At 44.6% G+C, this 72,089-nt stretch overlaps 1 protein-coding gene across 1 annotated transcript; it reads left to right on the top strand.

Moving 5' to 3' along the window:
* The first annotated feature begins 13,883 nt into the window (after positions 1-13,883).
* On the top strand, positions 13,884-41,088 carry LOC144727798 (Iroquois homeobox protein 5a-like). Its single transcript, XM_078606910.1, has 7 exons — positions 13,884-13,910; positions 14,018-14,152; positions 36,679-36,897; positions 37,496-37,590; positions 38,945-39,104; positions 39,594-39,714; positions 40,317-41,088. Exons 1-7 carry the CDS (start codon positions 13,884-13,886, stop codon positions 41,012-41,014), a joined length of 1,455 nt encoding a protein of 484 aa, XP_078463036.1. The 3' UTR covers positions 41,015-41,088.
* The last annotated feature ends 31,001 nt before the right edge of the window (positions 41,089-72,089 follow it).

The raw sequence follows: 72,089 nt of genomic DNA, 5'->3' as shown, positions 1-72,089 counted from the left end.
AGCCAGTAGTGGAAATTCCACATTTCTCAACCAGGGACCCATCTCTCCTTTGACAACCACTCTTGACATCCCAAACGTGATCGTTGATTTATTAACCCCAGATGGATGATGGGCTTAGTTAACTCACCCGAGGAAACCCACACATATGATGGATTAAAACTCAAGAATCTATTACAGATTAGGTGGCCAGGTTGCACTGAGGGATGATACTATATGAGATCATTGAGCCGGCGCTGCTGAGATTCCGAGTTAGTATCTGGGCGGCCAGATGCAATTAAACTGGGTTCTCAAGTAGACTGAGTTGGTGGTCTGAGCCCATTCACCGATGGCTTTATGTACACTTTGGGTTTTCAATTCATTCGGTTTTCTCCAACTGAGAATTCCCACACTTCATAATAAATGATACGTACCAAACACTGCTTGCCGGACACGCGAAAGCCCCTGAATGTAGCTCAGGAGGCCTCCTGATGTGAGCAATATCTGTGCCATCGTCTTCCAGAGCTGCATATTGGTCAGACATCTGTTCAGCCATCTCCTGCCTGTGTCATACCACTGCAGGTTACGAGCTTGATACATTGGGCACAGATTCAACACATTGCCCCGAAACAGGAAACACACCAAATAGGCAACGTTGTTGTGCAATGGCCCTCCTTCAGGGCTATCCAGGGCTATTTTCCAAAACACCGTCTATTTCATATCTTCATAGATTTTTGTTGTCGCCTCTCTCTAGGACAGTGTTGTTGACGACTGTGTTGGGTTTTGTTATATGTGTGTGTGCACCACTGCCAATGGAGTATGTTGTGTTACACATTGGACAATCTGTACGAGATCCACCAAGCCCCCGTGGGCCATCACACTCGGGTTAAATACGATTGCAAGGCCGCTGTATACGTTAGAGTGCGTGATTTGTAAGGTTAAACTATTGGACAAGCTATACACACACACAGATACACTTAAATAAGTATAACACATGTTCAACAGATAGGACCGCGTGTGCCAGAAAATGATGTACAATAATATTTCTTAGTCGATAAGACGAACACACAATAATGTGTACTGAGCACATGGCTCAATAGCTCTGTTTGTATGATGTCTTCAGTCTGTGTGCTGGGTGTTTATTCAATAATAGCCATTCATAACGGCTAACGAATTACCTATTGATTTCATGGGCAAGATGGAAAAGCTAGACAGTCACGTTTTTATTTAAAATAACAATAAGCACATATACATATATTAAACTCAGTTACAATAAAACATGGTGGAGTGGTGGCATAGTGGTTTTGCACACAGCGCAATGATGCCGAACAACTAAGTTTAATTCCTGGCCAAGGCTCACATCAGTGGCAGCGACATCTGAACAATCTATGGGCAGCCCCTACACAGAGTGGTGGGAATGGTCAAACAATCCCAATAACTGAAAGCCATAGGGAGGTTTCCATCCAGCAGCGTACTGATCAAGGACCGTGCATCCAAGCATCAAAACGTACAAAACGACATTTACGAAATCTGTAAATGACGTGAAAACCCCATCATAGCAGGCATATAGTGCGGCCCGGAAAATCACGAGTTTTAAAACAACACACCGACGCTTGTAAACAGCACTCGGCGTTTGGGCATTAGGCACAGAACTATCAGCAGTTCCTGAAGAAGTGTACTGTGGTCCTCTGGGCACGTGTCTCGAAGCCCGGGAGTTGGTTGCGCGATTCTTTGCCCGCGAAATGGTGCTGAAATAATTGAAGCCAGAGGCTGACGGGGCCCAGTCTGCCCAGGACCGGTATTTAATCTTGCACCCTCGCGACTGATAGTGAAGCGCTCAACCCGCAGCGCCACTTGACCGGACACGCATTTTAAAGGTTCAGAATGATGAGCGATGCATGAGTGCAGGCAATTTTCCGCATTAGCTGGCAGTGATTTAGAGCTGGATGCTCAAAAGGTTCCCTATTTACAACATTTCACAGCGGCTCTCATCCCCCCCCCCCCCACCAGCCCCGACAACGGCAAGCAAACAAAAAAAATCCTTCCATTTGAATAAAAGCATTTGGTACACACCCGAAAAAAATAAAAACCGGTGGCTTGTGGGAAACTTGAAAAAAAACGCCGCCGCTACGTCCTTCAGTTGTGTTTAATTTGGAGAGATGGCAGCAGATGGGGAGTTGTTTAAAATTGTTTGTACAGAACAGTGGGGGTGAGGGGGGGTGTCCTTCATGGAGTATTTGTAATTTAAAGTAACAAGCAGGGGAAAAAACTGGAAATCAGAGGACAGCCATGGGCAGAGAAACCTGGGCCGGGTGGTCCTGCACAGCTTAAAATGTGGCAGGAATCCGGCAGCATTGATGGCTGGGGAATTGAGAGTAGGACGCAATTAAATACACAGTGCAAGATTAGAAGTGATCTCAATCGAAAATTTCGCTAATGGGAAACAGGGTGGAGCGGTGGCACAGCGGTTAGCGCACTGCACTATGAACCAGGCGACCTGCGTTTGATCCCAAGCCAAGGCTAACGCCAGCGGTGAGTGGAATCTCCCCTAGGTCGATTCAGCATTACATGGGATTGCCATTTTGGTTGAGTGCTGTTTGATGAGCGGTCTATGCAGGGCTTGTGAGAAGGTTCGCGACCTGGTGAGGGTAAGAGACAAATGAAGGGGGCTTCAGAAGTTGTTCTGTGACGTAAACTTTCAGGAACTATTATCTGTCACAACGTGTCCTGCCCGCCGTTAGTTCTGATTGGACATGTTCCTCTCTGATGACGTGATGCCAATAGCAAGATTGGGATATACAGCACCGATTAAGAGAAGCAAATGCCTGTGAACAAAACTAAGCGCGCTTGGGGACTGCAAGTCACCGGAAGTTATAATGGGCGATGTTCAAGAATAGCTGGAGTGGCAGCCAAGGAACTAGAGAATGGTCACAACGGAGATGGAGCAAGGAAATCGGCTTTGTGTGCAGGTGTTGGGCGTGTTATCGCAACTGCTGGGATCATATGGAAATGGCTTTGGGAGGCCTTCCTTGAGCAGTGGATCGGTATAGCTGAAGACGACGATGATGATGATGATGCGTATCTCTTACAGTAATTGGGAGAGAAAAAATGTAAGCAAAACCTTTGGCTAAGGGCCAGTTACGATGTCACTTGCAACGGATGTTAGCCATGGTCGGAAATCAAACTTAGGTTACTGGGTTCGCTGCACCGTGCACTGGCCACTGCGTCACTGCTCCAACCACTGCAGCAAAACTTCAATATCTGACTGCATATCAGCTTCTGGAGCAGTGCTCTTCACTAATTTTCAGAGGGGGGACACTATCGCCGATAAGACATCATCGGTGTGTGGGTCGCCACACATTTGAAACCATTGGCGGTTTGACAGCAGCACGCTGATGATGGGGGTGTTGTCACGTGCAGTGTATTGTCGGGGACCGCACGTCAGGGGGCCGCACTCAAGGCCACCAGGGGCCGCACCAGGGGCCTGCGGGCCATGCAATGAAGAACGCCGCTCTCGATTATTTATGTCGTGTCTGATTGTCGGCCGCGGCTAACAGCAGTGGCGAGCGATATCGGAACCGGTCCGGAATTGGCCTCCCCCCACTACTTCACCAGCTCGCACTCAACAGCGTGGGGAAGTATGGTGAAACGGCCATCATTGCAACAGTGGGGAGAGGCCTTCATCCAGCAGTGTATTGGCTCAAGGGCTGCCCGTTATTACTCTGGCAGAAACCTAAGTGAGCTCAGCTAAGCGCTTTTTAGTTCACCAGGTAAGGCCCTCTGAGCTATTTAGCTCTTTTTTAGAAGTGACTTGGCCACAAATGATAGCCCAACGAAGTGGCTTATCACGTGGAAATGCATAGCAGCCGAATACTCTCAACGCACGTTCCTCAATGTGGAGGGAAAAACACCGGAGGACCCGGAGAAAAAATCCATGCGACCACGGGAAGAGAGAGAGAGAGAGTGACACTCAAACTTCAAATATACAGCAGCAGGCGTCAGGGTCGGGATCGAACCCACGACCTCCTGCACACCAGGCGATGTCGTGAACATTTCCTCGCCACCGCGGCGCCCAAAGCTTTGGGCACCGCGCCGTTATCCGCCAGGCGTGTCCCCCTCCGTGCGTGCCGCGCGGTGCGTTGCCGCATTATGTATGGAGGCTGCCGGTCTGCGGGTCGTACATCACTCGGCGTTTCCCGTGACTTCGGCCGTGGAGAAGGCGAGAATCTCGCCGGGCGCTCTCGCTGAGGGGCCCCTTTGAATTGGTCACCCAAGGCGCTCGCTATCGAGCAGGGTCGATAACTTCATTAGACGCCGCCCGCCTATAGCTTTCACAGCCCGTTAGCCTTGAGGCCACTGAGCATTATAGCGCGCACACACACACAAGATAAAGATCCCCGTATAGCCTTTACATTGTTTGGGGCAAGTGCTGTAAGCGAGCACCTATGAAGGCCGGCACAGTACACGAGGGGGTGAGTGGCCAGCACCACAATCGACCGCCTTTTTCTCCCCAGTGCCTGATGTTTACACACCGCGCCAGGTACTCATTTGAGGCTGAGTCGACCTAGGGGAGACCCTGGACCGGTTCACTGGTGTTGGCCGTGGGCGTAGTGCAGTGTGCGGGCCAAAAACATACCTGCTAAACCAAGGTGCAACTCGTGCGCACACTCATACACGATGTGTTGTGGTTGCGCGCTTGCTGATGGAACACGTTTTGCTTTCTTGCATGCGGAAGGTCGGTGCTGAGATTGAGAGCACTTGAGAAGCCTTCTGTAGGTAAGGCAAGTTCAAATCCCGGTCGAGGGTTGACTTAGCACACCATCCACCCCACCAAACCACCCCACGGCCGAATACAATGAGCGGGAGGTCAGCGGCGGTTGTCCTGCGGTGAAAATGTTCGCGACCGTATTCGTGTGGCGTTCGCAGCGGGGACTCGATTCCCCTAAGAGATACGAATGACGCCCAATCTGACTTGGGCACGGAGGATGCGTTTACATTAGTTTGTCTTCCTGTGCACGCCGTCTTCAGTGGGAAGTTAAAAGTCGAAGCGATCCCTCGCTCAAATGACCACTGAGTCGGAGTGCCCATCTCCAGTTTACAGCCCTGAGCCAGTGATGGAAATTCGACATCGTCACTGTGGTAGACTATTTTATCGGCCCCGGACGACTGATGGGGGCTGAGTCACCCCTCAACCAGCATTTGAACTCGAGGTCCTTCCGATCGCGAGCCTCTCGCTCAGTGGTAAGGAAGAGGGTTAAACGCACACTGGGCTAAGATGTGTGGGCCTTAACTGAGTTTCGCTATATATATACGACTCTGTAATATACTGTCTCTCTGTAATACAGCGGTTTGAGCCAGGAAGCTCTACGGAATTGCAGCTGAAGTTGTTGTTAGCTTACGAGCAGCGCGGGCTGTTTATCACTGTGTCCGCAGAGCTGCTATCGATTTTGCGAAATAAATAAGGTCTGCTGGGGGAGACTCCGGGCTGCCCGGTGATGGGTGATGGTCGGGGTTGGTTTGAAGTGTGTTGGGGGGGGTGGAGGGGGGCATGGGGGTGGGGGTGGGGGTCATATTAACGACGATACAAAATAGAAAAAGACAATGCCACGTCATCCATCATTGGGAAAGAGCCCCGGCACACTTAAACGGGGCTGTCTCTTTCTGCTAACTCCGCTTTAGCTCGATGCGGATGTATGAGCGTGTGTTCGCACAAAGGCATGATTAGCCAACTGCTCATGCCCGCTGTATACAAGCTGCAATCGGATCGCTATTGTCCTGTTTGTTTGTTTGTGTGAGCGCGCGCGCGCCCGCACACTCAGGGCACGCGTCTTTGTCTTCGCGTTGAAGGTGGAAGGGGTTCGAGCGCTGCGCTAAGAAAACCCCGCGCGCCGAGTTCGATTCACGCTCGCGGCCAACATTAGGGTCTGGGCGTCCCCTAGGTGGACTCAGCCTCAGTAGTAAACATCGCCATTGGGGCGTGGTGCGGGCCACCCATCCCCTAGTGTGCCGTGTCGTCCTTCAGAGGTGCTCGTTTAGAGCGCTTGCCCGAATAGTCTGCTCAGGCTATACGGGGAAATCACTCACTACTGATGCTAGCCGTGGCCGGGAACGAAACTCAGTTTGCAGGATTCGTGGTGCGGTGCTTGAACCACGGCACAAACCGCTTTCCTATCCCATAGATCAACTCAGCGTGAAAATTAGGACCTTATCAACATCGGTAATTGGGAGATAAGAACGACTGTGCGTGTGTACGTGCCGTGCTGGCCTTAAGCGTTCACTTCGAGCAATAGTCGCCTCTTTTATGCAAGCTAAACGCAGTACGGGCGCAGACGTATTGCTGCCAACAGTGGTCTTCCTATGGAGAGAATGACTGTCACAAGATAAATGTGGAATTGACATCACGGGCTACATGCCGTAAAGAGGAAATGACCACCGCCACATTCTGAAAATGACGTCGCTTAAATGAAGGCAATTACGAAGAAAGAAACAGAGAGAAGGATGTGACCATCTCAGATCGGCAGGTGACGCAGTTATTGCAATAGCCAGTGTACATTCATTTCGAGAAATGGTCGAAGAGCTTCGTGAAGGACGATGTAAAGTTGGGCTCAAGGTAAATATACCAGCAAAGGAAACGTCACGTGGAAAAAGTTCGCCGAACAGAAGAACATAATTGTCGAAAGAAAATTATTGTTGCAGGCAGATTGGGAAGAGGTGCCAACTGCCTCGTCTGCTATACAGGAAGTTGTGAGTTCGATCCCGACCATGAGCCCTGTATATTTGGAGTTTGCGTGTCTGTCTCTCTCCCGTGGTCACGTGATTTTGTTTTCTCTCCGGGTCCTCCGGTTTTTCCCTCCACGTTTAGAAACATGCATTGAGATTATTTAGATGATTTTGCTGCTATGAATGTCCAAATGATGAGACGCATTGTTGAGCTATCATTTGTGGGCAGGTCGATTATGAAAAATAAGTGAATACCTCAGTGGGCTTTGCATGGTAGAATGGGGATGTCTACATCATGGGACCTATTTTGCCAGTCGAACACCGTTTGAGACGAGGCCCAAAAGAAAGCTGTCTCTGGTGTGGACCAACCAGTTTAAAAGACAATGCATATATTATCAGAGTATGTTTTTGTTTGCATTCTGACTACAAGTATTGTGGTTAATGCAGACATGATTCCTAGTAAATTATGTGTTTTTTGTTGCCAGAAAAAAGGGGGAAAAAAGATTCTCAGAATGGGGATGGTTTAGTTTCATTCCCGTTTGTTTGGGTGATGTGTTTACCTTTCTTGTTCTTTGCACGACTATCGTGTTTTTTTTTGTACTGTTTGTTGTTGTAACGCTCTTACCCGCCCCTACTGGACATGTGGGAATTATAGAGCTCATCGGATTCCTCCGGTATGAATACATTGATTCTCATTCTGAACAGCGGCGGCGTTGCGGAATGTGTGGCGGGATGTGTGGCGTTCACTCGGACGGCATAAGGCCCGCGACCGATGGCACAATTACGTGGGGAGCACTCTTGCCGTCTTACACGCGTTAAACGTTTTACGTTGTTTACGTTTCTTTTATCCACCCTCCTCCTCCTCTCCCTCCACCTCTCCCTCCTCCTCCTCCTCCTCTCGGTCATGTTTACATCCAATGTAAAAGTGAAATGCAAAGCCGGAAGGCCGCTCTTATAAACTGGCCTAGCCCGGTGCGTTATGCTTGTCACGTTACTCCAATCGATTATGCAACCCATTTCGTTTGTTTGTTCTGCTTTTGTGCCGACTTGATTTTGTTCCGCTTATATATATTTAAAAAAAATGTTTAGTAAAAAAATAAAAATCGGTTCAAATAGGTGCTTGGGTGACTCCGTGGACTTAGAATTGTCATGTCAGGCTCACTTGGCGAGTACTGCCAAGATCCTGGGTCAGAGGTCGCAACCGGGTACCCGATACCCATACCCTACCCGATACCCTGCTACCCGTACCCGGCCGGGTACGGGTACCCGTTTGCAACCCTGGTGCGGCCGGGTACGAGTAGGCCGTGAGTCACTGGTGAGTAACTGTCACTCATTTCCCAACGTCTTGTCTCTTCTCACAATTCAAGTTCCTAGAATCAACCTACCCGCGCCTGCAACATGGCTTCATCCCAGAGGTCGCAATCAGGTACCCGTACCCTACCCGGCCGGGTACGGGTACCCGTTTGCGACCCTGGTGCGGTCGGGTACGGGTAAGGAATCAAAACCCGTTTGCGACCTCTGCCCTGGGTTTGAGTCTAATCACGTGCCCTCCCCTCCCCCAGACTAAACAGGTTTCTCAAGCGTAGAGAGTTGACCAACTGCGAACTGGACTCACAACTTTCCAATTGTGAGTCGTACGCTCTAACCGCAGTGCCACCCATCCATGTAAGACACGTAGAGGACCCACTTTTTTATTGAATGCTCTGACCCACCGTAATTGAGTCCACATTGTGTTATTTTTTTTGTTTTGAAGGTCTTAAACTTAACAACGGTAGTTTACCACGGCCGACCCAAGTTTCGCGAAAAGTGCAGCCGCCGCTAAGTATCCCTTAACTCGTTAAACACTGTTATACAATTACACTTCCTTCGCTGGCAGTTAAAGGGCAGTTTACGACCTATTTAAGCGCTTTGCGACAAACGAGTTTTCCTTGTATTGACACGCAACAGTTATCGAGGCTGGGCCCTCTCTATGGATCGACGCGGCTGGCGCAGCGTTAATTAACAGTGTATTAACGCTGAGATATACGGCCGCGACTCTTGCGTTTAAATGTACCTACATCGGTCCCAAGCAGAAGGGTGACCACATTGACCAGCAACTCTCGTTTTTAATGAGAGCGCCGCGGATTGGTCGATGACATCGGGGAAATCAATGCACTCCCTTTTTTTCCCTTTTTGTGTGTGCGCGTGCGTGCACCCGCGTGCGCGTCGTTTGTTTACTCTCTTTCTCCTGCAATGCCATGAGTGTGAACTTACCGGGCGGCAATTGCTACTCTCAGAGTCTGTTGTGACCTGAGCTAATCTTGATGACATCGGAACACTCGGAGGCAAGCGCTCTGTGGCCCTTTTTTGTTTGTGTACGGAGCGTGTTTCCCCAAAAATCGGAGGTTAATTGCTTCCAAGGGTGATGGTGCCTTTCGCGACCCAAATGTGTCATTTTCTACGGGATTACAAAGTCTATTGAATGAATGAGAATAAGCGAATTCGCAGTGGTCACGTGGCTCAGAGGTAAGATCATTTTAATGACCTGGGTTAAATATCCAGATTTTAACCGGCAGTGATTAAAACGTGTTCTCGTCGGTCAAAAGTCTAATTTTACACCAGTTTTAGTAAAGGCAGTTGGGTGAAAAACTGTTTTTACGGAATGTAATTTAGCAACGTTTTTCACCAAATACCAGTGCAAACTGAGTTTCCATCAACAGATAAATTCGGCTTAGCGAGGATATTTAAAGCAAGTTGTTTGTCACGATAATTCCATAATCAACGTCTTCCAGTGGAAAACATCTTTTCTCGCCGATTGTTGGCAGAACATGGCCAAATTTGCGGGAAACAGCAGAACAAAACTCAAGCAATTATCAATTTAGCTGCAGGGGGTTACTGACCAATCATCTCTGTGGAGTTTGAGGAAAAGTATCTTAAAGTAGAACACAGTGATACAAATGTAAATAGAACTTCCGTTTTGTTATCCAGAAGGCGATACCCACGTTCCTCCAAATACAGTAATATTCACTCAACATAATGGTGAATAATATGAATAGCAAAACCATTATAAAAAATATGCTCCCTTCACATATTTGTCTCTCCGTATAAATTATTTGTTTATACATCCCATCAGCTACGTGGCCTTCTGGGAGTGCACGATTTCAGACGCACTTTTTTATTCTAGATCTGAAGTTTTCGTGACTGCAAGGATTCATACTCTTTGTTTTTTTCGGTAAAGTCACTTAGGTAAAACATTAAATAAATGAAAACAACTAAATTAAATCACGACGTTTCGGACGCTTGTTTTGCGCCCGAAACGTCGTGACTTAATTTAGTTGTTTTCATTTATTTTATTTTTTAACTACGTGACTTTACCGAAAAAAACAAAGAGTAAGCACTGTTTAATACGAACAAACTGCACCTCTTTTGATATTCTGCCTTATCAGCAATACAGCGCAGCTCACGATGGTGAACTGCCGAATGTTTACGGGCAAAGGCCCTCTCTGTTGAATATGGGTCCTAGGTCGATGCAAATCTATACCGTACGTAACACGCAATAGTCATTAAGCGTCATTGCCCAGATGATAAGTAACAACATAAATAAGCAGACAATACGCCTCCCTCGCATATTTCCTAATATCGCTTTTAAGTAAAGTATAATTTGCATTACAGCATAGATATCTGGGATGTCCTATTGGTGATTAAACTAGTGTAGGCGTTGCGAGGTTTCACATCAATAGCCCGTATCGCATTTCAACTTCCAGTGGGATATTTTAGTTACAATGCACTGTCAGAGCCAATACGCTCACAATTACACCGGCTCATCTCATCTCGTGCCTCATTTATTCGCACGGCTTTATTTATATATTATTTTCTCACCAATTATATCCCAATTGTGCTGTCGGCGTCAGGGGCATAGAGTGAAATATCCATCCATCATGGGAAAGCCCCTATAGACAGCAGAGCGTCTATTGACGTTAAAGGGGAACAGCACTGAGAAGAAGAAACAAATCACGGCAGGGTCTCTCTCATAGTGCCTCTTCAAGGAGGGTTTTCATAACCACGACCGCGCGGTGGCACTACCTATGAGTCATGCGTCCGTCTGCCTCTTTATTTGTTTCACCTCTTCCCCTCTAAATCAAATGTTGTGTTAAACGTGTTCCCTCCGTCCACACAAGCGGTACAATTGGTAAGACGATGGTTAGTCGGTCGGCAGGTTGGGTATGGTGGAGGTACACTGCGGGGAACTCACAACTCTTCCAAACACGTCTGGCGAGCGTGGACGAGTAGGCCAAATACCCTCTAGATGGGGTTCTCTAGAGGTCAATCAAGTGGGGGCCCTTCCACTCGGCAGTGGAGCAATTGCAGGGCTGCACCTTTACCTTTTGTGTGTGTGTGCTATATTGCCAGGAATAGACTTTGTAGGTACCGGGTCAAGCTAGATACAATGTTACCGTCTACCTTCATAATAAGCAATGATGCGGCACTCATCTCTGTATGTGGCCTTGAATCGGTGGTGAGATGTTAACTACCTCGCCTGCTATACGGGAGGTCGTGTGTTCGATCCCGACCATGACGCCTGTATATTTGGAGTTTGCATGTTCTCTCTGTGTTCGCGTGGCTATTTTCCTCCAGGTCCTCCGGTTTCCCCTCCGCATTCAGAAACATGAATTTAGAATATTTGGCTGCTATAAATTTAAACACGATGAGCTATCACTTGTGGCCAGGTCGCTTCTGAAAAAGAGCTGTATAGCTCAGTGGGCCTTATCTGGTTAAAAAAAAATGTTTAGTTCATTGTTTATTTAATCAGTGGTGGAAATTGCATGGGCTCATATCTCCATAACACAGCCTCCTGCTGACTTACCACAAAAAGATACTGATTTTATTGATGCCGGAAAAATGATTGGCTGAGTTGATGTGGCAACCAGAATTTGAGTTGATGTGGCAACCAGAATTTGAACTTGCAACCTTGCAATTTGTGAGTCAAGCGTTCTGACCTCACTGCCATCTGGGTGCATATTGAGGTATGTGTCTAGTGGACATGGGGCAATGTGTATACACTGCTACAACTACTATGCTCAACATCAGTCGTACTTCACTGTGGTAAGAAATCTTTAAAAACAATTGCTCCAGGACTTGGACATGATATCGAATAGCCGCATCAACATTCACTTCATAAAGTTTCCCTCTAAGCGTTCTTTCCTCGCAGGGTTCTTCGCACTTTAAAAAAAAAACTAGTTTGCGGTGTGACGGGCAGAGAGGAAACTCAAAAAAGCCAAAAGGGACGTCAACATTCATCTCAAACTAATGAAAGCGGCGCGTAATTCTAACGTCCATGACCTTAATTCCCTGTAGGAACTTCAGACGGGGCCGTGTGTTCTACCAATGGGAAACGATAGACATCACTACCTATTAATGCCATATGGTGGTAGGAATGTGGGTACTTAACTTTTAACATTTTGCAAATAAACTTGCTTTTTTTCCTACTCCTTGAGCCACTTCGTTGCCTCTCGCTTGTACCTGTAATAGATCCCCTTGGGTCTGTTCTCTGGATCTTTATTGGGAGGACCGCTCCGCATTAGGATGTTTAAGACGCAACTGAGCGGCGCAACTGCTTTTAAAAAAAATAGGGGGCTGCGTCTGCTTTCAAGTTGCCAGAGTGTTTGGGGACAGACGGGCTAAAGCCAAATTGCCGGGGTGTAAGTTTCAATATCATAAACCCTTTGAGATGCAAGGCGAAGGGAGAGTGCGACGGACGGTATGCTAGTTGGACGTTTTTAACGGGCAAAAAGGCTGTACTTGTGTGTAAATAAAATGTTATGCACTGTTCGGTGCGTTAATGCGTGTGCGTGCGTGCACGTGCGTGCGTGCGGGGAGCGGTCGTGTAGCGGCTAACTTGCTGCGCTACGAGTCTGGCGAAACGAGGTCGATTCCCGCTCACGGCCAACACCCAGTGACGATTATCTGAACCGGTCCTCGGCCTCTCCTAGGTCCACTCAGCCTCAAATGAGTACCAAGTGCGGTGCGTAAACTTCGCCACTAGGGAGACAAAGGCGGCCGGGCGTGGTGCTGGCCACACACCACCTCATGTGCTGTACCAGCCTTTACAGCTGTGACTTGCTAACAGCACTTGCCCCCAGTGTTACAATCAATACGGGGGATTTTTGTATTTGTGTTATAGGTGGGGAGTGATGTTGTGGTGGCTAATGTACTTTGCTCTGACCCTAGAGCCCTGAGTTCTCTTCCCACTCTCGGCCAACATCAGTGACAAATATCTGAACCAGTCCTGAGCCTCCCCTAGGTGAACTCAGCTTCAAATGAGTATCTGGTGCAGTGAGTAAATATCAGTAATGGGGAATAAACTTTGCTATGATCCTGGTCAGCACGGTTTCGTTTTATTGAAATAGTAATGGCAAATGGTATCTGAATCTGTCATGGGCATCCTGTAGGTTGACTCAGTCATACAAAAAATATCAGTTGTGGTGGTGGCTTTCCCGTAACCAGTGGTGAAAATTCCACATTCCCATGATGAGAGCAAGTCAATACCAAGAATGACCAGTGCTGACTTGCACAAAAATATTCCCTATTTTATCGCCCCCTGATGGATGATTTTTATCTTCCTCTATAAGACAACGATGGACTTGTTTACCCACAATGAAGATTTTATGTTGCAATCTGTCAAATGTAAGACGAGAGTGGTATTAATGTCAACTTCGTTAAAGACATGTAGATTAAATGAAGGCTTTAAATACGAAACAATCTGAAGCTAAACTCGAAGAAGTATTTACTGACAACCGTCATTTCCCACGACTTTGTTTTTCTCTAATCTTTAGGACAGGCTGCACTCAACAAATATTTGTTGCGACAATATCGACATTCACTGTTGACTTGGAATGTTCCTTTCAAAGATTTCAACACGGTCCGTACCCAACAAGACCGTTCCTTTAGGCACGCAGCTTACTCGCAGTGTCAACCGGGTGATGTGCGCTGTGCAGCCTGCATCTGCCCGTTAAAAATCTCGAGCCACGCCGCATTGATATGAACGGAAGAACGGACGGAACCAAGTGACGCGTAGTGCACTTTAGAGGACGTCCACTGGTGAGAGAGGGAGCAATCAAACATGTCCACCTGAAAGAGCCATTGCATCGCAGCATCGTGAGATGTCACAGAGGCTTTTGCATAGGCCTTCATCCAGCAGTAGACTGACCATGGCCGACGACGACGACGGCGGTGAAGTACGCGAAGTGCCATTGGAGAAAAGAAAAAAAAGGCCGAAGCACTTTTATGCGCGCGCGCGGGCGTGTTTATTGACACATTAACGCGCGCGCGCGCACACACACAGCCAGACACAGCCACAAACAGCCCAACGCTGACGGCGGTGAAGGCACGGAGAGGTGAACCCCCGTCGCCCGCAAGGCAGAGTTTGTGGCAGCGTCTGCGCGTCCCCCCGCCACACACCGCGAGCGTGGCGCCCCAGGTCAGCACACGCGCATGCATTTTTCATGAAGCGCCCCCCCCCCACTGCCCCCCCCCCGCCCCCATAGATGTAAAAGTAGCCCTGGATTAGGGCGATGCACGCACGGCCGTGATTATAACAGTGTCACTGATTTATCTTGGAAAGCGTCACTCGGACTTGAGCTTGTTGCTGTAAAAAGACCTGTGTTGGGATTTGTGGATAACTGTTTTATTTGTAAGGAGTACTCCGGAGTAGATGTTTGCTGTTTTTCATTTGCGATTGTTTTTTTTTTAGTACGTTCCCCAACTGAGACGGCAATTCACATGGAACTAATGTGTACATCTTTATGAAGGAGAAACGCTCGTAAGACATACTCATCTACGCTGGGTTGGTGATGGTGCTTTGTTTGATACATCTGTCAAACCACTGGTTATGCCATATCATTCCATAGTTATGCACGAATACATATATTTGTTTTAATTATTTGTACATTTTTATTTAAAGCTTTCGTGACTGCGGGGATTCATATTCTTGGTTCTTTCGGTAAAGTCACGTAGAAGGGAAATAATAAAATAATAAAAATATGAAACAATAAAAAATTCTCACAATAAAATAATACAAATATATTTCATTATTTCCCTTCTACGTGACTTTACTGAAAGAACCAAGAATAATTGTACATGTTATCATCACACTTGTTTGCCAAGAAAGCCTAAGTATCAAGGTTCTTTTTCAGGAGGGTCCTGCGAAGTTTTCATAGTTGGGGGCGAAGTTTTCATAGTCGGGGACGATGTTTCATGCTACTGCTGCGTGTTCCCAATTGATGAATTTGCAGGCAATTTCTCAGCGTTGGGATGTTTGGCCAATGTCAGATGGATTGTTGTTTCGTGTTTTTTTTGGCTTCGAGAGAAAACACGAGAACCCGGAGAAACCAAATGCAGAACAGGGATAGAACATACACATGTACACAGACACACACAATCGAAACCCATGTCCTTATTTCCGTGTGTCACAAGATACATCACTGGGCAACCGTTTCCCACATTGAATTCTGGATAAGAAATGTAAAAGTAATGCTCGTTTCTGAGGTTGGTCAGGTGTCGCGTGGGCTCAAAAAGGCGACACTGTGCATGCCAGGTGATTGTACTGAGCCAGCTTTACTGAGAACCTGAGTTCAAATCCAGGCTTACAGCCAGCTGGATAGAAACTGGATTCTTAAGGATAGGGAATCGATGGGTTTAGCTTGGTTGCTGACACAGTCACGTGCGTCAAATTGTCCCTCAAACCAGGAGTAGAATGTCACATTTCTATAGAGCGATCCAGTTAAAATACAAGATAGCTATAAAATGAAATTTACCACATCATTATCGGGCATACCCAAGCTGATGTTGTGGATTACTTTCCAACATACCTGCGTGTTGAAGTAGTCATAAATTGCCACATTTGTTCAGGTGATAAATGTATTCATTGGCTGCGATCTGATCTAAAAATATATATTATGAATATAGATCATGAAACCTGGCCCCTGATCCCTGAAAGCTGGCCTCTGGATCCCTGGACTCATGGATTCTTTGACTTCCTCAACCCGTTACCCATGGATCCTTTGACCGCTAGACCCCTTGACTCCTGACCCTGGATGCTGGACCCTGAACCCTTCTACCACCTGACTCAATGACTCCATGACCCCTTAACCCCTGGACCCTTTGCCCTAGACACTGGACCCTCGACCATTGTAACCTGGGTGTAGGATGTTGGACCCTATACCCTGGACCCTTGACTCCTGGACGCCTGAAAATCGTTACTCTGAACCTCTTCACCTTTGGACCCCTGACCCCTGGATCCCTTGACCCTTGGAGCCTGGACTTATGGGCCATTTGAACCCTGGACCCCTTAATCCTGGATTTTTTGACCCATTGGTCCTTTGACCTCTGGACCCTTGACTTTTGGACCCTTTGACTTGTGGATCTTTGACCCTGAACGCTGAACACTGGACCCCATATGCTAATCCATCGACCTTTTGACTATGACCATGGATGTAAGATACTGAACCTTGGACCTCTCTACCCCTTAACCCCTGGATCATATAACCCCTGAACCACTGGACCGATTGACCCTGGAGCCATTGACTCCGTATTTTACACCTGTAGCATTTAACTGCCAGGCCCTTTGACCCTGAACCTTTTAACTCTTGCTGCGGGATGCTGGACCATATACCCTGGGCCCCTGGACTACTTGACCCCTTGACCCCTGGAATCCTTGACCCCTGGACCCCTAAACACTATAACTCCTGGGCCTCTTGACCACTGTACCCGTTGACCCCTTGTCCCATTGACCATTGTACTTCTTGAGCCCTTGAATCCTGAACCCCTGGACCCCTGAATCCCCTGACCTCTGGATCCTTTAACCCCATTTAACCCCTTGGCTCTTTGAACCCTGGACCCTGATTCATCGTGCTTACGAGGTGAGTACGAATAGCAGGCACTATATATTAATTGGACGCCCGCTCTTTTACATCAAGATGAAGCCAAATACTGTTTTTCCACTAGGCAACCGAGCCGTGCCGAGGGCCTTGCCAAGTCAACCCATCACGGCTCAGCAATGCAGAACCCGAGCCGTGCTACTGACGTCGCATGTAATGCCGAGTCACGTGTTTTATGAACATTGTTAACCTCACACCTGGCGCTGCTTGACCCTGAGCCAGATTCAGGCGTCTTGTGAAGGCACAGTATCACGGCTTGGTTTCGGCTCGGCACAGCAAATACGCAGTGGGAAATTACCCCACGCCTCGAAGATCCACGCTGGCACGGGTTGGATGTGCCAGTGTAAATGGGGTAAAAAGACAAGTGTATCCGAAGTCAACAAGTGTGTTGTGGCACTGCATCCCTGCCGCCGCCGCCGCTGCTTGCTGCTTGCAGTTGTTCGCATTTGCTCAAGTTTATTTTGACGGTGATCGAAGACAAGAGGAAGGCAATGCAATTCGTCAGGACATGATGCTCGTTTTATGTTTGTGTTTGCATATGCACAATGGCTCTCCCTTTTTTTTGTCCACGTGTGTTGGCTTCTTCTTTGAAACTCATGTTCAGTGCGAGTTTTTGTAAGGGGGGGGGGGGTTGAGGCCCGGCACGGTTTTAGGTATCACTCTCCACTGACGTCAGTTGTGGCCAGGAATTCAACTTTGGTTGCCGGGTTCATAGGGCAGGGAACAAGCCACCGCACCACCGCTTCACCAGATATCGTGTGGCTAGCATTCCAGCAATAACATCTCTCTTGCTGCGCTGGAATCGTAACACGGTGATCGACAATGTCCAGGCTTTGAACACTTTTGCAAATGTGTAACTGAGACTTGCCGATGTGCCAAAGAGCACAACAGCAGTCTCTTGTGTTTGCGTCATTGACAATGGATGATGGCGACCTTGAATATCTGTCATCCCAAATGTTGATTGTAATTTTTATTTTGGCCAGTATGATTTTCCATTGTATTTGCACTTGTAACTACCCTCTCTAGAAATGCAGGTTATATAATGCCACTGAACATTCTGAGTATGTCCAGGCGGCTGTATCTAATTCCACAAATGTTTGTACAACATTGTTTTTTTTCTGCTGTTGTTGCGCCATGTCATATTAAGCACCGTGGGATCAATGGATCGGCGTTTTAATTTAGTGGCAGCAGAGGAGCGAGACAGACATTATAGCAATAATAATTATTACGGAAATAAAAAGGCATCGATTTCCTTCAAGAACGGCCAGCGCACACTGTTATCAGGAGAGATGAGTAACACGGAAACATGCCTAGCCAACAAAAAAAACTGATAAAAATGGGTTTTCACATTCTGACCGGTTTGAGAGTCATACTTAAACTAGTGTGGAAATCACGCTTACTTAGAAATTGAAAAGTATAGATCTCAGTAAAAAAGAAAATGTTGGAACACGATTATCTCTTGAATATAAGCGCGCAGTGCCACAGAGGCACTATGTTGATGTGTGCTTGCTGTGAATACACACAAATGCAAACCATGTAGCATAGATATAAAATGCACATTTGGAAAAAAACGCACGCGTTCAAATAGTCATTCTTGCCAACCGGACTGATGTAAGTTTTGGCTGCTGATTTTTAAACCTATTCACTGAAAACCAATATTAAAAGCAAATCACACCCCTTAATAACGTAATTTTTTATATAAAAAGATATATATATACAATATTTCCAATAACAATTGGAAGGCAGTATAATGGGAAAAAAAAATTGGCAGTTTCCAGACACATAAATTAATAGGAATGACAAGTATGAACATGTGAAAGCATTGGTATGCTTATATAAATGGTGCTACGAGAGTTACTTTAAGATAATTATAGTAATGATTGCACATGAACAAAAAGAAAATTGTGTAAGCATCGGAGCAAGTGATGTAAGCAAATACCTTCTAAGGTCAATGAGATTATTGCTTGAAATAGTGTGTTTAAACAACGTAATACTTTATTTGGTAAGTTTATTTTAAGCGAGTTGTAGGTTTTGAAAATAACAAAGATAGAGACCCCCCTCATACCCTTTAGCAAACTGTGCTGTTTCGCGAGCACCCATGAAGGCCGGCATAGCACATGAAGGGGTGTGTGACCAGCACCGCGCCCGGCCGCCTTTGTCTCCCCAGTGCTGAAGTTTGCACACTGCACAAGGTATGCATGTAAGGCTGAGTCGACCTAGGGGTGGCCCAGGACTGGTTCAGATAATTGTCACTGGTGTTGGCCGTGAGCGGGAATCGAACTCAGGTCGCCGGGTTCGTAGCGCAGCGTGCTAACCATCGCGGACAAACACACACCTCCTTTGCATCATCATCATCATCATCGGTAAGTAGAGCGTTTATTCAGTATTTGACGTGAGTTATTATTGGTCGTAAACAGGAATCGACCTCGGGTTACTGTGTTAGTCGTGTACTTGTGCGGATCCCTGGGCCGCTAGTCAGACGGGGAAACAGACGAACCGGCTGACTAAGATGGGATAGTTCCATTCGGCTACGGGATATAAATCCCAAACTAACCTAAGCGGAATAGAGCCATGATGCAGTGGCGTCCGCTGAACCACAAACCCGACGGCCTGGATTTGATTCCTGGCCACGGCTAACATCAGCAGTGTATGACATTGCAAATTTTTTTTGTATTTGGCTGCTCTAGATTTCCACGTGATAAGCCACTTCATTGGGCTCTTATTTGTGGCCAGATCGCTTCTGGAAAAAAGACCTCTCAAGCTCAAACTAGATTCGAAGCTTTCGTGACTGCAGGAATTATTCTTTGGTTCTCTCGGTAAAGTCATGTAGAAATAAATAAAATAAAATAATAATATAATACGACGTTTCGATTGCTGCACAAGCAACCATCATCAGGTACAAATGAATGAGAAAACAAACGTAGAAATATAGTGCAATGCAACACAGAGAGTCGGCCAACAAAACAGTCAACACTCCACCTGGTTGATTCCGTTCTTCCAAAGATTGCTAAATTTGAGAGAGAGACAAAACATAGACGCGGAGACACACAGAAAGACACACAAGCAGAGGGAGACTCACACAGAGACAAACAGAGAGAGACACACACAAAGGCACGCAGAAAGACAACGTCTCTGTGTCGATGCCTTAACAAGAGAGAGAGTGGGGGGGGGGGCAGAGGGGCAGTTGTGTGGAATTCCTGCCCATGGGGGACGGAGGAGAGAATGGACTTATGAACAAGCACGGTAGAAAGCAAATTTAGTAAAATTAGGAAGTGTAATGCAATGCAACACGGAGAGTCGGTTAGCTACACATTTAATGCATAGCCTGGTTGATTACGTTCTTTCAAAGATTGCTAAATTAGAAGCTAAGTGCTCTTCTTGCTGTAAGGCACGAGTTGCAGTCACACATTACCGAAGTTATTCATGTTTGATTTATCAATTAGATAGAGTGTGTTTTTATTATTATTATTCATTTGATTACATTATTGTGTTATTGTTCTAACAACGTTACCACAGACAGCAGAACGTACAAATTCCCAAGTCTTAGCCAGAGCCCATAAGCATATGAGAATCATGCGCGTCGGAGTAGATGCATAATGCGCACACAGAGACGTCGATTCACCGTTTCGCCTAAAAATGTCACGAAGGGAAACCGCGTTTAGTGAGCGTCGAAAGCTTTAAGACTGACAAGACACAAGAGGAGGTAGGATACTAATGGACAACTTTTTCTATCATTTCAGTAATGAGCACCGCACTAGGTATTCATTAGGTCCGAGCAAACCTCGGGGCATCCCATAAAACATCCGAGTGCCGCGTTGCGTGGTCAGTAATAGAAAGGCTGCTGTACTTATATACTCATTTTAAAGCTGAGTTGATCTAAGGGAGGTCCAGGACTAGTTCAAATATTCGTCATTGATATTGGCCTTGAGTGAGAATCTAACTCGGATCGCCGTAGACCTCAGTGCGCTAACCGCGTCACTACCGCTCCCCCCCCCCACACACACAGACAAGCAAACAAATGCACTCAACACACACCTGGGTATGGGCACGGATCACAAATCAAGTATGCACTCGCATTCAAAAAAACAATAACAAGCTTTTCGCTGGAAGAGCATAACACCACCGATTCACCCGAAGCCACTTACTTTGGAAGTGGCTTTTAATGGCTTATTTCTTGGAATAGTGTGCCGCTTTGTACATCCCACCGTGTAAGCTTTCTCGATTGGGCTGCGTGTGCATGGCCTTGCTCCCTTCCCTAGCAATGTGAACGTCTACCACTGGGTTTGTTGATGGAGATGGGTAGTGTCCCGTGGTCGTGTGAGCACTGAAGCACTGTTCTGTGCACGTGCTAGGTGATGTGTACTTGTAGCAGCACGCGTTTAATAGCGACACGGATATTTACATGATTTGGTTAGCGCGCGTTGTGCATTAACCGCAGATGACACATTAGTGTGCACTTTATTTAATTACTCTTTCCATGCATATAGGTTTACGCATGCACACACACGCGCACACTGTTACATTAACGAAATAGGACATTGCGTGTGATATTGTTACATCCCAAGTCGAGCATATTTAATGTATAATAATCTACATTAATATGTGATGCAGTCACGTGATTCGTAGTTGTTTTTAATCCTCGTTTAATCCTCACATTAAATATATTTGACTTTTATTTTTTTAAGATCACTCTGCGTGTGGATTGGGTATACTCTCCTGTCCGCGGGGAGTTTGCCCTCGTCTGCTTGGCTCCCACAATCAAAACAATGAAAATACGTCTTTCAAATCAGCTGGGCTAGACATCCCAAGCAGAACTGCAAAAACAAATATTCTCGAAGATTCATGTTTAATTAGATTTCTACACTACAAAAGGCGATCTTAATTAGCATTACTACATAGTCGAGGAATGTGTTGTTAGTGTGCGCCTAATAAGTTAATTTAATGTGGTCATGATCTGGTAGGGTTAGAATCATTATCCCTAAGAAACGATGTAAGTTACCCTTTATTAACAGACGCATGTAAAAACAAATGTACACACACAACCCCCAATCTCCCCCCCCGCAAATGCCATCCATCCATTTCTATCGGATCATAACCATCTCAAGGAACAACAAGAATGTATACATACAAGCAAATACGCATGCACACGTGTGCCAGTCCCTTCCCGTACCGTACACTTTCAAAAGGACGCTCGTAAACACGCGGGCATACGCTTACACGTGCAAAGCGTCGCCTACATTATATAGGCAGCTTTTTGGGATTGGATTGCAACCCCTAAATACTAACCCTCCGCTCCCCGCACAGACCTCCCTCCCCCGCCAACCCAGCGTACCCTATTTCCCAGCAGCAAGCTTAATCAAAATGCACATGCCCTGCAGCGGATGGGGATGTCTGTACTCGCAAGGCTCCGTCTTTTATCATTCGGAAGCGTTTGTTTATTTTGTGTGCGTTGTGTGTGTGTGTGCGTGTCTGTCTACATGGGAGCTTACGTTCTAACCCCCCCCCGCTCCCTCTCCGGCGTTACACAGTAATTAGAATTGTTAATGCGCTGTTGCAATAGCGAAACATGCGGATTGAATATTATTGCGACGCACGGAGTCCTGCGATTTGTCGCGGAGAAGCCAAGGTGGCCTGGTCACGAGGCGTCTTGAACCAAGATGAATTTGTGAGCGATTGGAATGACTATAACGCGAGTTGTTAGGTAGGGTATCGGAATAGAACTGAGAGCGTTGGTGTTCAAGATCTTTACAAGTTATGTTTTTTGTTGTTGGCGTCCTTGTTAACGACACGATTTAAGATGTCGTTTGCGCAATTCGGATATCAATACACACCTGCAACACAGGTAAGACTGAACGGGCGTGTGTCTGTGTGTGTGTGTGTGTCTGTGTGTGTGTGTCTGTGTGTGTGTGTGTCTGTGTGTGTGTCTGTGTGTGTGTGTGTCTGTGTGTGTGTGTGTCTGTGTGTGTCTGTGTGTGTGTGTGTGTCTGTGTGTGTGTGTGTGTCTGTGTGTGTGTGTGTGTCTGTGTGTGTGTGTGTGTCTGTGTGTGTGTGTGTGTCGTACGGTGGAGTAGCGATTAACGCGCTGCGTTACAAACCTGGCGACCCGAGTTCGATTCTCGCTCGCGGCCAACACCACCAGTGACGATTATCGGAACCAGTCCCGGGCCTCCCCTAGGTCGACTCAGCCTCAAATGAGTACCTAGTTCGGTGTGTAGTAAACATCGCTCACTGGGGGGAGACAAAGGCGGCCGGGCGTGGTGCTGGCCGCTCACCCCCCCCCTCGTGTGCCGTTTGCCAGCCTTCAGAGATGCTCGCTTATAGCACTTGTCCCCAACAGTCTGCTACAGGCTATACGGGGGATCTTTGTCTTTGTGTGTGTACGGGGAGCGGTGGCGCAGCGGTGAGCGAGCGCGCGCGCGCAGTGGCGCTCGGAACGCGTGGTCGAGCTCGGCCATAACGGAACGATCTTGTGCGGTGTTAAAAGATCAGCAACGTGGCATGACAAGAACGGCCCGGTGTAGGGGGTGGCAACACCACTTTCCTGGCCGGCTTAAATAGGTGCTCGCTGCGTGGAAGATAGATTAATCGGTGTATGTGTCTGTGTGTGCGCGCTCGCAACGCTCACAACGCGGAGTAACACGCATTGCCCTACTAACCCGGCAAGGCTTATTTTGAATTGCTGACTGTGCACATCAGCGGTGGCACGTGTGTATCTGACTGAACCTGACCTCCTCTAGGTTGACTTGGCGTAAATTTGTAGCGGAGTGTGATTAATAATAATTATCGGCGCTGCGGAGTGAAAATGCGGATGGGAGTGGTTATGGCTACACTTGTACCCTCTCCTGTATAAACGTCCGGAGATCGTTGTTTTTTTGTGTTAAACTATACTGTAACCTATTTTATGCGGATGATAACATGCACTTTTAAAAGCAAACATTGGGTTTGCGCCTTTTAATCCAACGGCTGTGCTTGCGACAAATGTTGTCCAATTTTTACAGACACTGGGGACACATTCGGGGGTGCGTGTTGACTTTCAAGAGTAAAAAAATGCTGAGAATATGGCAACTAAATAACTACTGTCTAATTATTAATATTAACATCGTTATCAATATGTCATTAAACTCAACACGGCCGTTGCATACAAACACGCCAATGCCCGTCGCGTGTTTTGTATGCAGACAAATGGATATGTGGGATCGAATCGGTATATGGGAGCGGTGGCACAGTGGTTAGCACACTGCGCTGTGAACCCGGCACACCGCAGGTTCGAGTACCTTGGTCACGGCTAATATCAGTGGCGAGTTCTACCTGAACCGGTGTTTGTCGCTCACATCGCCAACCTGCACAGCGCAGCGTGGTGAAAGTATGATCGAAAACTACCATGTCCTTAGGTTTTTTCGGTAAAGTCTCGTAGGTAAAAAATTACTTGATACAGCTATCGTGCTGTGACTGTTCCACCTGAAGACGGAAGCTTGTGTTGCCTCCGAAACGTCGTGATTTTTATTTTATTTTTTATTTTACTTTTATTAATTTAAATTTTTTACTTACGTGACTTTACCGAAAAAAACCTAAGAATATGAATACTTGCAGTCACGAAAGCTTCAAATCTAGAACTACCATGTCCGTTGTGGCCTTCTTTTGTGGATTGACAGAGGGCTGTAAAGTAAGTTCTATTATATCTTAAGTATGTCTCCGTCTGCTATAAAGAAGGGACCTTGCTTGGAACGTCAAACTATATATTTGTTCATTGTCTAATGGAAAATGTTCAGTTATTGTACTTACACTGCTTATCTTTCATCCCCTGTATTTATATATTCACAGGCTACACAAATAATGTGTCCACATATGTGTACAATATATTAATTAACAACCATACATTACATTTCGATTTAAAGCTTTCGTGACTGCAGGGATTCGTCTTCTTGGTTCTTTCGGTAAAGTCACGTAGAAGGGAAGTAATACAATAATAAAAATAAAGGTCGTGAGAATTATTTTATTATGTTTTATTTTTATTATTTTATTACTTCCCTGACTTTAGCGAAAGAACCAAGAAGATGAACCATACATTATTGTTCCAAAACTCGAACTCTACGCTGCATGTATAATTTACAATGCAAGTGAGAATCAATGGTTATTCCACTTGTTGGTGTGTCGTTGTTAAAGTTACTTTAAGACAATATCAGCGACCTCGGTTAAATCCCTGGCTGTGGTGTACAACAGGAGTAATTATAATCTGGTCCCCACTAGGTTGACTCAAGCTAAAATGAAAACAGTGGTGTTTACACTTGCACGGTCCGACAAATAACTTTATTGGAGTTTTAAATTGCAAAACAAATGTACACACATATTCTTTGGGTCTTTAGGTAAAGTCACGTAGAGAGAAAATAAATTAAATAATAGAATACGACATTTCGATTGCAACTCAAGCAATCGTCATCAGGTAATAATGAATGAGAAAACAAACATAGTAAACTTGGAAATATAATGCAATACAACACAGATAGTCGGCTAACACAACAGTCAACACCCTGCCTGGTTAATTACGTTCTTCCAAAGATTGTTCAATTTGAGAAAGAGACAAAACACAGACACGGAGACACATAGACAGACACACAAGCAGAGAGAGAGACAACACAGAGACACACCGAGAGAGACACACACACATAGACACACAGAGAAACAACGCCTCTGTGTCGAGGCTTTAAATAGAGAGGGGGGGGCAGAGAGAGGGGGGTAGATAAATTAGCATGTCAATGAGAGAGTTGTGTGGAAATCCACCCCGTAGCGGCCGGGGGAGAGAAAGAGCAAATGGACCTATAGACAAACAAGCCTGGCAAATTTTAGAGAGAGAAATTGGAAGTTTGAAAAAACAAACTTCGTAAAATTTGGAAATATAATGCAATGCAACACTGAGAGTCGGTTAACACACAGTTAACGCATAGCCCGGTTGATTACGTTCTTCCAAAGATTGCTAAATTGGAAGTTCAGTGTGAGTTGTGTAGAAATCCTCCCCGTAGAGGTGGTTCAAACTTAATTTGAAGCTTTCGGGACTGCAGGAATTACTCTTTGGTTCTTTCGGTAAAGCGTATAGAAATAAACTAATTAAAATCATAGAATACGACGTTTCGATTGCAACACGAGCAATCGTCTTCAGGTACGAATGAATGAGAAAACAAACCTAGTGAACTTAGAAATATAATGCAATACAACACAGAGAGTCGGCTAACACAACAGTCAACACCCTACCTGGTTGATTACGTTCAAAACGTTGTATTCTATTATTACATTTATTTTATTTCTACGTTACTTTGCCGAAAGAACCAAAGAGTAATTCCTGCAGTCATGAAAGATTCAAAACAAGTAGATAGGTAAAAAAAAGAATAACCAAAAAACTACGATGTTCGATAGCATCAGATGACGACCGCTTGCGTTGCGATCGAAACGTCGTAGTTTTATGTTATTTTCTTTGAACCTATTTACGTGACTTTGCCGAAAGACCCAAAGAATATGAATTCCTGCAGTCACGAAAGCTTTAAGTCGAAATAAATGATTAATGTTTGAGCAAGGTTGCTAGTGAGGCTTTTGGTCACTTGTGTCAGAGATGCTTTGGATAAGGAACAAAATGATATTAGGATTTAAATGTACACACATTTAATGGACGTTTTTACTTTGCAGAACGGGGCAATTTTCACCATATCTGGGTAGGCCTTAATCCAGCGGTGGATTGGCCAGAGCTGATGATGATGAATGTGGTAACTTGGCAGTCATTACCATCGCATTTAAACCGATAATTAGTACAGTATAAGTACATGTATGTGATATAATGAATGTGTTTCAAACCATTTTCTCTTTCCATGTTATCTGCACATCACCTACACATCAAAACATTTATAACAAGGTAAATATTGCACACAGTTTAGGAATAATTAATTATACTTTATCCCAAGTTGCGTTTGTAAACAAACAATATTGTCTTCTTGAGCTCATTCCGTTGAGTTAGTAAATCAATCGAAGTCTACTTCACGTTGCACGGCATCTATGAACTCTTTTTTAAAACGCTAAATTGTTTATTTTTTAAAAGGTAAGGCCCACTCTACTCTACACAAAGGTGTAGACAATTACACAACATCTATTCCGCTACATCACCGCTTCAACCCTAATTATATGCAAACTATCAACGACTTAATTACTTTAAGGAAGAAGACTGCTGCATTGTTCAGGCATTTCTATAACCAGTTCGTCGAATACATTCGCCATGAAGGAGTGTCATTGCCTGAATCGTCACCGATGATGCATGTGCAGCATTCATTTTGGGACAGTGCTTTGAACGGAGGTGTTGCGTTTTTTGTCACCAAAATGCTGGCAGTGATTTTGCACACCACACCTTTCGAACCAATGTTTAAGTTAACAGTTTTGATTAATCACGGTTTACTGGCCAAAAACGCCCCAAAACGCCAGGTGGCCAACATCAATCGACACGATTAAATTATAATAGATCATGTTTTAACAGGTTATTTTTTTAATTTAATTGAGCAATGCTGTAATAAGAAAAGTATACGATGGGAGGGCATTCCAAAGTGGAGCGGTGCACGGTTGGCCTCGTACGGTGCGAAAGAAGTTCAACATACATACATGCATACACGGGAAGAAGCAGAAATATAAGTGTTATGACCTGGAGTGTTGTGGTGGTTGAGTGAGTGGGTAGGTGGGTGGTTGTGCGTTGTTTTGACCTGTAGTGTGGTGGTTAAACGCAGTGTGGATGAGATGAAACAGTCAATCTGGATGTGATGTGTAGTAAGGTGTATACACACATGTAGGTTCAGTATAAAAACTAAGTTGTTCATGTACAGATAATGTTCATGCATTTGTAAATGCTTTGAATGTTTAAATCTGCAATAATGCATTGATTGCATGTAATATATGATAGTTAGAGTAAATACATTGTACACAGGCAGGCCTCAATGTACCCATAATACATTGTGTCTATGCAGTGTACACACTGGGCTTAAGTAAATACAATACTTTGGCAATCATCATGTAATTTGGTAATTAAAGCCGTCGTATCACCATGCACATTACTGCCAGGTTACGCGATGATATTAGAAAAGTGTTTTGTACGCTTTAACGTCGGATTTCCTTTACAATTCGTACGTCGCATTTAACAGCTCGAAATGAAATTTAAAACAATTCTTGGTTCTTTCGGTAAAGTCACGTAGAAGGGAAATAATAAAATAAGAAAAATATAAAACAATACAAATTCTCACGACGTTTCGACTGCAACACAATCAATCATCATCAGGTGTGACATCCACAGCAAGAACATTTTCTTGCTGTGGATTTCAATAAAATGTTCTTGCTGTGGATTTCAAGAAAATGTTCTTGCTGTGGATTTAACACCTGATGATGATTGCTTGTGTTGCAGTCGAAACGTCGTGAGAATTTTTATTGTTTTATATTTGTATTATTTTATTATTTCCCTTCCACGTGACTTTACCGAAAGAACTAAGAATATGAATCCCTGCAGTCACGAAAGCTTTAAATTGAAATAACCAAGTTCAATAGCGATGGAGCGTTTAGCATTTGGGCATGGGTGGTGGTCAAACAGTCCAAGGAAGGAATTGTATTCTTAAACGGGGGGTCCGCCTCAAAGCTATAAAAGCCCCAGAACTCCTTTAAATGTACTCTGGCTCTGAGTGTATAAGGTATAGAAGGTATTGCATCATTTCAAATGTATGTTTTAAAAAACGTTGCACTTTCGCTGAAGTGTTGTCCTGTCACTACACATACGTACACACGAATTCAACGTATTCATTACGGTCATACGTTTTAGTTTCAATATAGTAGTTGTGAACACCCATGCAATTTTGAGATGCTCAATCAAAATATGAGTTTTTTTTAAACGTCATGATTAAAATGTGCCAATTCTAGAATATTTTATACAGATTTGTTATCCTATCAAGAAGTCGCAAGTTTATTTTAAACATCAACAAGCAGCATATATGTATAGATTTATTATATTTTTGGGGTCCTCAAAATCCAGGGTCTCTGACTTCAGCCCCTCAAGCGGCGGCGTTAATGGGGCCCCATTCTGCATCGCTATGCACGCCAACTATCAAGAAGACTCGTAGAGTCTATGATGCTTATTGTTCTTCGAAGAAGGATAATTTTTAATAAAATGTTAGCTTAACTACACGTGACAGTTTAAGTCAGTGTTCATAACAAAGGTCTAAGGTAGTTTTTATTTTATTTTTTATTTTAATGTGTATTGTTTCACGACTGCTCGCGAAGTTGTTACATTTGTTAAAGTAGAATTTTAAAACAGGGAGCGCATATTTAGTTGTTTGAAGTTCATTCGTGAAAAAACAACGACGCATTTACATGGTGTCACGTCGTTGTGGCAACGTTACATTACTGTTCTTTTCATAATTTAAAGGAAAAAAAGTTCAGGTGCAGCTCTGCAATGGCTTATTTGTGACATTGCTTGGAGAAGGGCCTCCAATAGAGGGAGCTACAGAGAGACTTTGTAGATGGTATTTGGCCTCCGCTTCCATGCCCTGTAACAATGACATGAAGATGGCTGGATTGCACAGTGGCAGCGTTCGACGACTCACGGCTTGCAAGGTTACGAGTTCAAATCCTGGTCAGGCATCGACACAGCCTCTCATTTCACCGGGGTCGGTAAAACGAGAGCCACTTAACAGGACGTCAACGATGATCGTTCCACAGATGAGGCCACCTCTTGTCATAGAAATATGGAATTACCCACCACCGCCGCTGTCTCTGAGTGGCTCTGTCTTGTGCTTAATTTAATTAGGGAGACACACTGGCTTGCTTTAGCAACAGCCTAGTAGCTCAATCAAATATAAACATTTACATATATTTATTTCAGCCTCTTGCATATAAATGATATATTCTGTGAGTGGCCACGGACTTTAGAAAATACATTTTTAGTTTTAAGTCCAAGCATGAAGTAAGCCCTGGCCTAGAATATTTGTAATACTGTACACGAGCCCTTAAAAGACCAATGCACTTATTCCATTATACAATTAGTCCTTAAATACGGGTCTTCAGGCTATGTTTTACTATTACGCTGATGTGATTTTCTTTTCGGTGTATAGTATTCCAGTTACGTTTTTTTGTTGTCGTTAATGCATCGCTCTGTGTGCACGCACTATTGCATATATATTAGACTCGCATCGCACAGTTCATATGTTGTGCTCGGTTCTAAATATCATTCACTTTGAGCCTCCAAGTTCTTGAGAGAACATTTGCTGTCTCAATAAACGTACACGTAAAATAAGAATGCTAATTATAATTATAAAACAAGAGTCTTGATACTGTCACTCAGAGAAAATATCGCATACATCCACTATATAATATATTTTCCTATGCGTTCATCTTTCAATAATTTGTATTTATCTTACAGAGTATTTTATTGTACGATTACGTTGTTAATGTGTCCATGTAGCCCACTGTTTTTTACGCGATGCTTATTTAAAATAAGCTTTAGTTTATACAGCCGCTTGTTCAGTTTTGTGTTGCTTTGTTTATTTACATGCAGTCATGTACATGCATATAAATTATACACAGGCTTTCACGACCAATATTATGATTCGTGATGGGTTTCTTTTGGGTTAGGTCGCGTAAAAAAAATGTGTGTTGTAAACCCCCCGCCACCCGACACAAATGAGCCAAATGTATCACTGCATCAGCAGCACCACCTGTGTTGTTGTTGCAGAGCAATCTGACCACATTTAAATGAGTACCACGTTTCGCTGGAGATTACATCCAGAATCATCAGATTGTTAATTGGCTATGTCAGGTGGCAGGGGGTTTACAACACACATTCTTGTTACACGATCTACAACCAATAGAGACCAATTATAAAACTCGCGTTGTAATTACAGGGCCCTTCATTAATCTACTGCAGGAGGAAGGCCTCTCTACGCCTATTGGTCACGGGAGTCGTCTGACCATGCTTCACCACGCTCATCAGCGTTGTTTGGCGAATGAGGTATTCAGTATCGACTAAGATATCACTCATAACCGATGTTAGCCATGACCCGGAATCAAACTCTGGTCGCCAGTGCAATAGCGCAGTGTGTACCCACCAGGGGCGGTTTCTTCATTAGGGCGATTGGGCGACGCACCACCAATGTCATTCAACCACAGAGTCACGCTAGCCGTCACTGTGCCTCTGGATATAGTCCAATCAGCGTCATGCTACGTCCCGAGTGTTCCCATAGACTTACATTCAAAGATGTTTTTTTTCGAACGGGGGCGCTGCAATGCATTCTCTATGGCTTCCAGGAGGGCTCGCCCTAACGTGCTTACATCATCATACGTGCTTACGTCATCATACGTAAGCACGTTTCATCCAACAATATAATTTGTCGCCACCTAGTGGAATCTTTAATAAAAGAAACTTGAGTGGTTTGTTTTAATAGTGAGTATAGAAACAAACAAGATGTATTGTAAGAGTCACTTTCTTTTTCATTAATATTAAAGAAGTGAAGTTGCCTTTACATGCTTAAGCTGTTAATTTATCCATTGCATGGGTGGACCTTATCCTTATCAATCATTCAGACATTTGCCCCCCCTGAGAGATTTTGCAGGAGCCGCCACTGGTTCCCACCCTCCCACCCCATGTAGTCCATGTACAGCACCATCATTCACGCTACATCGCAATGCTACATCACAGACGCCCGTTGCTGAGGTTAGAACGCTAGCCACACAATGGTGATGTCGTGAGTTTAAATCTCACTCGAGGGTCAACATCATCCCTCTGCGATGGATAACCCCAGAAGTCGTTCCGTGGTGACAAAGCATTACGGGACTGTGCTGGAAATGATGTACAAGCACGCGACAAAATAATCGTAACATTGTAATTAATACCGCTTTGTATGAGCATATTCTATACGGTATTCTCCAGATTATGAGATGCATTCCCCCCCCCCCCCCCCTGAATTTTAAAGAAAAATGTGGGGGTTGCAGTAGGTGTATGTGTCTGTGTACATGATTTTGTCTGGTGTACATTGCTAGATTTGTAGAAATCCATTGTCACTGGGCTCAAGTTTGGGGTGAATTACTTTCCAGAGCATCTTAAAATATGGAGAATATGGTACATCGTTTCTGCTATGAGACGGTGATAATTTAGAATGTGGTATTTTTTCTGTACTTGTTCCACGGAAAGACTGGCCCCTGCCATGAGAGTGTGGTATTTCCACCACAAACTCAGTGCCACCATCGGAGACGATCGTCAACCCAGGGAGACACCGCGACTTTGAGCCGTTATTTAAACCGTGAGAGCCATTGCTTTGTGTCCACGGATTGCTTAGAACAATTAGCATCGAGACGTTATTGAAACTGATGCATGCTTTCACCAGAATCCAACCTCAGTTTTTTTTTCTTCTTTCCAGAGCGGATGCGATGTGCTCATGTTTCTCCACCCTACAGACTAATCAGGCAGCTGAATTATGAAACAGCTGCAGCGTGCGTAGAGTGAGGCTTGGGGTGGTATTGGCAGGTACCACTCAGAGTCCCTGTAGAAGTGACTTTGAAACCACTTTAGCAACGGAAATACACTGGAATTATACACCTATTCTGACATTTTAACACCTCAGAATGTTCTTTGTCACAAAACGTTCCTAAAATACCCCAAATATTGTAGTTTGATTTTTTTTTCATTTTCAAACAAAAAAGGCAAAGTGATTCCCAGCTGTAATGAGCAGGGAGCTCATCGACTGTTTGAAGCCACGAGTCAGTGGTAGAAATTCTAGATTTGAAGCTTTCGTGACTGCAAGGATTCATATTCTTAGGTTTTTTCGGTAAAGTCACGTAGGTAAAAAAATTCAAATTTAAATTAATAAAAGTAAAACAAGTAAACCCGTAAAAACTAAGTTTTTCACTATAAATCCGTTATATGCGTAGCAGCGAACTTAATATAAAGGATTTAAAAAACATATTCGCCTGTGGAGGACGCGGGGATCGATCCCGCAACCTTTGGCATGGGAAGTGAGGGCGCTACCAACTGCGCTACTCCGCCACGGCCTGTGGAGGGGTTACGCTCTGGGCTCTTATACTGTGACGTTCAGCCAAAGCCAAGAATGAGTTCTATTTGAATATATGTAAAATATATTTTTTTTGCCTAAAAAGTGTAAAATTTTGGGAATTTTTTTTCACGAACATTAATTGTCTGTCACAACGAGTCTGTGTGGAAAATGTCAGCTCGATTGGATCACGGGAAGTGGGTTAAAAAGCGACCGAAAGATTTGCACTGTCGTAAGCAAGCACGCAAGCAAGCAAGCACGCAAGCAAGCGAACTTAATATAAAGGATTTAAAAATATATTCGCCTGTGGAGGACGCGGGGATCGATCCCGCGACCTTTGGCACGGGAAGCGAGGGCGCTACCAACTGCGCTACTCCGCCACGGCCTGTGGAGGGGTTACGCTCTGGGCTCTTACACTCTGACGTTCAGCCAAAGCCATGAATGCGTTCTATTTGAATATATGTAAAATAATTTGTTTTTGCCTAAAAAGTGTAAAATTTTTGGATTTTTTTTTCACGAACAATAATTGTCTGGCACAACGAGTCTGTGTGGAAAATGTCATCTCGATTGAATCACGGGAAGTGGGTTAAAAAATGACCGAAATATTTGCACGGTCCTAAGCAAGCAAGCACGCGAACTTAATATAAAGGATTTAAAAAATCACGACATTCCTATTTCTCGGGCGAATCTGTCCATCGGCCAATCGCTATTGATCTCCTCACAAAGTGGTACTCGTTTTATCGACCCCCGCAGGAATGATGGTCAACGCGACCAAGAGTTCAACTCGCGCCCTTCAGATTGTGAGCTGCTCGCTCGATGGCTGAGCTATCCGGCTGGAATGAGACGAAAGTTTCCCTGGCTGTTGGGAGGATGTGTACCCTTCTTTCTTAGTGTTGGTGAGAATAATAATAATAATAAGTCAAATGCCTCCATGACCAAGCAAGCATTAGCAGCCCTAAGCAGAGGTCGCAACCGGGTACCCGATACCCGTACCCTACCCGATACCCGGCTACCCTTACCCGGCCGGGTACGGGTACAGGTACCCGTTTGCGACCCTGGTGCGGCCGGGTACGGTTACGGGTAGGCCGTGAGTCACTGGTGAGTCACCGTTTGTCACTCATTTCCCAACGTCTTGTCTCTTCTCACAATTCAAGTTCCTAGAATCAACCCACCCGCGCCTGCAACATGGCTTCATCCCAGAGGTCGCAATCGGGTAGCCGTGCCCATACCCTACCCAATACCCGGCCGGGTACGGGTAGCCGGGTATCGGGTAGGGTACGGATACCCGATTGCGACCCTGGTGCGGCCGGTTATGGGTACGGGTAAGGAATCAAAACCCGTTTGCGACCTCTGGCCCTAAGTCAGTGGTGGAAATTACACATTGCTATGGAAGGGGCCGTACCCTCTATAAAATAACTATTTTTGATATCTTTCACAGTGGCACTTACTCTTTTATTGACTTGAGTAAGAGTGAGTCGATCTCAAATGCATTTCAACTTGCAACCTCATAAATGCCATTTTGAGCGCTCTGCCAAAGTAAAGAACATGTACAAAATAATGGAATGTTTGAATTAAAAATATATATATATAGAAATTACATACTGAGAATAACAATATTTTCCGACACTGTAAAGCACTCCTAAATATCAAACGTGTGACACATTTATATTTAAAGTATGCAAATTGTAGAGTATGCACAGCAAAAAATGTAACAATACAGTATAACTAAAGTATATTGAAGGATGTGCTATCACTAAGCGTAAATAACTGTGTATATGTGTGTGTGGAGTGAGTGGTAGTGTAGCGGGTAGCGCTCTGCGCTACAAACCCGGCCCCCCGAGTTCGATTCCCACTCAAGGCCAACATGGTGAACCGGTCCTGGGCCTCCTCTAGGTCGACTCGGTCTCAAATTAGTACCTGGTGCGATGTGTGTAAACATCGCCACTGGCCACCCACCCCCTCGTGCGCCGTCTCAGCCTCCATAGGTGCTCGCTAACAGCACTTGCCCCAACAGTCTGCCAAGGCTATACGGGGGATCTTTGTCTTTGTGTGTATGGAGTGAGTGGCATCCTTATAGCCGTTTACTGTGTATATGGTGTTATTTTAGCTGTTGCCAAGTGGCTAATTGCAAGTGTTTTACAGCACAGGAGGCACTTTTACTGCCTCGTCGAACAATTGTAAACACGTTTCTTGAGAACAGCGGTAATGTCACGACTGTAGTGAACGCATGCAACCCCCTGTTGTAGAAGTGTGAGCCAACAACGGTGGACAGAGTTGCTGCTAGGAAGCAATGTCAACTAAAGGCGCACTACCAAATTATTTAAGTAATCGATTATTCTCACGATGACCCCAAACAGTGAGACGGACATCGCAGTTGTCTCCAGCACCGATCTGTTACTGCCACGGCAATAAATATCATATCAGTGGCCACTATTTAACCAGTTAGCGAGGCCCATTGACATGATTACAATTGGGAGATTAATCCGAACAGCTGTTACATGCAGATAGACCGCAAGGCAAGTGGGCCAGAAACACTGTTACAGCAGGTAAAGCTTATCTTGGCCGACCACACTATTAAAACATTTGGGCCATAAAGACAATTCTCTATCCACTTTGCAAGCCTCAACACATCCCATTAAAATGAAAGGTGTGACTGTGGTGTGGCCACGACCCACAACAGTACGATGAACAAGTCTCATCTCTCCACGAGCCGCACACATTCTCCTTTGATCGTTGCCTTTCCCTACCGCGTGAGGCCTAGCAATTGACCGAAGGCAATATGCATCCTTTATTACAGGGATCTAGGCAAGGGTGGGTGGGTTTTGGAGGAGTGATATGTCGCAAATATGTTGGCAAAAACAACGTTTTTTTATCATGCCGAACAACATGCGCTACACTCTGGAAACACACCGGCGATGTTGAAGCAAAGTAGTTTTATGCTTTAGTTTTTTCCAATCGTAAATTATCATACACAGGGTTAGCTTACCGTTGTAAACGTAGTATCGAATATTAGCTAATGACACACTGTGAAAAACTGGTGATGTAAACACATTTAGTTTTGTTACTTCAGTGGGAAGGGTATGTGTACAGCATGGAGTCGTGCTGGTTTATCAAGACGGACATTGAAGTAGCGCTCATAGATTGGCGAGCGAAGAGAAGACTTAAAGACAAATATTGGGATGAGTCTACAGAAATCGATCTTCGAGGTCATACATCAAGCGTATTATTGGTGTAGAATCTGGCAGAAGGAAGAAATGCCGAGGTGTGGTGTGTTTTATGTATGTATGTATGTTGAACTTCTACCCACCATACATAGCCAGCCGTGCTAATCGGAGGTGTGGGAGAAGGACAGTGGTTTCCTAATATCAGAAGGAAGAGCATTCCAGACGTCCGCAGAAGCGCATCTGAAAGCGAGCGATGCAGTCACCGTCTTTGTTCGATGGCTCGCCAGAAGCCGCTGCGAGGATGAACGGAGTTCGCGTGATGGTTCATGCTCCTTGAGATCATCGAGATATTGCGGTTCGTTTGTTGCAAGCTCTTTGTGTGTAATGAGTGTGACCTGTCGTCGTGGTACACACACACACAGTCATGGTACTGGCTGTGATGGCCTTGGTCTCGGTCGTGATCTTGACCACAATAAAAGACAGCCGTGTCTGTTTTTCGTCGTCGTGCAGCGCAGCTTTCCGATGTTTGTCCAGGTTGCGCCGCGTGTCGTTTCTCACCGTGCCCATCGTTTTTCTCCACGTGCTGAGTGCCTCTCCTGGAACTATTCACCCAGTAAACATGAAAATGTATGCTCAATGTTGGGGGCCAACGTCGGTTCAATGGTTCTAACCACGCGCCAACGTTGCACGTTCAACTGGACATGAATTCAGTTTTTCAAGAAGCTTTGAGCGTGTTGAGCGGAACTTCGGACATCGTTGCTGGCAACACGCGGCACAACACGAACACACATCGGAAACATGCGTTCTCTTGCAAGCTGCTAAAGAGATTGACAAACTCTGCCTTTTCTCTCGTAGCTCGTGTTGCACAAGCCCACTGCTGAGTTGTGCGGGTCCCGGCGGGAGGATGGCATCTGCACGGTTGGAGGCAGGGTTGGGATTGGCCAGTGCCCCATGCAGAGCCCCTTTGACCGAGGGCTATGCGTAGGAGGACTGGGCGCGTTTTCCGCAGCCTCCCCAGCCTACGGAGCTTACCTCTCCTACCACGGACAGCCGCAGTCGATCTATACGCCGATGGTACGAAGCACCCTTCAAGCACGGCTATAACAATGTGGGTGAGAGCCTAATGGTGAGATTGAGGGCGCCACGGTGGCCAGATGTTAACTATCTCGCCTGGTATACAGGTCATTGGTTCAATCACGACCCTGATGCCTGTATATTTGGAGTTTGCATGTTCACCCCGTGGTCGCGTGGATTTTTCTCCGGGTCCTCTGGTTTTTCCCTCCACATTTAGAAACATGTGTTGAGAATATTTAACAGCTATGAGGCCTTCCTGTACACATAAATTGTGGAATTCCCTTCCTCAGTCCATGAGGGCATCTTAGTCTGTTCCACTTTTTAAATCGCGTCTAAAAACTAATCGGTATTTACAGGCTTTTCCCGTAACTTAAGCTTACGTGAAATACTTTGAGGCCTTGTGCGAATTGCGATATAGAAAACCGAGTTTATTAATATAGATGGCACAATTAATGATTAATATTATTACTTTAGTTTGGTCGAGTAACATTGTTGTAAGTGCATACACTTGTACAATCGCTTTACGACGGAATTGGCCAGTTGACCAATTCATATTTCAGTCTGCAGTAGACTCGGCCTTTTTGTTGTGGACCTGCAGGCTGGATACGAGCTTGCGGATGGGACCAGGTCGGCTCTGGCCCATGGCTCTTACTGCACCTACGATCCCACACTCTCCCACTACCCCTGCGACAGGTACTAACGGGACGGCCACATTTTCAGCTCAATCGGGTTGGTGGTCTCGACAAGGCCAAGAGCATTGTACGTACAATGTGTTGGGCACATGACTTGTGTGAAAGGCATGATGGGAGTCGTGACTTCCTGTTGTTTGTAAGCATGCTTTTCCATGTTGAACGTAGGTAATAAGCCTACTTACTATTCACCAATCCTTGAAATGGGTGTCCAAAGTTACATTTAGTATAAGCTAATACTGCTACCAGAGACGCAAAAGTCCAACACATTTGTTTAAAGAAACTACCAAGGCTATGTGTATTGGCATGTTTGTGGCATGCACATAAAGCTTTGCTAATGATAAAATACATAATTGAAAATCACAGTCATGTGACTTTCAAGATGCTACTTCAGTGCCCTCTAGTGATACCACTGGAGTATGACTTCTAAAACCTTTGGTGAAAATTCCACATTCCCATGGCAGGGATCAGAAAGTGTAATCGATCATTACTGCTGACTTCTCTGTAAAGGGGATACTAATTTGCGTCATCCAAGATGATGTATTTGGTATAAACTTAGCATCCCTCTTTATGAGATCTTGACCTCCATTTACAGCTTTGGCTGACCATTATCTAAAGTTGCCAAATGTCCAGTGATTTCAGAAATGCTGTCTGAGGGCCTCGCCGTTGAAGCTTTTCTGAATATTGGGACTTTGTCTCTAGTTTAAAATTCTTCTGGTCTCATGCTCAAATCACGTTTCTGGCAAAGGGTCGGGGCTATCTGAGTAGTCTGAGGGGCTAGATGAGCAGTGGGAGGGGATAGCCGAGCAGGAGGAGGAGGGGCTAACTGAGCAGTGGGTGGGGCTAACATTATATAGAACCCCAAGACCCTTGAACTCTGTAGGCAGGGCTAGTAACGGAGCAGGCTTGGCTATGTAAAAATTAACCCGTAAAAACAAAGTTTTTCCCTATAAATCCTTTATATGCGTGGCGGCTAGAGTCCTCTCGTCCTCTGGCTTGAGATGGCTGCCACCTATGGGTCAGATGATTGCCTGCCACCATTAAGCAATTGGTAATTAAATATAAAAAAAAAATCCTAAAAAGTGTAAGTTATGGAAACAAATTTCACGACAATAAATTGTCACGCACAACGAGTCTGTGCAAAATGTCAGCTCGATTGGATCACGGGAAGTGGGTTAAAAAACGACCGAAATATTTGCACGGTCGTAAGCGCGCAAGCAAGCAAGCAAGTGAACTTAATATAAATGATTTAAAAAGTGGGCAGCATTGAGAAGGGGGGAAGGTGGGGCCAGCGGCTCACAGTTGTGTCGTCGGTGAGCCTCTCGGAAAGAAAAAAAGCATTGTCGATCCACCCTTAGGTACGGCGCTGCAGAGGCGAACGCCGCGCGGCGCAAGAACGCCACTCGCGACGCCACGGCCACGCTCAAGGCCTGGCTCCACGAGCACCGCAAGAACCCGTACCCCACCAAGGGGGAGAAGATCATGCTCGCCATCATCACGCGCATGACGCTCACCCAGGTGGGCGGTTTCATTCAAATCTGTGAGTGATGTGATGGCCCATCACAGCAGGAAAATGAATGCAGCTTTGGCAACACATTTATTTAACAGCAAGCAAAGGTGTGTACTGATTTCCAGAAAAGCTCAGCCTTGTTCAGTTCTTTTGAGGTGGTGGCCTGGATAAGGCAGAGAGCATTTGTGCGCGCAATGCACATCTTTGTGTGTTGTTAAATCTAGACGGGTGTGCGCTCTGATCCAGGCCAACTGAGTTTTATTCCAATCTACGGCTAACATGAGTGATGAGTAGGTTCAGAACATGTCTTGGGTCTGCACTAGGTTGGCTTAACCTTTAGTAGTCTGTTGCACTAAGAATCCAGCCACCTGGGTTTAAGTTCCACATTGGCTGCGATGACATTGATCTCGAACCAACACACTGCCATTGCACCTTTATCTCCGTTGCTTGGTTTTGCACGAATCTGTTCAGAGCTTCACGTGAGCCCTTTCATTCAGATCTCCACTTGGTTTGCCAATGCTCGCCGACGTCTTAAGAAGGACAACAAGATGACGTGGACTCCCCTGGGCAGCCACAGCCGGGACGAGAAGGAGGCTGAATGTGACAGCAGCCATGCAGGTTCGTTCACCATGACAACTGTTTACCGGTAGCAGAAATCGATGGTTGCAAAACGTGTGGCTGGTCCAGGCATTGGTTAGAAAATGCAACTCGAAATCAGAAAACTTTTTTTTCAACAGTGAATCACTTCCTCTTGTTGAACATAGTATATGAAATATCGTAATATCGAGTAAACATACATATACCACCATTGCACTGATGTATCGTAGTGACTTTCCCACTCCTTTTTTGGCCGATTTGATCTTAGTTCACATTTTAGAAAGAAACGGTTAATAAATGGACTACGTGAAGGTTGCCTTTTCTCACTATTGTGAACATCGTAAATTCAGCAGAGGCCTTGAAGACATCCATTCAACTTCCCCAGAGGCAGTGCTTTGGGTATACGACCTGTATGAGTTGCTATGTAAAGCCGTGCCAACCCATTACGAACAAAGAATTGTATCGGCTGCAGAAGGATGGAAGGCTGAGTTGAGCCCCAATCTTCAGTTTAGCTCACAGCCTTCCGATCGCGAGCCAAGCATTCCAACCACATTGTGACTTGATCAGATTGTTATATGGATTGCTCATACACACACACACAATCTTCACTTCTCTATCTGCAGATCAACATGAGGACAATGGTGACGACTCTCGACTGATGGACAAGGGGGACGAGGGCAGAGGAGATGACCACCGAAGAATTTGCAGCCCAGCCACAATGAGCAAGCGCTCGTTGTCCCCTACAGGGATGCACAGCAGCAGCAACAGCAGCAGCAGCAGCGACAACAGTGAGAGCAATCTTGCCCTGACTGTCCAACAGCATGCACCGCCAATCCCCAACAGCGACACTGACGACGATACGCAGCACCTCGCCGGCCACTCGAGCGGTGGACATCGCGGCGTGATCCGAGACAGCGGTCTTATCGCCGGCGCCACCTGGGAAGGACGAGCCGAGCAGAAGCCTCCGGCTGCAGACAAACCCAAGATCTGGTCCCTAGCTCACACGGCGACTGCTCAGATGGGTGAGCAGAGCCGCTGGTCCCCGAGGCCTGGCTCGGTGAGTGCCCTGCCTTACTTCGTCCCACCGCCACCGCCGCAACTTGCCGTTGACTCCGGGGACAATCCCTCCACGGGCGTGTCCCCCATGGAGGGATTGCGATGCTGGGCGAGCGAGGCCTACCAGGGAGGCTTTTTGGCGGCGGGAGACCTACTGTGGGGAGGCGATGGCGGCGAGAGGGGATCGTCGTTCTGGACCGATGGCGGTGGCCTGAGGTTCAAATTGGCCGCAGAGAGGGGGACGGATGGCGCTGGGCGGTCATGAAGTGCCCAGCCTGGCTTGATGCAGTAGTGACTCGGAGCCCTCTACAATGGTGCGAAAGGGGGGCTTCAAGTGTAAAGAAGATGCCTTGAGGCTTAGAATTTTAAGAATAGAGCTTCCTCATATGAACATAAGACAGATCTGAAACATAGTAGGATGCAATACCTTGGCTGTGGCTGATCATTGTTTTAATGCGGTGGGCTCACACGAAATAGATTTCTGTAAGACGAAGGTACTTTGCAAACCCACTGGCTATCAACAAAGATTCGTTTATGAAGCCATCCATATATACAGACGTAGACACAATTTCAACCGAGAAGATGGGTACAAAATCATTGGAAGGACGTTATCAACCCGTTTAAGTCATAACTGGCTGTGATGTTCCCATCCTACCACCTTCCGAAGTTAGTTGTTATTTTCGGCTCTCTAATTTTACATTAACAGGTTAAAATTTCTCACACCAACACAACCACCTTCGGGCACCGACCTCGAGGTGGCAGCGGCTCTGTAATCCTACATTGACATGCTAATCTCTCACATTAACATAGCCACCTCAGCGCACTCGCCGTGGAGGCCGCTCATCGATCTTACATTTGCATGCAATTTTTTTATCTGGCAGCACCTTAATTTGTGGAAACCCACCACGAGCGCCGCCGTGTACCATCACTTACATTAACATTTGCTGCCCCGCCTATGCCGCTGACACAACAATTTGCCTTTAGAGGTTAACCCCCTTTTCCTGATGACGCTTGTGTTGCGATCAAAACGTCGTAGTTTTGTTATTTGAACCTATCTACGTGACTTCACCGAAAGACGAAAAAAATAAGAATAGAATAGTTGCTGATTTATCCAGCATCGCCACAGTAGGGCCAAAAACTTTTGAGGAGGGTCCTTCTATCATCACCAATGACATTGTTTCTAACTATGGGAAGAAATGGGAGAAACCTGAGGAAGAACATACAAAGCTGCACAGAGAAAGGCGCCGGAGTCAGAAATCGAACCCAGGGAGCTTTTTGCCGCGAGTCACGAGTGTTACCACTGCACCAGCATGCAGCCCCATTGGACCGACGGGTGGACACATGTGAAGTGGCACGGCGAATGCTTGCCGTCTTGAAGTTGTTGGTCGGACCCATACCTCCATAATGGAATGGTACACTCCGCAAGCAGTTCTTTTTCTGAACACTGTTGTATTGGATGCGGTGCTTTTCAATCACCTTTTTACCCTTTAAATGGCCATATTATCAGGATTATCAGATACACTTTCTCCCCCTATATTTTACAGCAAAGGTTGGGGTGCGTCTTATAATCCAGAGAATATATGCCCTTTTCAGAAGACATGTTTTAACCTAGTTGTTCAGAATCATCGTCCAGAAGACATCTCTCTCCATATTAAAGCAACAGGTTTTATAATAATCTAAGAAGACTTTCCACAGTACCATATTATCCTCATTATGAAACACACTTTTATTAAAAATTACCCTAAAGTTTTGGGTCCATCTTATTTCCTGGAGGGTCTTGTAATCTGGAGAATACGATATTTAGGCTGGGGAGCAATATGGTTAGAGCACTCAACTCACAATGGCAAGGTTGTGAGTTAATATGCAATTGGTAGTTCACTCAGCTCATCATCTTTATTGGGATGATAACATTGGTGCCACTTTGTAGAAGTCAACTGTGGCTGTTTTATGGAAAGACTCATCCCTGCCATGGGAATGTATAATTTCCACCACTAGTTCAGACTATCATGGGGATGAGTTTACTTGCCTCGACCCCTTAGTTAAGAGTGGAACAATCTTAATTATATTTCCTTTGCATCCTTTGTATGGTTGGTATGAAAACCTTGGAATATTCCACTACTTGCAAGGGGGGTAAGGTGATGTATCTCCAAACCCGTTCCATGAATTAACATTTCTGAGTGCATTGATATTTTTAACAGCTTTCCAGTTATTGACAATAAAACCAAATAAAAACACAACCCTTTTGAATTTTCTTAAAGAGTATCTGTGATTTATTTAATGAGTATATTGGTACAGACGATCACACACAGACGTTGTGCAGTCTAGACTTTTCTTCACCTGGGTTCTTTTTTATGTACGTATTTAATCAATTGCTTTTTGTTTAGTTGAAACAAAACACAGCGCCAACGTGGTATAAAGCCAGCCAAAAGTAAATAAAACACTTTAAATAAACTACTCGTCTCAGCAACTGCTGCAAGTACCCCATTGTCTCTTTTGTATTGATACTGTTTTGCTCATGGAAGGAACAAGACCACGAATAATTGGCACAACACCGACTTTCTGTGCTACCTCTTAGAGGTTGGTAAACGCAGGCAGGTGTCTCGTATACGCTCCCCAACCCAGAGCGTTCACGAGGGTCCATAACGCTCCTGCCACATCAGTGGGCCAGTAGTGGTGAGTGCGGTTGTCACCTGTCCCGGTTTTCCCAGGATCATCCTCTTACAAAGGCAGTTGCTGTCCTGAGAAATATGTCAGTTGTACCGGGACATTCAAGGTCCTTTTTGATTGGGTGAATACTAATACAAAATATAACTATTCACACTCAACGCATTTACATGATGAGCTATGAAGCTCTGTTTTGCTGATGTTTAGTCAGGGCGGATCAGCAAATTACATCAGCAAACAATAATACAATACAATAAACGATTTGAGTGCAAACGAGAGAAAATATAAGCCACTTAAATAAAAAAAAATATATCAGTACAAATTGCATAAGTAAATTCATTTCTGATGGGTTTTTTTCTTCAAAACTAAATGCAAGCTTGGGGCAAGGCAGCATAACAACAACAAACCCAGTCACAGACCACACCAAGACAACAACACACAGTCTCTCAATAACATTGCACATTAAAATTGAACTATATATATGGGTAAGAAACTTCTGGAATTGTTAGAAATGCTTCTTCCTATGATTCGTCCTGGATTTGTTTGTGTTGCTCAGAGGTGGCAACCCCACTGTTGAGACCTTGGACCGAATACAGGGAGCTGACTGGACAAGCCCTGAGGTTTATATGATGATGCCAAGTAGAATTCCATCGCGGGATGAGCCACTTTGTTGAACTATCATTTGTGGTCGCTTCTGAAAAGGAGCTAGATAGTTCAGTGGGCCTTATCTGATAACATTAAAATTGTTTTAGGTTGTGCACAGTACTTGTGCTGCACTTACGCATAGTACGGATTTTATAAGTGGCCACATACACAAGATTTGTGGCAGCTTTGTCTGGAAAATCTGTTTTCATGAGCTGGGTGAATGATAAAAAAAAACACAAAGGGAGAACAATGCAGAGGCAGGAAGCAGAAGGTGGGAAAAGAACACGTTCATCTTGGAACATCTAGAGTGTGGAGACACCACACTGAGGGTGGCTAGGGCTCTATCCACTGCTGGAGACCTGGAGTTGCATGCTGGCGAGTTACGCTGTTGATCCAGTCCTGGCTCGGCGATGCTATCTGGAGGTCCCCACACCCAGTGAGTTCTGGTCAGGGGCGGCCATAGGATCTAGAAGCTGCCTGCACAACCCAAGAGTTGCCCATCAGAGAGAGAGAGAGAGTGTCAAGATGAACAATGCGGTTACCTCTCCTGACGGGCCCAGGGCAGCATGGAGGTGAATTGATTGCTGTGTGGCTTACAAGTCAGGGTTGTGGCGAGAAACCAGCGTTAGGAATTTGGATGCTGACCCAAGGACGCAACCCACACTACGCCATCATCATGATCCATGGGCAGATAGCCCGTAGGCAACCATTGCACATTGTTTCCACTCTCCTCCGTCTTGTGCCAATATGTGGCCGTCCATAAATGACAACACGCACCTAGGCAGGGGGGGTGGGTCAGACATCTGTGACGATGTGTGACGAGGGAGTAGGGGATTGAGAAATGTGACGTCACATCAAAATGCGCAACTTTAAATAAATATAGAATTGTTATAACAACACTAATTGTTATAACAACACTCCTACACCATCAGAGTGCAGCGCCACATTAAATACGCACTACAATAACAATAGTTTAAAGCGATTTGAAGCATGTTTTATTTTCAAAATGGAAATATGTTTTTTTTTTGGGGGGGGGGGGGGCAGAGCTTTTTGACGTCATATTTGAGGGGGGGTCTGCCTTTTTGTGACGCCGTGTGACGAGGTGGGGGGGGGGGGGGAAATCGTCCAAAATCGCGTGACGTCATTTATGGACGGCCCCTGTGCTCAAGTAGTACGCCACATCTCTCTGGCACCAATCTCTCATGTCGCCGTCAAACCATTCTCTGCGAGGTCTTCCTCTTTTTCTGGTTCATTACATTTTTTCCGAACAGCAAACTTAAAATGTTCCGTTGTTGCCCATGCTACATATGTCTCCGTATATTGGAAGTTTCCTTTGCATCACCAACTGCATCGGATATTTTTCCATGTGCAACCATTGTCTTACTTCTACGTTAGTCACTCGTTGGGTCCAACTTGTATGCAGTGACCTTCTGTAGCAATACATTTGGAGTGCCACTACAGGAGGCATTCAAATTAATTAAAAATAAAAATAGGAAACTTACAAGTTAAAATCCAAGTCGGAGGTCAACTTAGCCAGGTAAAAAAACAAAAAACTACGTGCCATTTTGTGGAAAGTCAACAGTGGTGACCGATGGAAAAATAAATGCCTGCCATGGGAATGGAGAATTTACACCGCAGGTTCATAGCTGCCAGTGCAAAATAAGGGCATCACACTATTCCTGTTTGAAAGTAAATGAGTTGACCTTTGACTCCCTTGACAGACAAGTTATCCCTATTGGCATTACACCAGTTGTAATTATTATATATATGCGCATATAGTGACAACAACAAAAACCCCCACAAATATTGTAAAAGTTGTAAATTCATGTAAGCCAACATCATCAACCAAAGTGCTGTTACCGAATCATACACACCAAACTGATTACTATGATTTTTTTTCATTAAAGTAACATCTTTTAATGTGGGGACTGTAGTGCAGATTTTAAGCTGAGCTTTACCATAGCTCAGTTTTTTGGGTCGATGTTCTCTTCCGTCGTTCGCGACACACCGTCTGCACCACTCGGCGATGCGTGCGACGGTACGCCGTGTGTGTGAAGCTGGCCGGCATGGATAAACATTATTTCCTGTTGTATTTTGTCAGATTAGCGCGTGTAAGTCCTTAAGAGGATCGGAAATGGCTTATATGGTTGTGGGACTTAACTGCGGTAAATACCGCACGTAATTTGTAAATGCCCCGCTCTGAAAATTGCACTGAGCATTTGGTCCTGCTTTGGCCACGGCTGAATTCAGGGAAAGAGCACCGCAGACGCGCTGACAATGGGAAGAGGCTTTTCAATGGTGAATAACAGCTCCGTTGTGAAATCGTAGCCGCTAGCTTTAATATTGTATGCCACCGTTGTTGTGATTTTCTACGCACTCAATAACGCTGTGTACGATAATAGTAATCCAGTGGTCAACTGGCAGTCGGCGGTGTTGGTCACCTCTATTGGTGAGTTTGAGCCAGTGGGTGAAAATTCCACATTCATATGGCAGGCACCTGTTTTATTAGACCAGCTGCTGATGCATACATGTAAAAGACTGAATTATGTTCGAGCCAGAGTGCACAAAGTATGTGGTAGTGTATACTTACGTTGGTGACACCAAGCCCGTGGTGAAAATTCCATATTTCTACGGAAGATTCCATTATAGTCCAAGGATGATCACTCTTGACTTCCCTCTGAGGTATAGAACTCATTGCCATGCTGCATTTGGAGATGTTTTCTGCAAGAAATGATACACTGTGAGAACTGCAAGCGTAGCAGACGACGGCCAAGTGGAATTGAGCCAGCTATTAAAATCCAATAAGAAAAAAATGCAATAATCAGTTTGAATACCTGATCGTGTGAGTCGATCGTGAGACTGCCTTTTGGCGCCTACATGCCCAGAGCACGTTGCGTAATGTCTCACTGTCCCAGTGAGCAGTGGGGTGGCGTTCTTCTCGCTCGGGAGCCCCACGCGAGTAGTTAAATGCCACATTCACGTTCAGATGGCTTCACTCTTTACTTCACGCAAATGGTAAAAATTGTGTGGAATAGCATCAAATTGGGCAATTGGAGTTTGGATGAAACTTTTGAAAGAAAAAAAAAACTAAGGCTCAAAACACGTGCAATACGGTGGTGATAAAAGTAGCGTTTTAGTTTAATTCGCATGGACATTCACTCCGTTTAACCGAGGTCAGCAAGGCACTTAGATGCAGCTTCTTTGCATTCATGCATTCTATCCCGAAGAAGGGCTCCAATATGACAGATGTTGAATACGAAAAAAAAATGTCTTCACTTGCCTGCCATTATGACGCCATCTAATAACGCACCTTGCTTATGTTTGATGGATTTTTCAAATATACTGAATATTGAGTAGTCTTCCCATGAATGGGCGAATCTTCACTATTCGAACATTGGATTTTGCCGCCACTAACTCAGGGTTTCTAATGAAAATGAGCAACATTTATACATTGATTGAGCCAAGAGGTAATTTGTCGGAGGACTTTTATAGCAAAGCAATTGAGATCCTGAGATCAACTGTCGCCAGTCACAAAGCATTGAACTGGTTTCTTCAGCTTAGTCAGTTGATTGCAACAGTCTGGCCATCATCGACAGCCAAAAACGCCAGCATATATATATACACGTTACATAATTGAGCTTGCTTGAGCTTTGAGGCTTGAGAATTTTGGATAGTTCGACATGTGGCAACCAATCTCTGTGGAGCGTTATAGGATGCACCCCTTGTGTGAATTGAAGACCTTTGCCATCCGTCGAGTTTCGAAGTATACTTTCTTCATCTTGTGTCATTCTGCCAAAAGCTAAATTAATTGATATAATTGAGGACCCCACCCACCCCCACCTCCCAATTAAACGGTGGCCGCATGCATTTCTCACATTTGTCTCGCATTTGGATACCCTTGAGTTCACATGTTGACTGGGCTCGACTTGTCCCATAATCTCTTTGTGGCAAGTCAACAGTGGCTGTGCTATAAACAACTGAATTAAATTCAAGTCAACGTGTGAAGTGTATCGCTGCTCAAATGAGGTTTGGGAGGTGCTTATTTCCATTGGCTGCACTAATCCTTTTGTGGAAAATCCACATTCCCAAGTACGAAAACAATTTACTAAGCGGACATATACTGATTTAAAGCTTTCGTGACTGCAGCGATTCAACTTCTTGGTTCTTTCGGTAAAGTCACCTAGAAGGGAAATAATAAAATAATAAAAATAAAACATAATAAAATACAATTCTCACGACGTTTCGGCCACAACGCAAGCAGCCGTCCTCAGGTGAAGAACAGGTCTGTCGGAAAGACAGTGTCGGAAAGACGCTGGCCGAAACGTCGTGAGAATTGTATTTTAAAGTTTTATTTTTATTATTTTATTATTTCCCTTCTACGTGACTTTACCGAAAGAACCAAGAACAGGACAAATACTACTGACTTCCCACAAATGTTCCGACGATACGACTGAAATTTGAGGCCATAACCTTTCAATTGTGAGTTGAACACCTGCACCCATGGTGCCACCAAGACAGATTATTTACATTGTTTTACAACAATAGCGTTTACATCATTTACATGACAGTTTAAAGGACACAACTAAAGGTCCCCCCTCTGACAGCTGCAAAATATTTGACGGTCAAATACCTCACCAACTTAAGTGCCGGCAGCCAGTGCAGTATTTGTGCATGATGTCACGATCTTTTTTTAAATAAGTTCCCATATTCAAGCTTTTCACATATCCGTATGTATCTCAGTCGCGCATGGAGTCGGATTTGTCGATTTGGTATTGCGCTGGAATGAGCGTGGACAATTCTCATTGCTGAAATAGATAAAGGTGCTACACTGCGCGATTATTCTCAAACATCTGTCCATTCAGAACAATTGGAGTGACCGATTCAGGCACGGCCAGGAAATCCTTGAATTTAAGCGTATTAATTTATCTGCAATCATATTTTCTCGAGAGTCCTCTGTATTTGCTGCCTTACCCTCCAAGCAGGGCAAATCCTCCCCCACCCCACCACCCGATACATAAAATGAAAAATGAAAATGTTCCTCCATCTGTGACGCTTCACCCCCCCCCCGCGCCCCGGCCCGGTTGCAAGCAAAGCCTTCGCTGAACGATTAGAGCCAACAAAAAACAAACAAACGAGATGCGGAATTAATACGGTCGCTCACGCGAGATCTGTTCTATATGCAATGCAGAGTGTTAGTGCGCGGACTACATATGGGTTCGCCTTCAAGAGAGAAAATGAGATTCATGTCCGTTTCAGCTTTATTTTCCCGTGCTGTTTAGATTTATTTTGTTCCCACTCTTTAAATCCTCGCGGAGCATTGTCAATCTCGATAGAAATGTAACCTGGACGATGATAATAATAGTATGCAATGACTTCCTGCTTACGCGAATATGAGAATTAGTGCTCCGCTTCACTAGTAGCCCTGCTGGAAATTCCACATTCCTATGACGGAGGCCAGTCTCCCCATTGCCCATTGTACATTGTTTAACGTGACTTCTCTTTATGCATATAACTATAATACAATTTGATAGCTCTTAGTAAACTTACATAAAATTGTATGTATTTAAAAAAAATCGCTTACATATTTTAATTGTGGCTTTGCAATGTTTAGAACTAGTAACTCTCGGTTATTAATTGGTTGTCCGCTGATGTTGTACATTTCTTACTAGAGCAATACTAAATTATCCAGGGCCTCCTTTGGAAGCAGAGGCATGAATTCCAAGGGTTCGTGATAGTTACATACGGTCGGGAAAACAAAAACGGAAACATGCACAAGGAGGCACGGAGAGATGCATGCTTGGGGATACATTTTTGAGACAGGAAGGAGATGGACTTGGTTTAGAGAACATCCGCAGGTTAATGAGATCATTCAGACTTAAACAGACGGAGTGGGCTTGGGCAGGATGGGTCGCTCGCAAGGTTGCCAAGAATAATGAGGAAGTGGCAGCCAAGACACTGAGCAGAGCGGGACCACGTCCACTGAGCAGATGGAGCGATGAAATGAGTTAGTGTGGAAGGTGCCAGGTGGATCTTTACATGGCAGATTCGTGAAGGATGGTGGTGGCTTGCGGAGGCCTTCATCCAGCGGTGGATTGACCGTGGCCGATGATGATGATGATGAAATAAAGTTCATAGTTATTTATGTACAATCTACCAACCGTGCAGACAAATGTCTGGATGATAGTAATGGGTCGCTGAGTTCAGCTTCAGCGTTGTTATTCCTGTGCTGTCCATTCTGGTTTATAATGGCTTGTAGGGAACAATTACAAGTTTGTTTTCGTAAATGAACAAAAACAATGATCTTGTTGCTGTTGTTTCATTCACACTGTTGGGGTTCTTGGCTGAACCTTCTGAAATTAAAATGTAACAAAGGCTATGTTATTACCCGACTTTAAGCAGTGTGTGCTATCTGTTAAGCAGTTGCTAAGAGTTCATTGTGTTTAATTACATTCATACAAACCGAATTCCCAGGAATATTGTTGACGTTATTTTATAATTTTCATTACACTGGCCAGAAAAAGATGGGTGAACATTGGGGCAAAATCCACAATGGTCATATGTTTTGTAAAGAATTGTAGACAATTAGTCATTGTAATAAATGTGGCACATTATATTGTGGTTGGCACGGTGGTGCCATGGTTAAGAAGAACCTGGCATCCTGGATTCGATCCGTGGCCACGGCGGGCATCCGTGGCGAGTGATATTCAAACCGATACCCGAGGGATCTCCCCTTCATCAAAACCAGCACTGAACAGCGCGGTGAAGTATTACTAAACAACCGAGAGGCATGGGGAGACCATCATTAAGCAGTGGCTTAACCAAGGGCTGTACTAAATTTCGATTTAAAGCTTTCGTGACTGCAGACAAGGGCTGTACGTTTAATTTATCTGTTAATTTACTTACGGTTATATACGTTAGAGTAAACATGTATAAAATAAGCATTTACTCATCCATACGAGCTCACATTCAGTTCAAGTCCCGTTTAGCATTGACTTGGTCCGTCTTAACTCTAGTCAAAAACATGTGTACCACATTGTGGAAAGTATTACAATTCTGAAAACTATAATTAAAAACATGTCATGATATGACGCACTCTACATTTTCACGATTTTGATGATTATTACGATATAATTTTCCGTAATTGCATTCAGCATTTTGTTGTAACTTTCTTTTCTACTTTGCTGTACTTCAAGTTCGATTAAGGATTCGTTCTTCAAAAAAAAAGTTATTTGGCAGCATTAGGCTCAGCATAAGCCTGCCATAAATCTTCTGAGCACTGCACACATCTTGAGCATGTTGGCAATTTGACTCGACGATGGATTTGATGGTGGAGCAATCGGTACCAGTGTGCGTTCTGTCTTTCCCGGTGTCTTTTGTTGCCATTACCTTGCGTGTGAATACAGTTTTTTTATAACGAGAATATTACATCGCCCTGTGCCGTGCAACTGATAGCGCGAGCAGTTTTCCATTGTTTTGGTGCAAAATAAAAATAAAAAATAAAAATGTTTAATAAGCAATTACTCGCTCACGTCACTGTTCGTGGCAGTGTCTCCACTACAGGAAGCTCTCGTGAACCTCGTTGGAGGGTCTTTGGCCGACTCTACCCCACCGCGCACGGTCTGCCGATCGACTAAATGTGGTGAACCCATTTGTCCTGCCGGGATGACAGGGGTGGACAGATTTATATATTTTTTAAAAACTGGCCCCAATTTTTTGCGACTGGCACGCTGGGATATCGCAACGGCGACGATCTGGATTGCAAGTCCAGTGTGATGCCCATTGCCTTACGGCAGCAATCCGTCAATAGCTGTACACGTACGACTGTAGAAGTACCGGACCGTAATTTGCAATCAGAAGTGGAGGTGCTCATCTTGAACCAGTGGTAGAAATTTTGCATTGCTCTGGTAGGGGGGGGGGGGCATGAACATTGATACCAGGACGAAAAGGGTCTCGCACGTGCAAGCTTTCGCTGACGCTCTACAACATGCGTCTGTACTCGGTGTGTTTACGTCGCGAAAGTGACGGTGGCGCAGGAAGCGCTCGAGACGTCGTCCCGCCAGGAGACAACAGGCCTCCCATAGCGGCTTTGCCCGGGAGGGAGCAGGCCCCGAAAGACAGGGGGTGGGTGGGGGGGGTCCCCGGTTCTACCTAAAATAAATACATGAATGGCAACAATTTCAATTGCGCCGTAACGTGGCGAGGCGATTCGAGGGCGCCGTCGCATGGCGGTGTCCACCGCACACGGAGTAGGAGCGGCAGTGAACCGTGACACTGACGGACTTGCTGTACTGCCACACCCTGCTGGGCCTGCCTGCCTGCCTGGGAATTTGACAGCGCCCGATGATGCGCTCCGGCTTCGGGGACGCGCGATCTCCACCGCCACGCTGACGACGTGTCATCGCAAAGTGGCTCCTTCGTGCACCTTGCAGGCATGAGTAACGGACTTTGATTTGATTTGTGTTGATTTGCACTGCCCAAAAACCCTATTGTTGGGGCCTGAATGGCGACTGTCAAAAAGCATTATGATCCGATGGGATCCCAGGACCAAGGTCACTTGGCCACGGGCAGGCTGTTTAATGCATGCAGGGTCACGCGGTGATGCTGGTCTGTCCCCCTGACCTCTGTTTGACCCAAGCATCTGCTCGTATCCGTGTATCCATCGTGATGTGGCCATAACACTCTTGCCACGCAGAGTGGAATCGCTGCCCAGTGCTAAGCCCACCACTACAAAGTGTATCTTAATCGATGACCTTTGTGCAGTATTCTGGGATTATGAAACAAGGTGGTGGGGGTGGGGGGGCTGTTATTGTAAGAGGAGGTAGGGGTATGGAGCACACAAGGGGCCAGCACTTAGTTTTGGAGGCTTGCCGTCCATTTAGGGGTTCCCACTTGAAAGTGGGGTGAGAGGAAATAGAGAGAGATTAAGGATTCCAGGACTAGAGAGATGTTATTTTTTGCCATGTTGATTTGTATAAGTAGGTGCCAATCCAAATTTGTGTGTGGATGTTTGGTGGACATGTGTCTGCGCGTGCATATATGGGGAGTGGTAGTGTAGTGGTTAGCACGCTGCGCTATAAATCTAGCGACCAGAGTTTGATTCCCACTCACGGCCAATACCAGCGACAATTATCTCAACTGGTCCTGGACCTCCCCTAGGGTGACTCAGCAGTGTGTGAAGTTCGTCTTCAAGGTGCTTGCTAACAGCACTTGCCCCAAGAGTCTGTTTATGCTATATGGGGGTCTTTGTCATTGCCATATGAAGAGTGGTGGCGTATGTTTAAGCACACTGTGCTACGAAACCAGAAACTTGAGTTTAATTCCTGGCTATGGCTAGCATCAGCGGTTAGTGAACTCGTCAACCTGAAATGAATACCTCGTGTGGTGTGTATAAATCAGCACTGGGAAGACAAACGTGGCTGAGCATGGTGCTGGCCACACCACCCCCTGGAGTGCCATTCTGGCCTCATTAGGCTGTAGCAGCGAGCTTTGTCTCTGCATCTATTGGGGGGGGGGGGTTGCAGAGTGATGGTGAAGTGGTTGGCAAACTGCACTGCAATCCGAGTAAAATAGGTTTAATTTCCCACCATGAACAACATCAGTGGCAAGTGGTTATCTGATCCTATCCTGGACCTCCCCTAAGCTGTTTCAGCCTTATGACAGTATGTGGTGCAGAGGTGTTGTGTGTGTAGAGGAGTAACATGTTAGGGATCAAATAGGGAGTCTGGGGAGAAGCCGGTGGTAGCCGTAGAGGTGCTTCTCTCTCCGGTCGGTGGAGTCGGCAGAGTCCACGATCCGACACGAGAGAGAGAGACCGGAGCTAGCCGGCAGGGACCCGGACTCAGAGTAGGACCCCTAGCCTCTGGGAGTTGTGTACCCTGCTGTGTAATATTGCAACAGCATTAATAAACCCTGGCGAAAGCCCATAACTTACCTCCGAGTGCGTCCGTCGGGAGCTTCTCTACATGTGTATCAGCAATGATCATTCTGGTGATGTGGTCTCTACTGCAAATGTATGTGCACATTTATGACATCATCATACCTAAGAAAACTTAATTCTGGATTCCTGTGTAACAAAAAAAAAGCCTCCGCTTAAATGGACATGGAACGGTTCCCATTTTTGTTTGTGAGCTAATGGTGCAGACCTGCAATTGCTCGCCCACGCCACTGCTGGCGGAAGGGCCTCCACTCAAGGAGATGAGCTCTGTGGAACTCCCTCTAGTTCAGTGGAGGCGAAGAGTCTACAACTCTAGGGCGGAGACCGGTGTATGTATGTTTAAGGCCACCACTGCTGCCAGCTGTGGAAATATAAAACCCGAGGCTCAGCTTAAAAAAATACGATCCTTTTATCCAAGAATTCCAGAAGACAATGCTTTTGATGATGACGACGACGACGATGATGATGATTAATGTAGTTACGCAAATGTATTTGTGTTGTTTCAGTGCCTGGACCTTTTTTGGGGGGGGAGGGGTTATCCTCTCCGGCTAAATCCATTCTGATAAACTTTGAACCTATGGCGACATTTATCACCTCCGACACTTGAACTATGTCAAAGTGGCTATCGTGCTTCCGAAAACATTCCGCTTCCAGAGACCCCGTGATTGATGCGCTCTCGGCTAAAACGCTTCTCCTCCTACTGGCACGAGCACGCAACATCGCTGACCCCTGATTGACCTGTCTGCTCTGACACCTCCTTCCCGGTTAGAGTTTGTCTCCGATAGCAAGAGGTGGCATGTGGCCTGCTCCAGACCTGGAAGTTTGTTCAACTGCTAATCTTCTTGCTGACAGAGCTGGGATCAATGGGAATCTCTCTTTTATTTAATTCATTTTGTTTTCAGTCAGGCGCACCATCATTGCACACTTTAGTATTCGCACATGTGCGTGCCTTTCCCGGCCTGTGCTTAACATCACGCATGGTGTTTGCGACTGATTTAAGTAACACGGATCACTTGCCAGATTTAACCCTGCCCAGCGGTTGATACTTTCTGATAAAAAAAAATCTGTGAAATCCCTCTTTCTTTTTTTGCTTCAATATTTTTTTCGTCTTCAAACATAAATCAAAGGGTCTTCTCGATTAAAGGAATATGTGCGTGCTGCTCAATACCATTGGCGGTCATGAGCCAGTCATGCAAATTCCTTGGTGCGAGAGTCAGTCTCTCAATCGGAAAATCACTTTTGATTTCCTACAAAGTCGTTGAGTTCTCGTTTTTGTTGACCCTGCATGAATTAACGCGTGACTGATTTTTTGTTGTTGTTGAAATAACATCAAAGTAAAGAGTTACTGACGCTGAAGGCGAAACCCAGAGGTTGCCCGTTCATTATCCCGTCAGGGCAGTTGAAACGATGGTGGCCGTTTCTTAAATTCCACCCCCCCCCCCTCAACTGCCTTTGCCCACTCAGCACTGTAGCTGAAGATGGGCACATCACAGTTAGTCGGGTCGGCAATGCCACAGGCGCTGTGATAAGGTGTAGATATTTCGATTTAAAGCTTTCGTGACTGCAGGGATTCATCTTATTTTTTTTTACGATCGGAGGAAACAACAAGAAGATGTCTTCTTGGTTCTTTTGGTAAAGTCACGTAGAATGGAAATAATAAAATAAATATAATAAAACATAATAAAATAATTCTCACGACGTTTCGGCCACAACGCAAGCAGCCGTCCTCAGGTGAAGAACAGGTCTGTCGAGAAGACAGAATCTTAATAGAGCCACATGACTCTGTCTTCTCGACAGACCTGTTCTTCACCTGAGGACGGCTGCTTGCATTGTGGCCGAAACGTCGTGAGAATAATTTTATTATGTTTTTTTTATTTCCATTCTACGTGACTTTACCGAAAGAACCAAGAATAAGGTGTGGGTACTCCCATTTCTTCAAATAAATCTGTCCAGCATGGGAGAGTGGTCCAACAGACCGTCTAGCGGAGCTCTCCAGAGCTCCCTCGAGTGGAGGCCTCGCTGCAGGAAGTCACATGAGCGAGCCTATTGCAGAGCTGCATAAATAGAGCGCCGTAGAGCTACATTATCCATAATTATTACAAAATAAGTACCAGATTGCGGTAAGGAAACGTGTGCTGTTAATGGACAAGACTGGTCCCCATCGTAGCAATGTGGAATTGCCATCACTGTTGTATGGGTGAAAATAAAGATGATCACCACCCAATATTTGCTGTAGAAGAGAGACACTTGATGTTTTGACATTCAGTCTAGAATGCAACACGACTAGAGTGTTTATATATATTTCTCACTGTGGGCATACATATCTAGAGCTCATATTCAACAGTGCAGTAGCATTTATTCTCCTGTGCAACTATTCGGGATGTTGTTAATGCGTTTAACATTTTACATGAAGTAATTTAATTCCTCACTACGTGATTATGAAGCTGTAATTGCATACTCATTTGTGAGTGTGTAGGGGATAGAGGGACAGAGCCTTGGATGTGCATGTTGCATGTCTAAGGGTTCACTTAAAAGGGTGGAGTGGTGGTGCAGTGGTTACCGCTCTACGCTACGATCAACGACTAACATCAGTGGTGAATAATATCTAAACCGGCCCTGTTTGTCATTAATCTGCACTGACGAGTGTGGTGAAGTATGGTCAAACATCACACATATTTGAAATGGGGGAGGGCCTTTGTCCTGCAGTGGATTTACAAAGGGATGTGAATTTATTATAATTATTATAAAGCGATTACTAAGATGGCTTTGGAAAACATTTGGTGTGCAAATGTGCCAGTCTGCCGTCACAAAGCCACATCAGTGATGCGCTAGCTGCAAAGCAGCAACAGCAGGGATGAGTTGAATGCATGTGATGTGGTTAGAGGGAGAAGCCAATTGGAAACAACTTTGAAAAGCGTACGAATGACTTAACACAGATTTCTTGTGCTCGCAATACTCGTGCTGCCAGAATATAATAGAGCCACATGCCCTAGTAGTGCCATATATGTGTTAGCATGTATGTGTGTACGTGTGTGTACGTAGGGGGGAGCGGTAGTGTAGCGGTTAGCGCGCTGCGCTACGAACCCGGGTTCGATTCCCGCTCACGGCCAACACCAGTTATTATTATCTGTGCGGTCCTGGGCTTCCCCTAGGTCGACTCAGCTGTAAATGAGTACAGTACCTAGTGCTGTGAGTAAGCATCGCCACTGCGGAGACAAAGGCGGCCCTTGCGTGGTGCTGGCCACCCACCCCCTCGTGTGCCGTGCCGGCCTTCATAGGTGATCGCTAACATCACTTGCCCCTACAGTCTGTTCAGGCTATTAGGGGGATCTTTGTGTACGTGTGTGGGGAGCGGTAGTGTAGTGGTTAGCGCGCTGCACTACGAACTTGGCGACCCGAGTTAGATTCCCCGTCACGGCCAACACCAGTGACGATTATCTGTGCCGGTCCTGGGCTTCCCATAGGTCGACTCAGCCGTAAATGAGTTCAGTACCTGGTGCTGTGAGTAAGTATCGCCACTAGGGATACAAAGGCGGCTGGGCTTGATGGTGGCCACCCATCCCCTTGTGTGCCCTGCCGGCCTTCATAGGTGCTCGCTAACAGCACTTGCCCCTACAGTCTGTTGAGGCTATGCGAGGCACCTTTGTTTTTGTGCACAAGATGTTGTTCCAAAAAATTAAATACTGTACGGACATCAGAATCTGAATATTTAATTATACTGGAGGAATCCGATGAGCTAAAATATTTTTTTCACACATGTCCAGCAGACGTCCGTGACATGTTCCAATTAGATATTTTTAGACTTATTAGAACCAGAATAACGATCTGAAGATTCTCAGAAAAAAAACATGCTGTCCTCTAAAGAAAAGTTTAAATGTTTTGGCTATAAGGTATTAGTACAGAATGTAAATATGTGTGGCGCACAAGCACGTACATGAATGTTAGAAGTGTTGACATTTCAAGCTATATTTGGCAAACATTTACGCACTTTATGACAGTGATGTCTGAGAAAATATCACTCCTTGTCCGACAAAGCCATGAACCTGACATTACCTTGACAGATGACTTTCTGTATGTGGGTGGGCCATTATTTGTCGCTGTCCATAAATTATTATAAATCAAAGGTCTCCATTATCTATTAAGTGTGCTGTGTACATCTTGTGATGCAAAGGGACCGCTGCCACTGGGGGTGCCTTTGGCTAGACTGCCGTGGGAGATTTGGAAAGATCGAGATGAGATGTGATGCAAGGTTATCTAGCACCACTTCACAATGAGCCACCAGTGTTTGCCCTGTTGGGTAAGTGGTCCTCGCCACTGGAATGTGGAATTTACACTGCTGCTGCCACTTGGCTGTAAGTCGAGATGGGTGCAACCACCCTCGTTGCACATTCAAGGTTGGAGACGCTTTGACGTCTTGTGTATGACCGCGAGGGCCAGACTTGGGAAGACGAGACCATACTTTAATCGGGCCGAGCTCTGGCATTAATGGTAGTTGCAGAGTCACTGAAGCATAAAGCTAAGTGCTGGGCGTAATATTGTTCTTTTAAGGGGTTTTGGAATAAATGTCAATAAGGATAGGGATGGCAGAGTGTCTGAGTCATTCGCGAACGGAGTAATGGATTCCGAATTCCCTCTCCCAAATCCATTGTCAGCCCCCTAGTGTGTGTTTTTCAGGAACCTTGTGAAAATGTTTTCTTGAGATCTGAGCTCCTGTTAACAATCGCCAGAGAAACGTGGAACCCGTCTAAACGTTGCAAGATCGCTCTCCGACATTAAGAACGGTGGTTGGCGCTGCTGACGAAGTGATACATTTGGCTCGTTTGATTCACGTGTTACTTTTATTCATTGGCTGTATCGGGTAGAGGAGGCTTGATGACACACGTTTTATAGGCATGACCTCACCGATAGTAAACCAATTATGAATTCTCATCTTGGTTGGGAAACTCTACGTATAGAATAATAAATAAACTCATAATTTGCTGTTATTGCCTATAGTCATTTGACCATGGTAGCTACCGTGGTGCAATCACATTTCAGATTCACATTATGTTAATGTTGGTTACGTAATATTTGAAATGTGTAATGCATTCAATTGTGGACGTTCATGAATGAACATTTTTTTTTATGAATCTTAGAGAACAATGCTTTCAAATTTTCCATATTTCACCATGGCAATATTGCAATCGTTTTGGTTTCATTGAGTCCCTTCGGAAAAGTGTTGCCTCTTTATAGACATTAACACTGGTGGCCCTGATGTTCGTAAAGATTATAGATGTAAATTAACATTTGCTCTCGGAGGTAGCTGAGCCAGCACCACTGAGTACCTGGGATCATATCCAGGCAGGCGCTCATATTTGAACCAGCTTCTCAAGTCTAGTGGTTCGGTGGTCTCAGCCCAGTTACCAACAACTGTACACAAAAAAACACGTGATGACATTTTTGGGTGTCACTTAAATTGACTAAATGATGCTTTTTGAGCATAAAAAATATATTGGTTTGAATGTTATGCAACAAACATTTCTCTGCAGCAGGGTGTGTGGAAATGTTTGCTATATATATATGCTTGGATCTTTCGATGAAGTCACGTAGATAGAAAACAAAACGAAATAAAAAATAAAAAATATGAACAAAATAAACAAATATAATAGTAAATAAAAATCATGAATTGAAAATAATAAAAGCAAAAAACACAATTAAAAATATTTTAATGTATTTAATTACTTTAATGAATTTTTTTGTTTAATTTAACTATTTTTATTTTTTCGTGGTTTTTTACTTTTATTATTTTCAAAAAATTTTATTATTTGAATTTTTCATTTTAATTTTATTATTGATTTTTTTTATTTTAGTCTTCTACCTATGTGACTTTACCGAAAGAACCAAGAATATTAATTCTTGCAGTCACGAAAGTTTTAAGTCAGAAATGTTTGCTCTCGCGTGTGCCGATAAAATAGTTCGCTTGAAGGAATGTTGGACATAGTTCTATGATACCTGCTTCTGCAGGCTACCCTCGAACACGTGGTCATGCACTCTTCTGCGAGACTTCCCAGTGGCCACTCCTTCTCGTGAAACGATGCCGACCTTCGGATCGAACTCGCGATCTTCGTAAGTGAAGCGTGGAACCAACAGGGCCACATTTATTCTCGTCAGAAAAAAAAAACGACTTACTGTAATGCATAGTACAGGAAACGTCTCTTTACCGCAAATCGACTCCACGTATCCGATGGACAAAACTAATCACGGATAAGTGCAGACAATAGGATGAATTTACCGATGAACTCTTATCCGTGACAAATTTTTGCAAGCCATTCCCTAGAGAAGCATGGGGAAACTGCAAATAAAATAATCGCGGATAACAGGAACAATAGGCCCGCGGATTATTGGAGTTGTCACGGACCCTGCGGCTTTTTGCGGATAATAGGAATCACGGGCAATAGGGTGGTGGATAAGGAGAATTCTCCGGTTCTGTTTTAGCTGCCTGCGGGCCAGTTGCGAGCACCGTGTACACATCAAGTTGTTGCGATTACACTGTGAGAACAGCGGACAAAGGGTGTGGTTCAACGCTTAGTTTGGCAGTAGCCTGTCATGTGTTCTCTGCTGAATTATCGAAATGCGTTGACAAAAAAATACCTTGTCAGACAACTTTTGCAGAGATACTTTTGATGACTTAGGAACCCATATGACATTAGCTTGGGGCATTAGATGTCCTTGATAGTTGTGAGCCAACATATGTTCTGTCGAAATAAATAATATATATGTAAATGCTGTAACCGTAGGGTGAAATCGCATTTCTAATATAGGTGTTAAACAATTTTTTTTATTATTTACGTTTTCTTAAAAGTAATCTTACATACTGTATTACTGTTGTTACATTTCACGAAAGCAATCTAGATCGAGGTTCTTTTTTCTACATCTTGTCTTATGGCTGATGTTGATGTAGAGCAACGAATATCACGTGACATTGAGGTGGTTGATAAGCCAGTCGATTGTTTCAGGAGTAGTGGAGGCCATACGTCGTGGCGTCCACATCCCTGTGATGATGCTTCCTTCGCATTCGTGAATCTGGCATTTTGTAATCGTGTGGCAAGTGCGTTGAATGTTACGTTTGAAACATCGCGATGATAATTAGTGAATGTTACGTTTGAAACATCGCGATGATAATTAGTGAATGTTACGTTTGAAACATCGCGATGATAATTAGTGAATGTTACATCAGATCACATTGATGTCATCATTCAATGACTGAAATTTTTATTTTTTATTCACTATCGCGAAGCACAGGGCCAAGAAACTGAGCAATTTTCGTTGTTTCAACTGCTGTGCCGGGAGATGGAACCGGCGACCTCTGGGATACACGTACGGTGTGCGAATCATCCAAGACGTCTGGCCAGCGTGGACGACTACGCCAACAGTCTCTCTCGATGGACTCTCTGAAGCTCCCGACAGACCCTTCTGCCAGCAGTGGCATGAGCAAGTAACTTCAGGGCTGCACCTTTACCTTCCATTAACCATTACCCAGTTTAACATCAATATTGCATTATCCCTATCTACAACATTGAACACCATGGCCCAATAGCGCTTAGAATAAAAGAAAATCACACATTTTATCTGCATGAAGATGGGGCAAACTGTTTCCATACTCTTTGGTTCTTTCGGTAAAGTCACGTAGGTATAACATTCTATTTTTGTTTTAGTTGGTAACATTTTTATTTTATTTTATACCTACGTGACTTTACCGAAAGAACCAAAGAGTATGGATTCCTGCAGTCACGAAAACTTCAAATCAAGATTAAACTATTTCCATGTTTAAATCCCCACTTTGCATTTGGTATTTAAAACGTTGATATGCTTTGTATGTGAAGTGGGTCGTAAATGTGTTCGATTATTGATTTAATGAATGCCATTGAGAATGTTACCGGCTACAACACATTGAAAATGGTGAGCTCATTTTCAGCCTCTCGCAGTTTCAAAGGGTGGTTACCGATGGACAGACACCTGACAACGGCCGTTGGATAAGTTTGTACAAGTGTGACGTGCGGTTCTTGACGCCGTGTTACACAATGGTGCATTCTTGCGGCAATAATGACAGCCAAAGCCCTTTACAGCCCACGAACACACACTTCGGATTTTCAACTCCCACGTCTTTGGACACATCAAGCCGCAAAATTCCAGCAAGGCTTTAATTTTTTTGTTGTTGTTGGCTTTCTTGCGCTGCGCACTATTAGATCAAGCAAGACCGATGCCAGGAACACGGTCACATTCCTTCTGCGGCAAAGCGCTCATCTCTGCTTGAATGGATCTAATTGTGACTCGGGTGCAAGAGAGGTGGCATTGATCTGCCCCGGGGATTAACATGACAAGGCTGATATATGCCATGGAGTCATCAAACAACCCCAGTGACCCATGTTTCAATGAGCTCAATAACCGCAACTGGTGTGCTCGTTTACGTATTTAGCGTGACAAACGTGGAGGTCAGTGCTGTCGTGATTGGAACACTGCACTATGATCTTCACTACCTGGGTTCGAATCATGGCCATGTTTTTCAGCAAAGCCTGACCCGGGTCTTCATACTGTTTTTCTTTTCCTCGGGTCCTGATTATGGTTCACAGTAAGGGGGCGTCGTATGTATGTTGAACTTCTTTCGCACCCTACGTAGACAACCATGCTAATCGGAGGTGCGTCGATATGTACATCGGCAATGTGTTGACTTAGAAGTGGGGTTGGTGCCTCACACAGAGATCGGGCCCATCGTGTAGGCTGGGAAAATATTCCGTGAGTAGAGTGCTGTAATCACAAGACCACCAGCACCAGATAGTATACATTTCAAACAAACAAACACACACATACAGTGTATCAATACAACATAACTGAGTAAAGTGTCTTGGATGAATGCAGCTTGGAAAATAACTTGAGCAGGCACAATTACTTTCTTGCTGTACGGGAAATGGAAAAAAATAGCTTTACATTGAGATGTTTTAGTAATTACAGGCGTTTACGTGTAAGTAAAATAAAGCTTTAATTCATCTAAAACCCCGCGTAAAGCCACAAGCAAGTTTTGTTTTTGCTTGTGGTGTTATTCTGGGGATCAGCTTTGAGTGGGACCTATTATGTGTAATCAAAGGCTGCTTGTTAGATGCACGCGGAAAATTGCACCGCTCGAATCCCCTTATTTGCACAAAAAAACCTATTTGCCGTGTCGCCCAGGGCTTTGAATGCCACGTGAGCTTTCATTGGATTACGACCTCGCAATAATACAGCACTCGGCTGAGAATACAGGAGTGTGCACGCACCTGTCTGCTTTCAATAGGGCACAATTAGTACGACGTGAACAGTGATGGAAGTGTTCCCATTCGTATGATTATGCACAGCTGCCCGAAACGCGATGTTCGGCTGCTTCAAAAGTGGAATAAATGCACAACATTGAGTCGGTTCGTTGAATTGATAGAGCTTTGGTGGCTGTAAAAAACAAACTTTTGTTTAATGGGTGATGAGCTCAAACAAGTGTACGATTTTAATCGTCTAATTAATTAGATAAAGTGATGACGTGCTAAAATATATATTTTAAAAATATTATTCACCGAACATTTGCCCGTGACAATATTAGTTGATGTAATTTTTTTTACATTTTGTTTTACCCGCACAGGGAAATATGCGCATTTGCTAATAACACTCAAACTGCACACAAACCTATTTGCTGTCCTGTTTCCTACAAGAACCTTCCTAACCTTGATGTCGTGAGTCTCACACACGTGACCTCCTTATGGTCCACCACCCCCCAATTCCAAGAGGACTAGAGTACAGCTGTGTGTGTGTGTGTGTGCCACTACACGGGCTTGTCATTTGCCATCCATGTATCATACAGGCGTTTTGTACGTATGCACATTGCACTTCTTTCACACCGTACGTAGCCAACCGTGCTAATTGGTGGCGCTGGGGAAGGACAACAAACTGAACACGAAGGAGCAGTTCTACAGAAATTAGTTTTAAATCTCGATTTAAAAGTGAATAGCTCTCAGTAGATTCCTAATATCCTTTTGTTCCTTACCCAAAGCATCTCTGACACAAGTGACCAACAGCCTCACTAGCAACCTTGCTCAAACATTAATCATTTATTTCGATTTAAAGCTTTTGTGACTGCAGGGATTCATAGTTGTGGTTCTTTTGGTAAAGTCACGTAGAAGGGAAATAATAAACTAATAAAGATAAAACAATACAATTCTCACGACGTTTCGATTGCAACACAAGCAATCATCATCAAGTGTGAAAACCACAGCAATAATTTTTTTGAAAAAAAAATCGCCACTTAAAAAAAAATGTATTGCTGTGGTTTTCACACCTGATGATGATTGCTTGTGTTGCAATCGAAACGTCGTGAGAATTGTATTGTTTTATTTTATTATTTTATTTTTTCCCTTTTACGTGACTTTACCGAAAGAACCAAGAATATTAATAATATAACTCAATGTCTATTTCTTATTGGCAGCCTTCAGCCAGTGGTGGAAATTCCACATTCACATAGTGGGGGCCAGTCTGAGGACAGGATAACCACATCTCACAAAGCGGTAGATATTTTATCAGACAGAGCCCTGAGGAAATTTCACCATCGACCAGGGATTGAACTTTCAGCCTCGCCATTGTGAATTGAAGGCTCCAATCACAGTGACACCAGGCTCGACTTAACACTAAAACCAGACAGCCTCTGATTGTTGTTATTATTTCGCAAGCAAAAATCTTTCTGCCAAAATGTCCCCCAACGAGAAACACACACACGCAAAATCCACCCGTCATGCTCGCCTAAGCCGTGTGAAATCACAAGTGTCGTTAATACTTCAGGACTGACATTTCTTTGCTGATCGAACAAATCCTCCTTAGCCTTTTATTCCTGTTCAGGTGCGCAAACACAGGCCAGGAATTCCGACGAAGCTTCTGTTTTGATCCTCATTTTACGGAGAAGAAAGGGAGGAATAAAAAGCGAAGGCGGACAAACTGGCCCGGCTGACAAAGTTTCTCTTACTATTCTTAGAATTCTGAGAGCTCGCTTTGGCATGGCTCTTTTGAACCGCGAGCATCTCCACAGAACCTGGAGAGTCTTAAATTGGCTTAGTTTATCTTAGCTCATCGCCCAAGGTAATTCTTTGTAAGTTTAAACCAACAATAGCGATCGTTCACGTGGTCACATTCCATCGTGCAAGAGCACACTGCGTGATTGTGAGTACTGTATGGCTAATTCAAATTCTGGTTGAGGGAAAACCACAGTCTATGGTCCTTTCGATGTTGATAAAATTAGTATTCAGTTTTTTTCAGAAGTCAACAGTATATGCTTGTTAAGGTGGCCCAGTGTGTTTTGGTGGTCAATGCAGTGTCAAATTAGGGGCACTGCACTCGTAGCACCGAGACGTGGATTTTGCATCCAGGTTTCTGCCTTCCCGTGATTAAACTGGGCGCCTCAAATGTCGTGAACAGCTGCCAGTTTCAGTCCACGAATTACTCACTGCACAAAACTATCCTGTTAACTTTGGTGGGTTTTTTGTTGTTATATAAACTTAGTTTGGCTTACATTTTGACTGAAAACTTTCGTGACTGCAGGAATTCACATTCTTTGGTTCTTTCAGTAAAGTCACGTAGATAGAAATAAAAATAATCAAAATATAAAAAAGTGAGCGTACTGGCAGTCTATAAAGTAGACTGTAGCCTGGTAGACTGTAGCCTAGATTTTAAGCTGGTGAGCGTATTAGCAGTCTATAATGTAGACTGTAGCAATGGTTACTAAACTGAACCTGAGTGAGCGTACTGGCAGACTATATAATTAGTTTGGCTTATTGCAGCTCTGCTAATGTAAACATTCAGTTTGATTGACACGTGGCAAAGGTGACGTCATCTCGCGGGGCCATTCGCTCACTTCGGATGGGCCAACTGTAAGCCGATGAGTTTTTGAACAGAAAACATTGAGGGCAATATTTGGGAACGTACAGGACAAATAATCGTCATGCGGTTGTCCCATGAAGAGACTGAGCCCATGCGTACGAATATCGGTTTGTCCACCACTGCCTTAAACAGGGAGAACCTTTGACTTGTCCAAGTGCAATGCTGGCTAAGCTGAATCGTTGCGGACAGTGTGGAGTAGGCAAAGTGTTTTGCAGGGCATATTACGCTCCCCTCATGACTTGATGCGAAACACACCGCCGCATCTGTTAGTGTGTAAGTTTAAATATCTCTCACCAGCTTCCACAAGGATCTGCTATTGGTGATGGGGTCATGGCCAAATGAAGCACTTTAAACAAACCGATGCTTCATTATAAATAAGCTGTGCCGAACTTAATGGGAATGCCTCGTATAAACATCATCAATAAGACACGCAGTTTTTATCTCAGCTGCCACACGGAGGACATTTATTTCATGTTAAAATAACGCATTGAGCAGAATTTGTACTCTTGTTTCTATTTGCATGGAGATTTCTGCTTAAACTAATTTTACAAGAATGCGTTTAATGGGTTTTTTTTCCAACAGTCATGTGGTTTAGTGAGCATAACCAAACATGGGGTTGCCCTGTGGAGAAATTAGCCTTAACTATGTGAACGTGGAATTTCCACCACTATCTCAGGGCCACGAACAGACATGAGTGCTACCCTCATGCTGGGTTGAGGCAGGAGATGTTGCTTTTACTTTTATTTGCTGTTGTTTAACAAAAAATAACATTTGTGTGCCATCTGGACAGTAACGCTCTTCTGGCAGACCATTATACAGTATACTGTATTATTGTAATTATCTTACTTAGATATTTGATAATACAGCACTTGCAATTAAACTCTTAATACCAAACAAAATCTATTTGTGTAGAACTAATAATCGCCAGGTCTGTCTTGCAAGAGCGATAATGCACGTCAATGGGTTCTCACAGGGTTCAATAAAGGACGTGGTGGTGTTGTTATTGAAGATGCCCTGTGATGCCTTGTTCCCCAACTGGACCGAATGATATTGCATTCAATCGTTGAGGTTTTTTTCCTTCTTTGAAAAATCTCTCCTCCTCCCTTATAAGTTATGGCATAACCCACATCTATGGCCTTCACCTGTGCATGTCACGTGAATCATGAAAGCCATCGGACTGCACCATTTACTTATGGGTGTTGATTTTTACGGCTTTTTAAAATATAAATAAATATGTGACCATAAAAATGCAAAAACACTGCTCCAGAATGTTTTTTTTTCTGATCAAACACTTGTCTACAATTTTTTTTTTCTCCAGCTATTAACGTACGCACAGTCCTTTGTCAATCAAACTGTTGGATGAAGACCTCTCCAGGCCATGTCGGACATGCGAGTTGTTTGACCGTACTTTACCATGTTTGTGAGCGTGAGGTTGGAGGAGTTCAGAGTTGCAGTGCTATAGCCGCTGCATGACTGCCTCGGACCCACCCATTCATCACCTTATTGTGGAATATAGTCTCAGAAATGCCGATGCAAGAGGGCTGTTCTCTATGTCAATGTGACACCTTTGCTGCTCCATCAAATCCACAATAGCAAGAACAGCTGTGGGATAGGTTGCTGTTGCCTCTAAGCATCAAGTCAAAGTGTGTCCCAACTCATAACAGCAGAGAATCGTCAATAAAATCCATCGTTGGCTCTGGTGCAGCAGTGGAAATTCCATGATCTGATTTTGGGGGGCCAGTCTCTACATAAAGATGACCAGTGCCAACTTGCCAAAAAGTGGTACTCATTGTATTGACTTTATGGTGTGAGTTAAGTGCCCCAACCGCAGTACCATGTCATCACTTCCAATCACTGAGCAATGGCTCAATATGAATACGATGTCGCAAGTGACCGTGTTTAATATGTACGTCTGTAATGTGTTGACTTGGAAGTGGGTTGGTGGATTACACATTGTGCCATCATGTACACAGAGCCCGTAGCTGCAGTCACACGCAGGAGAAAATCTACGATTTTCCACTTATGCATTATGTGTCCGCATTCCCCATGCTTGTGCCAATCCAGTTAAGCGCAAATTGTTTCTGTGGAAGATGGAAGTTAGGTAATGTGGTCGCAGTGGGTTGCTGATGAGCTATAGGTAGAGGAAGATGGAAACCGGAGCATGTGGTAGCAGTGGGGTTACTGATGAGCGGTGTGTGGAGGAAGGTGTAAACCGGGCCGTGTGGTGGCAGTGTGGTTGCTGATGAGCGGTGTGTGGATGAAGGTGGAAGCAGAACCGTGGGGTGGCAGTGGTGTTGCTGATGAGCGTTGTGTGGATGAAGGTGGAAGCCGGACTGTGTGGTGGCAGTGGTGTTACTGATGAGCGGTGTGTGGATGAAGGTGAAAACCGGGCCGTGTGGTGGTAGTGGGATCTGTCTGTGCAGTGTCAGCGTGAGCGTTGCCCTCTTTCGAGGTGCGTCGGGAGTGTTCTTGGGACCCTTTCTTTGTTTTTTGTCTCCTCCTAATAAGCACTGTACTGAAATTAAAAACGTGGCCAAACATGCCAAACGGGTCCCTCCTGATGAAGAGTCGCCGCTTTGCTGCCCGGGTAGGTGATGACACGCGTATCGACGACGAATGACCTCCAGCAGCGCCTTCGGCATCGTGTCTCCTTGTACTCAGGTGCTCTTTCGCTTCGGAGTAAAAATAAATACGTGTATATACATATCAAATGCAAAGTTAAGTGTCAGTTGCTGAGTTCAAAGTAGAATCACAGACAAACGTATGTCAATGTATTAAAAAAAGTACAGTGATTAGTTTCATAGTAAGAATAAATACGTGTTTTTTATTATCAAATGCAAAGGTATGTTTCAGTTGCTGAGTTAAAAGTCGAATCACAGACAAGCATATTTCAACGTATTAAAAAAAGTACAGTGATTAAGCATTGCATTGTGCGTTAGCAGACGTAGCCAGGAATCAACCCCTTCATGATGATTTGGAGAACCAAAGTCAGCCGTCCATCTCAAGCGAGCAATCGTCACCAATCAATCAGTATGGTGATGTTGTTGTCCATTCTCCAAGTCACGTCGTGACCTCTTTTCTAAGGTGTAAACTTGGGTTTGTTTGCAAGGAGGAGATTTTGTTCTTGTCATTTTTGGAGTATTACTCATCTTTTCCGTTTTGCTGCCTTATCAGCAGAATTTGAGTCGATTTTATTTGTTACGCAGATAATAATTATCCCGTATAGCCAGTTGCCCGCCTATTTTACAAAGGGAGATCCCGCGGTGCGTGACCACAGCAGCAGCAGCAGCAACACGATCAAAGGCAATTAAATCAATATTGCTGATAATGACTGCCGGGGTCGTGAAGGAACGTTGCGCAACTCACACACGAGGTGTTAGACGGTCGTGCACGAAACGCACGCGAGTCAAAAAAAAAACAGTACAAGTGTCACTACGTGAAAAAGTTCGGTGCATGCGCAAGTAACCTCTATTTTTAGCCGAACAGTGACATCGACACACACGTCGGAGCAAGAGTTGCCCGAAAAGAAAACAAAGTTGCGTACAGGTGTAAGTATACTCTGCGTTTTAAATATAATGACGAGCATCTTTCAGCACAGCAATCGTAGTCCGACGCACTCGACTTCATTCACGTGCTGACTAAATGTTCCTTTTCATCTGACTCTTGGGGAAACAACAAAAATAAATTCCGAAGAATCTTTCACCAAAAAACGACGGGATAACGCCTTGCGGGCCGCTGTGTCCGGATGTGAATCTGGCCCACCACGTGTCGTGTGAAGTCTTGTCTATTGCGACTTCGACGGTGCTCATCTTCTTGGTTCTTTCGGTAAAGTCACGTAGAAGGGAAATAATACAATAATAAAACTAAAAAATAATAAAATAAAAATTCTCACGACGTTTCGGCCACAACACAAGCAGCCGTCCTCAGGTGAAGAAACAGAGCTGTCGGAAAGACAGCGTCCCACGCGCGCACACACACACACACGTACACATGCAACATATTTGCCAATTCTCGCAAAACAAATTTGTGTACACAGCATTTTTATTAATTTGCTGATATCACAGGGATTTCCTTGGAACTGGTCAGGATAAGTCAGAAAATGAGTAATACTCTATGCAAGTCCCAGAACAATGGATTCTAAGAAATATATTTTTTACTGTATTGTGCGAATAAATATTTAAATAATAACAACCCCTCTCTTGTGGATTCTTTAAAACAAAAAAAACAACAAAAACATTCTCAAATGGATAAGCAGATGCTCAGACTGCATATTTAAGCATTCCAATGACATTGACAAATGGACACATTTTTTTAAAACACTTTGATTGACAGAATGTTCCTATTGCTGCTATGTGCGTATGAAAAGTTGAAGAGTCATTGCGGTTGTATTCACATTGTCTGTATACCCTCATTTATACACGCACACAAACCAAGTGGTGTTTAATCACGATTTACACGTTACATGACCATGACATTGAACCACTGTTAAACGAATAAGTTAAATGTAGTATTTGTACGAATATAAAAATAGTAATTTATAGCCTTTTGCCATATAAAGTGTTGGATGAAGGCCTCGCTATGCCGTGTCGGTCATGACTATATTTGACCATGCTGGTCAATGTGGGTTGATGAAATGGGATACGATTTTGCCAAAAGTATTTTAACAATGGTCAGTAATCTCACCCAGGTGTCCCGGTTCATAGCACACAGAGCTAATCACTGCACCACCACTGCCCCATTTGACGAGGCGAAGAGTCAAATGCTGTTTTAAACTACGCATAATATTCTAGTTATACATGTCGTCTCGGTACAAACTGAGTGTATATTGCATTCAATGAGAACTTTAATTTATTTCCCAAATATTCATGTTCGGTAAACTGTTTTGTCTGTAACATTTTAGAGCTACGTTGCAATGATGTGAACCAGCATTTCTACTGTGTTAGGTCATACGTATTAGGATGGAGTGGCAGTGCAATGGTTAGCTCACTGCTGTGAGCGTGTCAACTTGAATTTAATTTCTGGTCACGGCTAACATCAGTGAAGAGTGATATCCGAACCTATATTGGATGCACTATTCACCAACCCACACTGACCAGCGTGGTGAAGTATAGACAAACAACCTCAATGATCGACATGGTCTAAGGAAGCCTTCTTTTTATCAGTGGATGGATAGAGGGCTGTACATTCAATCACGTACGAAATGCAAACGTAATTTTAGTTCAGTGTGTACATGTACACTACTTATATTTGCATCAGCGTTGTCAAATGTTTTCTACTTTTCATCATTGAAGTCACAAATCTGGTCAGAAAGTCAAACGTGGACAATGAGGCATTTAGGTTGCTTTAAAAAAAATGGAAACGAGTAAAAACACACACACACACACTCGTTCTCGACGAAAAGCCCTGCTTTGGAATGACAGTTTGTAAAGCTCATTAATCATTGTCATCTGCTAAAGCTGCACAGGATCTGTTGGGGATTATTTCTGGGAGGACGGGAGAAAAGTTCTTAGATGAAACACCTGTACCGCACACCTGTATGCCCTTACACGAGGGCTGATGTGCCGAACACAGCCAAAGGAAATTAGCTGTGGGTTGTTTCATGCCTTGTTACCAAGAGACATCCCCTCCAGATTGTTTGGCACACACACAAACTCACTTTATAACATACACATACTTGCACAAACACACACTTAGGCGAGCACACACGCACACAGGGCATTACAAAGATCCCTCCTCCCCCCATATAGCCTAAATAGACTGTTGGGGCAAGTGCTGCTAGTGATCACCTATGAAGGCCGGCACTGCACACGAGGGGGTGGGTAGCCAACACCACGCCCGGCCGCCTTTGTCTTCCTAGTGCAGATGCTTACACACCGCACCATATTCTCATTTGATACTGAGCTGAGGACCGGTTCAGCTAATCGTCACTGGTGTTGGCCGTGAGCGGGAAACGAACTCAGGTCGCTGGGTTCGTTGTGCAGCGCGCTAACCACTACACTCCAGTTTCCCCAAACCAAAAGACAAAGATCCAACATATAGCCTTTAACAGACTGTTAGGGCAAGTGCTGTTAGCGAGCACCAAATGAAGGCCAGCATGGCACACGAGGGGGTGGGTGGCCAACACCACGCCCGGCCGCCTTTGTCTCCCTAGTGGACATATATTTACACACCG

This window comes from Lampetra planeri, chromosome 26 (assembly GCF_965212315.1).
Source record: "Lampetra planeri chromosome 26, kcLamPlan1.2.h2, whole genome shotgun sequence".
NCBI classification, from domain to species: domain Eukaryota; kingdom Metazoa; phylum Chordata; class Hyperoartia; order Petromyzontiformes; family Petromyzontidae; genus Lampetra; species Lampetra planeri.
Note: the sequence above shows the minus strand (reverse complement) of the source record. Positions and strands in the feature narration are given on the sequence as shown.

What these genes read in the sequence shown, in the direction of transcription:
- LOC144727798 (XM_078606910.1), top strand. Translation starts at nt 13,884, where the DNA reads ATGGCCGACGACGACGACGGCGGTGAA. An exon ending in ACGACGACGACGGCGGTGAA is followed by an intron (nt 13,911 to 14,017) that starts GTACGCGAAGTG and finishes GCACACACACAG; the next exon opens with CCAGACACAGCCACAAACAG. An exon ending in AGTCGATCTATACGCCGATG is followed by an intron (nt 36,898 to 37,495) that starts GTACGAAGCACC and finishes GTGGACCTGCAG; the next exon opens with GCTGGATACGAGCTTGCGGA.